At 42.7% G+C, this 72,089-nt stretch overlaps 1 protein-coding gene and 2 pseudogenes across 2 annotated transcripts; all 3 read right to left on the bottom strand.

Annotated features, from left to right (window-relative positions):
- Window positions 1–4,214: 4,214 nt before the first annotated feature.
- On the bottom strand, window positions 4,215–16,668 carry LOC110300451 (CD209 antigen-like protein C; annotated as a pseudogene).
- Window positions 16,669–44,734: 28,066 nt separating this feature from the next.
- On the bottom strand, window positions 44,735–45,657 carry LOC147002551 (VIP36-like protein). Of its 2 annotated transcripts, XM_085844375.1 has the most exons (2): window positions 45,403–45,639; window positions 44,735–45,352 (listed from the first exon to the last, which is right to left on the bottom strand). In XM_085844375.1, the coding sequence occupies exons 1-2, from the start codon at window positions 45,473–45,475 to the stop codon at window positions 44,781–44,783; spliced, it is 645 nt and encodes a 214-aa protein (XP_085700501.1). In that variant the 5' UTR covers window positions 45,476–45,639; the 3' UTR covers window positions 44,735–44,780. The 2 variants fall into 2 exon arrangements, with proteins under 2 accessions (XP_085700501.1, XP_085700500.1); XM_085844374.1 differs by having other exon boundaries at window positions 44,735–45,657.
- A 14,531-nt stretch (window positions 45,658–60,188) lies between these two features.
- Window positions 60,189–60,827, bottom strand: LOC110300464 (cell division control protein 42 homolog pseudogene; annotated as a pseudogene).
- Window positions 60,828–72,089: the final 11,262 nt, after the last annotated feature.

Genomic DNA, 72,089 nt, shown 5'->3' with positions numbered 1-72,089 from the left:
ACTCAACTAGTATGGGACCTCTATACTAGTTCCATCAGCTATATCCTTTCTTCTGGCTTTCCATTCTCCTCTTAACAAAGCCAGTCCCAGCCTGAGTATGATACCCGATTCTGCAGGGAGTCCTCAGGAGAGCTTTAGGTAATGTAAATCAGAGCTTCTGTCCTCAGGGCCAGTCAGCACAGCAGAATGAACTATGGGCCCTCATTTAAACACTAAGTTGCAGTGACCAACCTGTGGACCCACCATATCTGGGTAAAGAAAATTATGCTGCCTGAGCAGGAGATCTGGACAGTGATCAGTTCTTTCAGAGACAGGAAGACTGGTTCTTCATCCCTGATCAAGTTGTAACTCTGGATGCCAGCAGGTCTATGTACTGCAGAGAGTTGAGGAATTCAGCAGGGGTCATCTGGAGACCACCATTTGGATAATGGTGGCCCTTCTTTCTTTTGGAGTCATGATAATATTCTCCATTATGCTTTTATAGGGCTTTTATGGGAGCTATGATGGCTCCTCAGGACTGAACTCTGACAAAGAATTTTGCTAGTTCTGATATATCTGGAAATATATAGGTTTACAAAAAAATACTATCTGATTTCTTTAACAAGCTATACCTGCCTATGAATACAAATAACAAGTGGTCCTCGTAGATGGTATATATTTCTTGAAATTGAATAGAGCCTTCCAATCCTGTAAAAGGACCAACTCTACCAATTGACAAGAAAGGGGATTATGTGCCTACTCGAAAGAAGGGTGCTGTTACTGTGCTAATAAGTCAGGAATGGTTCCAAACATGGTGGCAATGCTAAGGGAAAGTGTAGACAACAGAAGAGAAGCCCTAGAGCTCCGGGTATTTTGGAATGGCTGATGGATTTTAAAACTTGTCTAATGTCTATAACAGAGCCCTTCTTTCTGGTTGTACTAGGATTGTGACTCGGGCCATGCCTTCTGAGCTGTTTACCGATGTATCAGCTCCTGAATAGAAGCTGAGAAGCTACAAATGGTTTTGGCCTCAGAGCCTGTTCAGTGATAAATCAGGAGGGCACTTGGTGTTCAGTTCCCTACCGCACATGACTTTAAATTGAGCTTTATAAAAGATGTTTAATGCCTTTAACAGGCAGGAATGGTGTAGAAGAAACTCTAAGTGATTGGTGCATTTACAAATAATGAATTTACCAATAGATTTGCATAGGAGACATTAAATCACACAATGGAGAATTTAACTAAGGGAGAGCTGCCTGGTGCTCAGGGAGGTCAGAAGAGGGAGTCGGCTCCCCTGAAAGGAAAATCTAATAGAACCACGTTAGAAAATTCCATTGTGATATCTAATATCTAGTATGTTAATTTAAATGAAAAATGTCAAGGTACTTTGCGTCACTTATTTCTATAAGTAACTCCAACAAAGTCACAGGTCCACTGAGCTAGACTTGAGTGGAATTGTTTATTGATCCGTCACTGTTGCCCTACATGGGGTGAATAAAAGTCACACAAGTCTCCCAAGCCTACTGCCATTCTCTATTATCACTATTACTACAACTACTACTACTACTCTACTACTACATTATTGCTGTGTTGGGGATGCTATGCCATGCACCCTTCTTGTTGCTCTCCCTACCCCAGACTGCCATTTTTATTCTGTCCTTATTCAGAGTCCAGGCACTTGAGTGACAGAGGAAGCAAAGCTTGATGCACTGACTGAGGTAAGAGGTTGTTTCTCCACACACATACACCCCGAACAAACAACCAGTCTTTAACTTGTTTTTTGGTAATTTCTTATACATATACATTGTATTTAGATCATACTCATACTTATATCCCTCCTGCCAACCCTTCCCGAACTCTCAGTTTCCTCTCAATTTTATCTCCTCCTGTCCTTTTTATAACCCACTGACAGTTGAAGTTGACTAGATGACTGGGCATGGCCCTGTAATATCAGTGCTGGGGTGGGACTGAAGACAGGAGGATAGTTAGGCATCCCTGCATGCCAGCCTAGCTGAGAAAGAGCTGTTCTACATTCAGCCAGAGGAGTCTTTGGTTCAAAGTTTCAAACTGGTAGAGGAGGACACGTGACTTCTCCTGGTCTCACATAGATGTTCATGGGCGTGTGCACCTCCACACATGCAGGTACACATGCATCACCCTTCACATGCACAAACAGAAAACATAGTGCGTCTCATTCACATTAAAAAACATTATCAGCATTCTCCTTGAAATCAGGAAGAAGAATAAAGAGAAACTCACAGATGGGAGAAAATGCTTACACATCATGAGTTCTGTAAAGACCCATATACTCAGGCTAGGACATTGCTTAGCTGGTAAAGTATTTGCCATGTGAGCATAAGGGAGCCAAGTCCAGTCCTTAGCACTCATGAGAAAAGCGAGGCATGCTAGTGCATGCTTATAATCCAAGACCTGGAAAGGCAGAGACAGGAGGAATCCTGGGGCAGTCTGACTATCCAGCATAGTGTATGTAACAAGCTCCAGGTTCATACAAGATGCTGGGTCTTCATTAAGTTTCCTCTTGCTGTGATAAACTACTCAAACAAAAACATTTTAGGGAGACAGCGTCTATTTAGCTTACAATTTCATGTTGCAGTCCATTATTGTAGGAACTTGAAACAATTGGGTCATAGGCATATCTGTACTTCTGTGCTCACATACAGATCAGAATCTTCTTACTTCAAAAAACATACCCTCATGGGCATGCCCCCCATAGAACTGCCTCTTTATTGACTGAAGATCCTGTTAGCTGACAACCAAACATAACCATCACATATACAATGGAATATTATCCCTATTAATTAATTTATTGACTCATTTTACATCCTGATGGCAGCCCCTTCCTCCCAACATCCCCTTCACACATTCCCTCCCCCTATACTCCCTCTCCTTCTCTGAGAAGGGAGAGACCCTCCTGGATACCAACCTCTCTGGCATATCACGTCACCATGGGACTGGGCTTATCCTCTCCCTTTGTGGCCAGGTATGGTAGCCCAGTTAGGAGAACAGGATCCACAAGCAGGAGACAGTCAGGGACCCCCAACCACCCCCACTGCCATGTCCTACTTGTTAGAGGATCTGCATGGAGACCAAACTGCATATCTGCTACGTATTTGTGCGTGCGTGCGTGCGTGCGTGCGTGTGTGTGTGTGTGTGTGTGTGTGTGTGTGTGTGTGTGTGTGATGGACTAGATCCAGTCCAGAATGGAATATTATTTAGGGGTGAATAAGAAAAAAAATGTATGATAGACTCCTCACTGTGGGCCTTAGGGATATTATGCCAAGAAAAACAAGCTAGCTGTGGAAAGAAATGTGTTGCAGAATTTTGTTTGCAGGAAGACCCTGAAGTGGGCACTTTAACAGAGACATGAAAGGGAATAGAGATTTTCAGGGGGCTGTATGATATCTTGCTTAATGGGTACAGGCTTAATTTTGTTCTGATGAGGCTATAGAAACAGATAAGGCAGGGACCCCCATGGAACAGTTCCCAAAATGTCCTTGCTGGGGACCAGAAATCACAGAAGGGAATTCTGTGTCCTGGTTCCTTCCTGTCATTCATCCTTGTCTGGAGGCTGTGAGGACACAACTGAGACTCAGAAGTGCCTAACACCTCACGGCTGGGCCACCTGGACTGACCAGCTCACCCTCTCCTTAGGCCTGGCTCCAGCTTCTGTCATATGTCCTTTAAAATGCCCCTTACCTAGCAGTTCAACAGTACCCTATTTCTGGAGATCCCCTCCTATTACACAGTAGCCCCATCCACACTCTGTTAAGTTCCAATTTGTGACTCAAATCCACATTTTAAAAGGCCTTAAATGGTGGCACTCCAAGAGACAGAGACAGGAGGATTACTGGGATGTGCTGGCTAGTCATTCCTAGCAAAATTGGCCAGTATCAACAAGGTAAAAATGAAAAATACAAGATAGATAGACAGACAGACAGGCAGACACACACACACAGACACACACACACAGACACACACACACACAGAGTGAGGGCAGAGAGGGAGGGAGGGAGGGAGGGAGAGAGAGAGAGAGAGAGAGAGAGAGAGAGAGAGAGAGAGAGAGAGAGAGAGAGAGAGAGAGAACAAATCAGGAAACAGCTACAGTTAAGATCTTTCTGTTCACAGAGGAAGGAACTGACACACATAAACTGTAGGTTAAGTTCAGTCACCCTGCAGGGTCATTTTGCCAACAGGTGTTACAGATAGATGACATATCATTTTTCAGTACAGGACATAGCAGACTTCTTGCAGATCCAGTATTTCTTAATTGTACATGGGGCATCATTCCAGCCATCGCCTCTGAATTCAGCACAGTCTTCTTCCCATTCATTGTTGGGCTCTCCTTTGTTCCAATATTTCATGAAACTGCAAAACACATTGTGGTGGTTTGAATTATAATGGCTCACATAGGTTTATATATTTGAATGCTTGGTCTCAGTAGGTGTAACTGTTTGGGAAGGATTAGGAGGTGTGGAATTATTGGAGGAGGTGTATTATGTGGCATGGGCTTTGCAGTTTTAAAAGGTCACACCATTCCTAGCTAGCTCTCTGTCTTGTGCTTGTGGATTAAGATGTGAACTCTTAGCTACTTCTCCAGCACTATGCCTGCTTTCCTGCTGCCACGTTTCCTGCCATGGTGGTCATGAACTCTAACTCTCTGGAACCATAAGCGCCAGTTAAATGCAATTTGCTACACTGACTGTCTAGTGAGCATCAGATCCGCTGTTTCTGCCTTCCCAGTGCTGAGAATACAAGCACATGCCAAAACACTTGGCTTTCTTATGTGGGTTCAGGGGATGGAATCAGGTCTTCATGCTTGCACCATATGAGGGTTAGTTTTCACTGTCAACACAACTTGGGTCACCTGGAAAAACAGTCTCAGGGATTGTCTACATTGGGTTGGCCTGTGGGTGTGTCTGTGGAGGATGTTCTTCGTTATGGTAAGAGATGTGGGAAAACCCACAGTAAGCATCATCACTGCCTAGGCAAGGGTCCCTGAGTTGTGTAAGAGTGGAGAAATCTAGCATTCGAGTGAGCACAGAGGCACCCATTTCTCTCTGCTCTGTTGACTGTGGATGTGATGTCACTACCTCAAGTTCCTGGTGCCTCAACTTTCCCAAGATCCCAGTTTGTAACCTGGATTTATGAAAAGTGAACTAAACCCTTTTCTCCCATAAATTGCTTTCAACCAGGGTATTTTATGATAGCAACAGAAATGAAACTAGAACACAATCACAACAAGCTATTTACCAACTCAGCCATTACCCACCCCCTCAGCCATGTGTCTATCATTGAAATGGCATGCTTTCACATCTGCCCTGCATGTATGACAGTGGACGTGATCTGTTCTGGGGTCGATGATGTACCCAAGTCCTTTGACCTTGACCCATGATCCTTGTGGTCTTCCATGACTGAGGGAGGTCATCTTACTGAGAGTATCTTCTTCAAATATAACCAACCAAAACAGATTCCACAGACTTAACCACCTTCATTCCCAAGATTTTGTACTTTTAGCCACTGTATACTTACCCAGTGCCAAAAACCACAGTGTCAGGAATAGCATCCACACCCCAGAACCCCAAGGATATGCCATAATGGCTATTCCTAAGCCTGGAATACAGCTATAGTCTAAGAGTTCAACTCCTACCCCACCCCCACCCTAACCCCACAGCTTTTGACAAGGCCAGGTGCTTCCTTCTGTGATGTCTATGACATGACGTCTGTTCCTGCATTTGGGACATTTCCCATGGCAACAAGAAATTTTATTAACAGGGATGGTTTATAGCAATTGTCAACTTGATAGAATCTAGAATCATCTAGGAGATATGTCTATACTTCTGTAAGAGAGTTTCTAGATTGGGTTATAGAGGTAGGAAGATCCAGCCTTCCTTAATGTTGACAACACTTTTCCATGGACTGGGGTCTAAGTTTATAAAAAGGATAAAGTAGTGATCTGGAAAGATTGCTTAATAGATAAAGTGCTTGCTACACAGGCATGAGGATCTGTGTTTGGATTCCCACACCCATCTAGCAGCTGTGTGCTTATAACCCCAGCATTATAGGGTGGGGTACAGAGATAAAAGGGCCCTTGAGCTTGTGGGTCAGTCAAGATAGCTTGCCTATCTCAGTAGCAAACTCCAGGTTCCATGAGAAACTCTGTCTCAAACTGTAAGGTAGTATATGTGTTGCAAAAATAATAGAGGTTGGCTTCTACACCTATTCTCACACATGTGCACATATACCAACTCCATACATGTACACATGCACTCACCCACATACATGTGCACATGTGCCCACCCCATACATGTACACATGAACTCACCCCCACACATATTCACATGCACCCACCCTCACACATGTACACATGCACCTACCCCATACATGTACACATGCACTCACTCACATACATGTACACATGCACTCACCCCCACACATGTACACATGCATACACCCCATACATGTACATATGCACTCATCCCCACACATGTACACATGCCTTCATCCTCACACATGCACCCACTCTCACACATGTACACATGCACTCACCCCATACATGTATACATGCACTCACCCACATACATGTTCACATGTACTCACCCACATACATGTTCACATGTGACCGCCTCATACATGTACACATGCACTCACCCCATATACATGCACCCACCTGCACACATGTACACATGCACTCACCCCCACACATGTACACATGCACCCACCACATACATGTACACATGCACTCACCCCCACACATGTACACATGCACCCACCCCATACATGTGCAATGTACTCACCCCATACTTATGCAATGCACTCATCTCACATATGTGCGCATGTACCCACCCTTACATATGCATACACCCCACATGTATACACACACAATAGATAAAGTAGGTTGGGTCTGTTTTATTCTGTTTGTTTTTAAAGCATTCATTTCTCTTCCTCTGCTTCCTGAGTATGGATGCAGTATAACTAGTTTCCTCAAGCTCTTGCCAGCATGCCTTTGTCATCATGGATTGTGCCCTCAAACTGTAAGCCAAATTAATCATTCTTTACATCGATTTTATCAGCGATTTAGTTACAGCAATAAGAATATACTATCACATAGATTTTCTGTTAATATACTACATTTATATGACTCCTGTAGGCTGCAAGTCCCTCCTCCATCTCTGACTGTGGATTTCTATGCACTTGGCATCTATCTTATCAGCATATGGTTATGAAGAGCTCCTTCCTCCATGAGTAAATGCCTTTTATGCCTAGAGGGCTAGGGTACAGAGACACATCTAAAGAACTCTGGCCAGCATTTGCTAATGCCACCTATTGCAGTTTGAGTGTGATATGTCTTCCATAGGCTCAGTGTTTGAACATCGGGTTCCTAGCTGGTACTATTTGAGAAGGCTGTGGAACCTATGGGCACTGGAGGAAGCTGACCATTGGGGTGGGCCTTAAGCTTTATAGCCTGGCCTACTTGTTTACTCTCTGCTTCCTGACTGCTCTTGCCATGTGACCCACTACCTCAGCTCCTGCTGCTGTGCCATTCCCACCATGAAGAATTATGTCCCCTGGATCTGTGAACCAGGTAAATAATTTCTTCCTTAAGTTATCTTTATCACAGTCACAGAAGTAAGTAACACACCATCCAGTGCCATAGGCTGCTCCCCTTCCCCTGGATCTACCTGAACAGCAGATGTGAGCCATCTACCCAGTGCCATGTGCCTTCATGCTTCAGGTCTGACAGGCCCATCCAGGCATAGCCTTTCTCTTTAGAAGTCTGCTGCAGGAAGCTCTGGAGGGGCAGAGAAGCAGTCAGGTGAAGGCTACATACCTTGTATTCTATCCTGCTCTAACTCTTAGCAGGAAGTTCTGCTTGCAGTCTGATATTCAGCTTTGCAGGGTACCATGAAGTCTCATGGCTTCCACATCTGTATCCTGTTTACTCTGAACCTCCTCTCATGACACATGGTAATATTGCCTATCTGTCTGCCTTTTGAGGAAGGCTGAGCATGGCCAGATGGATTAATTCACCACTGGGTACAAATGCTGAAGCCACATTGTACCAGTTCTTCATTTTTGAACACACACTGGACCTCCTTTGAGCTCTGCATTGAGGGATGTCCCATTGGATGGCAACATTTACATGAGGGGAATTGGCAAATTCTAGATATTGGACTTTTTAAAAAGCCCAATGAAGAAAGTCATTCAGTGCTTTCCAGTGTGCCAACAGAAGCCATTTACATTTTGTATGTTATCTAATGTACCAACTCATGTTCAGATGCTGTATAACGGTGGTGGCAGCGGCGGTGCTGCTGCTGGTAGTGGTGGTAATAAAACACTGTGCTTGGGATCTTTTTATTTCTACTCTTCTTTTCTCCCCTTTTCATGTGGAGTACTCATCCACAACCCAACTAGCAAACTGTGTCTCCTCAGATGCCTGTGGCCAGGTACATGTACCAGAACAGTTTGGATCCCTCCACGTATACCTGTTCATCATCACTTTTGATAACCACTAGTTGGGCATCCAGTCTTCTGCAGGCATTCACAGAGTCATTCCAGTTCTGTTGGAACTTGGAGAAGAAGTAACAGTTTCCTTGGAAGACTGTTCAGTCCCAGGGGCAGGGGCAGCACAGGCGGTCTGTTGGGGGAGGTGGGTCAGGATGGCCATGTACTTTAGATGCTCATATTTCTGTGCCTGCCCAGCCCTCAAACCTAGCAGTAGTTCCTGAGACATAGCATCCCAGGAAGTCATTCCTTTCTCTCCTCCCTGAGAGGGTACCTCATACCATGAGAACCCAGAAGTCTTGGCCCACCTCCTCAAGACTGGAAGAAGTATGAACTTAGAATTCAAAACAGATCTTTGCAGTTTGGCTAACTGAATGTCAATCATGTGCACAGTTCTCTATGTATACCAACTTCTGGTGGCCCTAATTTCAACCAACCAGTCAATTAATTAATTAATTAATTGATTAGTGTGTGTGTGTGTGTGTGTGTGTGTGCGCGTGTGTGTGTGGCGCGTGTGTGTGTGTGTGTAGTTATGCCCATGCCATAGCATATATATGGAGGTCAAATAATAACTTGAGAGAGTGGGTTCTCTCCTTCATAAGAAGCTAACTTAGATCTTAAGGCTTGATGGCAAGTGGTTGTAACTGCTGAGCCATCCAGCCACCCCCACATTGTTACCTTTTGTTGAGAGCTATTAAGACAACTCTTGATCTCTGAATTGGGCCTCTCCCCCCGAAAAGAAAAGGGGGTCAAAAGATTCCGAGAATGTTCCAGCCATAAGCCATCACTGATGTCCTGACCACACCCTGATACCACCAAGTTCCTGCTTCCCCGTGTAGCTGCCAAAAGAAAGAATTTCTATTGCCCCCCCTCCTGTAAGTACTTCTCCTTTTGCTTGTATTGCCCTACCCCTCCCACTGATAAGTATCTGTACTTCCCCTTTTGCTTGTGCATTTAAGCCATGGGCCTTTCTCAAAATATTGGGGCTTTGATGCATTCCAGAACGTTTCCGTGTCGTTATTCGCACAAGGCCCTCGTCTCCTCTACCCCCCATTTGGTTCTTAGGAGGAGGTCCCCTCGTGACCCTCGAATAACTGGACCTGCTGGACGGGTCAAGTGGCGCCCGACGTGGGACACAAGGTACGACCGCCCTTTGGACAACGGATTAAAGAGGTACCGCACAGAGAGTGAGACAGTGGGACAGTCCCCCGCCACTTTGCTGGAGCGTCACAGACGGACGTCGGGAGGTAAGCCTAGGCATTCAGTTGTTGTCCCATTAACCATGGGGAATTTAGGTCAAGAGATGAAGGGTTCTCTTAAGGAGAGAGGGGTAAGAGTTTAAAAAAAGAATTTAATAAAATATTTTTGTTTTGTGGACGAGAGATGTCCATGGCTGGTATTAAATGGTTCTTAGAATAAAGTAGGCAAAGATATTAATGCTTTGATAAAACAAGGAGAAGATGTCCCTGAGGCCTTTTTAGCAATTGGAGAATCATCAGAGATCTCCTTAAACAGGTAGAAGAGGGCGGAGAAGGTGTTCGCTTCCTAGCTCTTACTGAAGATTTTTTAGAAAACTCCCGATCGCCATCTCGCAAAAGCGAAACTAAGCCACTAGTGCACAGTATCTATATTAGGTTTAGCAAGAGAAGGCTACTTGATACCCAATGAATGGAATAAAGTTGTTCAGTCTGTCCTCACTAGAGGCCAATATTTAACTTGAAAGTCAGAGTTTGTGAAAGACAGCCTCCTAGACTGCTGATAAAATCTGTGATAAAGGCAATTTCGCTGCAGACATAAAACAATTAGGGCTCTCCCCTAGTGTCCTTGCCCAGGCGGTACAAGCGGCCCTAAGAGCTTGGCACGCTGTCCCTGCAGCAGGGGCGCTAACTATGCCACTAACCAAGATTATACAAGGGCCCCAAGAGTCCTATGCGCAGTTCGTTGCCAGATTACAGGAAGCAGCTGAGAGAATTTTGGGACCTGAGAAAAGTGAGGGTGTGTTAGTCCGACAACTTCCTCTTAAAAACGCCAATTCGGCATGTAGGGCTGCCCTGAGAGGTAAAACCAAGAGTTTAGATATAAATGGTATGATTAAGCTTTGTAATGAGGTAGATGTGTTTTCTCAACAAGTTTCTAAGCCTATTAACCTGGCTATTGGGGCTGCTCTAACTCCAGCTCCAAGATTGGTGCCGAGCACCATTGGCCTGAGTTAGAAGTAGACATCTGTGTCCTCACATTGGGTGCAGATGCCGCCTGGGGCACCCCTGATCATTATATGCCTCAATTAACAACAGTTAACACAGGTAAATTTGGGCCCCCTCCCCAAAAGACTTTTTTCTCATCATAGGCCGAGTGTCCAGACTTTTACAAGGCCTAACGGTGATTCCTACAGTGGTTGACACGGACTACCATGGGGAGATAAAAATCTTAGTCACTGCCACACAGGGACCACTTACTCTTAGGGCTGGAGAGCGCATAGCCCAAGCCCTACCACTCCCACTATTCGGCCATTTCCTTTATATGAAAGAGGAGCGAAGACCATCCTCCCCGGGATCCTCAGAAGTCTACTGGGCACATAAAATAACCAATTCACCGCCCATGCTGACTTTGTTTCTAGAGGGCAAACAGTTTCAAGGGCTCCTGAATACCGGCGCAGATGCGACAGTAATTTCCTCAACACATTGGCCTGCAGCCTGGCCCTTACAGCCCACTAAGAGATGGTGTAATCCACTGATCATAAAATTTACTGTTAAAGGGAGGAATTTAGAGGCTTAGGAAAGTTCTAGCCCTCTCATCTGGGGCCTAAGATTGTATCAAGATAACTATGACAATGGCCTGACCTTTAAGGTCCAGCTTCTTAAAACCACCCCTAACAATCATAAAGCATCCATACGACTTCCAGGTACCCGCCACCCTAGGGCGTGCTATGACCCTGTTTCAGCCCACTCTCCCTGTGGGGAGGCCCCCCTCTTCCACTGATTTACTGTGGTCTACATTGAATGCTTCTGCTTTAGCCTTGTTGGATAAGACACAAAGAGATAATGTGTCAGAATTTGAAGATTGTTGGATGTGCTTTTCTGCTTCCCCGCCCTTTTATGAGGGCATAGCCTTATTTGAAAATTTTACCCCACTTTCAGATACTAGGCAGCTTCCCTTCACGTCAGTTCAGCTTACCTTGACAGAACTCTGGGGTAAGAAGTTGTGTGTTGGGCCCAGACATGCTTCCGTCAAGGCCCTTACTAGAGATTTGCAATAACACGTTTAGAGTAAATAAAAATGGGTTTTAAAGAGACTTCATAAAGGTCAAAATATAGCTCAATTCTTACTGTTATCTTATTTACAACTCCCCAATCCTACATTGTGTCAAAAAATTCATAGATTAGGGTTTTTTTTTGTTGTTTTGTTTTTTTTTGTTTTTTTTTGTTTTTTTTTTTTGGTTTTTCGAGACAGGGTTTCTCTGTATAGATAGCCCTGGCTGTCCTGGAACTCACTTTGTAGACCAGGCTGGCCTCGAACTCAGAAATCCGCCTGCCTCTGCCTCCCGAGTGCTGGGATTAAAGGCATGTGCCACCACGCCCGGCTTAGATTAGGTTTTATTAAGAGATAAAAAAATCATTTCCTAAAACATATATAATTCATTTTGTCAATGGTGTTTTTGTTGGTTACAAAAAATAGCGTTTTTACAAATGGCTATAAAATATTTGACTAAGGGTAGACTGATAATGGCTTCAAAAAAGATTTAGCATGGTAAACTTTTAGGCTATTTGAGACATTTAGTGTATAGAAATTGTGTGTTTTCTCAAAAATTTGCCCTCAGATTAAATAAATTAAAAGTTTTAGATACTTGCCAGAAGCTGTTAAAAAATTTTTGGATTTTAATCTTGGTTTGACAAGCTGCCTCTTACAAACAAAAAAGGAAAGGAAGGAATAAAGAAAAATAGATTTTAGAACTCTCCCAGGGACAGAGAGAAATCGGGGGACGCCCTGTTTTATTCTCTCTGGCCCCTACAGGAAAAGTTCTACCCTCTTTCTATTGTCTATGGTTGGTGCACCAATCACGTGTCAATTCATGTATGTTTTCTGTTTCGTTGTCTGAATGACTGACTGTTTTATGTTTCATGTTAGAGAAAAAAAAATGGTTAAAACATTACCTGCTGAATCACTCTCAGTTTGCACAACCGAGGCTGAGAGGCCCCTCCCTTTAGCCAAAAATCAAGCACAGCAGGAGAGGTCCTGCTGAAAAATTTGTTTTTAAAGAAAAGGAATCTGCAACCTCTTAGTTCTAAGGCAAATAAGCTGATAGTTGTTTTTTCCTAAAAAATTCTCTACAATTTTGTGATTATTGTGTTTAGAAATGTCAAAGTGTGTTTTTATCTTATAAGTATAACTATAAAAGTAAAATTCTTTAATTAATCTAAATTTATAAGATTCGTGTAGCCACTTCATTTGGTTCTTGACTGATCTTAAAGGTATAAATATGATCTACATATCTTGGTCATAGAGAATTGGCTTATAAGTTATTTGGGTATGATTAAAAAGGTATAACACTGGTTACAAAGTTAGCTTAAGGGATAGAGTCATTTTCAAACAAAAGCACCTGGCATAAACCAGCCCAGAAAACTAGTCCTCTAAAGATACTCCTAAATTGAGATAAAATTTTATGTAATCCTTATCCTAGAAAGTAGACTTAGAGATAAGATTTTAAAACAATGTCTCTTTAATAGAACATTAAAATTTGCACTCATGAACTGACAGCCAAACTTCGTAACGCGATAGTGATGTTTCTAGTATTGATTTTAAGGAGAATAAATTGTTTAAAATTGGGTCTTGCTTTCCAAAAGTTATAGATATATTCTAATATTGCAACGGAAACTTAAAAATTATAGTTAAAATTGCCAGTGTTCCATTGACTGCAGCTTGCAGTTTGATTTCAAATTTAAGATCTTTAACTCACCCATATATTGTAATTAAGATAATTATAAGAGTAATCATCTTTAAGAAAGAGTATCAAAAATTAGAGGCATAGACAGTTAAATTGTTCCTCTAAATTCCTTATTACAGAAAGGCCAAAATGCTCAGATTAAAAAATATTTTATGTTTGAGTTAATGCAGGGCTCAAGGCAGCCCCAGAAAAGCTTGTAACCTTCTTTTATCTTGCAAACAGTGCCTGAGAAAGTTTCCCCTGTGTTCAAAAGAATTTCTTTTTAGCTTTGTTACAGATCTATTCAGATGTTTAAAATAATGCTTAAATTCGAAGAGTTTTGTTTTAATGAACTGGTGATCACTAGATAATTTTGCCTGTAGGTATGGCTAACATAGCTTTACAATATGTAAAAAATTTTTATTGTCTGCTTCAATACAAAAAACAAAGTTTAAATCTTTCAGTATATATTGTTTCCTAAGTAAAAAGTATTCTATTAGCCAATGCCTCTAAAGGAAAGTTTAAAGTTCTGGGGAATAATTGTTGCTCCATAAGATTCAGAGACAATATTTTTAATATTTAGAGTTTTAGTTATACTGGAAAATTGTGGTACAAATTTGCTTCAAAATTTTTATTTTCAAAACCTCCAAGAAATGTTTTGTCAACAATTTAATGTTACACATGTTACTGAGATATATTTTATAATTCTCAAAGACAAGATATTGTAAAACTTTAAAAACTATACCTTCTTTAAAAACAAAGAAGGGGGGAATTATATCCCCATGCACATTATTTGGATCACATTTTGTTTTTGGAAAAACTGGATATAATAGTGTCTAGGGCAGATAAAAAGGATCCACTTATTGGCACATGCCATGATCCTGTTCAGATACTTAATATGGGGGGAAGAGGGAATGTTTCTGTTTCTTCCACAGAATGCTACAAGAGCATGCTAGCTTCCAATGTGACAGGCTGACCTGTGACCTGTGACCTGTGAGTGCCCTGACAGTGGTGACCAGAAAGCTGTGTTGAATGCACAAAAGAGGAGAAATCGGGAGAGCAGCCACTTACAAACAGATGAAGAAACTTCGTATCTCCACCATGGGCTGCAGCAAGGAGTACTGACCTGGTGCCAACTTAAAATAAAAACAACTAAAAAAGCTGACTCGTGAGGCAAAAAGACTGGTACAGAGAATGTACAAGATGCTTTCGTCAGAGACACTGTTTTTTTGCCATTCAGGCCAGCCCCTTATAGCTATGAAAGTTTGTGTACCTTACCTATATGCTTATTGTTAGATAATTTTAAGAGTTAAGATGGCCAATCTTGGCAAGTCTTTTATATTCATTGTAATTCTTGTCAATTAACTAATTGTGTAGATCCTAATTTAGATAAGGAATCTACTGTTATGTTTTTGTAAGAGACCTGCTTATGTTTTGCTGCCTGTATAGTTAGGAAATGTGCCTTGGTTCGAGAATTCGAGATTGCAAACTTTAAAACAATGGCCTAGGGGAAAGGTGGACTAAAACTGGTTTTCAACCTCCCCCTGGCTTTCGACCTTGTTGCCCTCCCTTTTAGGGACCTTATTGGGACTTCTATTGTTGATTTCCTTCGGTCCTTGGGCATTTCAGAAATTGACCCGATTTGTTAAATCTCAAATTGATTCATCTCTTTCAAGCGCATTTGTTTCAGTTCATTACCATCGGCTGGACATTGGCGATAACAAGCAGATTACTGAAGAGGCAGACGTGGATACCGCTTCATCACCCTCTTCTCAGGGAGAGAGACTCAATTTCCATAAAATGCTTAAGTAAGATCATTCCGCTCCCCCTATCAGTCTCATGCCACAAATCATTTATAGATTGCCGTAGTCTGTGCTTCCGACATGGTAATATACATTCTCGCCACGTTGGAAACTAAACAGTCATCCCAGGCTAGACACATCGAAAAATTGGAACTTGAAGCCGTCACCCGTGAGAGTTGTGAGACTAAGTACTGCACAGAGATTAGTCTGGAAGCTGTTAGACAGTCTCTGAGAGGCATGTCTGATTGCATGAAGGTTGAGTGCCCTAGGATCCTTCCCCCAGAAAAAACGGCACGGGAACAGGTCAGGGTTACTCTGGGTAGAAGTATGTGGGCCTAAGAGTCAATCCTGTACATGGCCCCTAACATTGCACACTGGGGATCAGACCTCTACTGGGGATCAGACCTCTACCTCTACCCACAGAGCTTGCTTCGTTCCCTTGGCTGGCCCAGGTTATACCCAACAGACTGGGACCATTAATTCAAGCCTCATAGATGACTTGTCCTTGTGTCCTTCGTGGTCTTAGAGAATCACCCAGTGAGCAAACAGATGTTTAGGTGATCGTTAAAAACGTGGCTACAAATTTATTATACAATATGCCTTTATAAAAATATTAAAACGGGGGAGATGTTGGGAGCTTTTAAGACAACTCTTGATCTCTGAATTGGGCCTCTCCCCCCGAAAAGAAAAGGGGGTCAAAAGCGGGCCACCGACACACTGATTCCGAGAATGTTCCAGCCCTAAGCCATCACCGATGTCCTGACCACACCCTGATACCACCAAGTTCCTGCTTCCCCGTGTAGCTGCCAAAAGAAAGAATTTCTATTGCCCCCCTCCCATAAGTACTTCTCCTTTTGCTTGTATTGCCCTACCCCTCCCACTGATAAGTATCTGTACTTCCCCTTTTGCTTGTGCATTTAAGCCATGGGCCTTTCTCAAAATATTGGGGCTTTGATGCATTCCAGAACGTTTCCGTGTCGTTATTCGCACAAGGCCCTCGTCTCTCTCTACCCCCCCATTTGGTTCTTAGGAGAAGGTCCCCTCGTGACCCTCGAATAACTGGACCTGCTGGATGGGTCAACCTTTACATAAAATTATCAAATCAAATGAGGAAAAAGTGGAGGCTCAGAGCTGGGTAGCAGCTGAAGCCAACCCATGTAACATGGAGATGCTCTGCTGAGTCCCTGGGGGCTCTTGCCATGAGTCACTCACTTATTTGAGGCTTCAGCTGGGTCATCTCCTTGTATACTTTCTCCTTCTTTGCCTGTTCTTGTCCAAGGGAGTAGGCAACATTAGAGACTGTAACAAGAAAAGCAATCTGTAATTATTAAGCATTTTTTCTATTCCATGGCCTGAACTTGTCCACTAGGGGCATTAAAGAACAAAACAAGTATCATGTTTAATACCTCTTTTTAAAAACTGTAGGTGGGTGTGCATGCGCATGTTTGTTTGTGGCTGTGGACAAGATGTCACATACTGGAGGAGTCAGGGGATTGACAGCTTTGGGTGTCAGTCCTCACCTTTCACTTTGCTTGATATAGGGTTTCTTGTCCACCATTGTATATGCCAGATTAGCTGGCCTGCAAGCTTCCAGGATTCTATTGTCTCTGCTTTCTATCTCATCATAGCTAGGGTTACAGAAACATGCCTTCCATTTCCTGCTTCACATATGTTCTGGGATCCAAACTCAGTTCTTCATGTTTCTTTGAGAAATGATTATCCAGTGAGCCATCTATCTAGATGCTGGTTCAACCTCTTGAGGATGAATAAATCTGATATTCAGAGAAGACTGAATGGCCAAGGTAAGAAGAACTAGGACCCTCCTCTACACCAGACATGGGAAGGGCCCTCTGAATTTTCTAAAAGTTCCTAACCTTTAGCCTTCCTCTCTCATGGGCCTTGGTACCTAGCTGAAGGGTCTTACCAGGGAACCCCCAACCCTCAGACTTGCCTGACCTTTGACAAGGATAGCCAGCAGGAGAATAGTAGAGAGTGTGAGGCAGAACAGCTGCAGCACAAAGGGGCCGAGACCATGGCACAGATACCCTGAAGAAGAGAAGGTGGAAGTTTATCACAGCACTGTCCCTGACCAGCTATGATCCACAGACAGCAGCATTAGCTCCCACCTCCTTGGCATCCGTTTTTGCCTGTATTCCAACCTTCATTCCTCTAGGACTCAAGATTCTTTTCTGACTTAACAATCTCATAGTTTTATAGTCCAGTCTTTATTATTATTATTATTATTATTATTATTATTATTATTATTAGGACCCAAGATTCCAAAACCTCAGTGGCTATGTCTCTCAAACCCTATTACTTATGTTCTTAGTACTTACTAACTCTGAGGAACAACTCAGCATGTCCTCCTTCAGGACCCAGGACCTGACCACTCTAGGTTTTTAGCCTTAATCACCCCAGGACCCAGGAGTCTAGAGCCTCATACCTTTCCAGGATCCAGGACGATGAACGTCTCCAGAACATAGTTCAGTCTTTCCAGACTCAACCACCCTAGGACTTAAGAGCCAAGCTTTTCATCCTTGAACATTTCAGGTCCATTTTTAACTTCTGTCTCCCTATGACCCAGGAGTTCAATCTCCTAGATGTGGCCATCCAAGGAACCAGGAATCTAAACACTCGGTTCCTACTTTCAGAATATCAAGAATATAAACACATAGTCTCTGCTTAGTAGAGACAAGTAGTCTAAAACTTTAGCATCTACTTCTATGGGACCCAGGAGTCTAGCTCTCAGGCTACATAGCCTCAAGATCCAAGATCCAAGATCCTGTTGTCAGTTTCCACCTCCATTGGACTGTGAAGTAGTTTTCAGTCTCCAACTCCACAGCACCCCTAGTGTTCTCTTCCCTAAGACTTTAGTTCAGTCCTCAGCCTCCATCCTCCACAGGAACCTCTTCCCTCACTCTTCTAGATCCAGACTTTTATCCCCCCCTTCCCCAGGACAGAGACAACTGAGGAAACCAGTCCCCTCCCACTCCTTTTACCTGCAGTTTTCTTAAGGACATAGGGTGATTGAAATCTGAAGCCTTTGAGGGAGTATCTGGTGCCACTGGGTATCAGGTGTTCCTCATCTGAATGGACAGAATGTCAACCAGATCTTTGGCAAACTGAGACACAAGCTGGCCCCGGTGAAACTTCTCTCCACATCCCTAGAATCCAAGCCCAGCCTTACCCAGGGAGCCCAGTTGGTGTACTCTGCCTTCTGCAGAGTCATTTATCTTTCACGGCTGTCCCACTGTGTCAGAGACTGCTGGGGACAATGGCATCTATTTACCATCCACTATTGCTTACTCCTTGAATCTATTCTGAGTCAGGAAGCAAAACAAGGAACTGTAAGATTTCAAAGGAAGATGATAGAAGGAAGTGGTAGAGCTCCTGTCACACCATTTCACACAACCAGCATTCCTGGAATGGATGATCATGTAATGGCTCTACTGTTCCCAGAAACATGGTCCTCTCTGACCTGGTAATTTTGCTGTCTTGATCCAAAGGTGTCATCACTTTTTGTCTATTTCTGCTGACTTGGGAGAGGCTGTTTGTGATCATTAGTTTCAACTAAGAACTTAACACAACTTAGAACTTTCCCCTGGAAAGAGTCTCAGGGAAGGATTGTCTACACTGGGTTTTCCTGTGGGCATGTCCATCGGGGACTGTCTTAAGTTAACTGATGTGGGAAGACCCAGCTCATTATGAGACACACCATTCCCTAGATTGGTGGTTCTGCACTATGTAAGTATGGAAAATAGAGCTGAGTTCAAGCAAGCATGAATTCATTCCTTTCTGATCTTGACTGTGGATGTGACTGGCTGTCTCATGTTGCCATGACTCCCCACAGTGATGAACCTGGAACTGTGAGTGATGACGTTTTTAAGAGTGCCAGGACAAAGAAAGCCATTAGTCACACTTGCTGAGGGTTACGGAAAGCTCAGAGGCTAGCTGATGATATTCTTAGCCTTTGGGTTGACAGAAGCTCAGGTCTTTTATGTACATCCCCAAAGGATTTATGTACAGCCATGAAGACATTAGGTTACACGCATACATAAGCTATACATGGAAAGTTAGCAGGCTAAAACTCCAGATAATTGACTCCTCACCTGTAACATTCCAACTCTCCACAAATCATTCAAATTCTAAGCAGTCAATCAGATTTATAAAATATTTAACTTAGTGTGGCTTTCTTTTTCTTCTCCTTTTCTGGGAACTTGGGTTCACACCAGTTGTGATGGTTTGTATATCCTTGGACCAGGGAGTGGCACCATCTGAAGGTGTGGCCTTGTTGAAATAGGTGTGACCTGGTTGGAATGGGTGTGTCACTGTGGGTGTGGGTATAAGATCCTCACCCTAGTTGCCTGGAAGTCAGTCTTCCACTAGCAGCCTTTGGATGAACATAGAACTCTCAGCTCCTCCTGCACCATGCCTGTCTGGATACTGCCATGCTCCCACCTTGATGATAATGGACTGAACCTCTGAACCTGTAAGCCAGCCCCAATTAAACGTTGGTTTTTTATAAGACTTGCCTTGGTCATAGTGTCTGTTCACAGCAGTAAAACCCTAACTAATACAGAAGTTGGTACCAGGAGTGGGGTATTGCTGTGATAGGCCTGACCATGCTTTTATTTGAAAGAATGTGGATTTTGGGACTTTGGATTTGGAAAGCAGTGGAATGCTTTAAATGGGGCTTAATGGGTCATTCTAGTAGGAATATGGAAGACTTTGTTGCTGGGAGTAATTTGAACTGTGTTGACCTGGCCCAAGAGATTTCAAAGGAGAAGAATTTCAGAATGTGGCATAAAGACTGGTTTTGTGGTATTTTGGTGAAGAATGTGGCTACTTTTTGCCCTTGTCTGAAAAGTTTGCCTGAGGCTAAGGTGAAGAGACTTGGATTAATTGCATTGACAAAAGAAGTTTCAAAAAAGCCCAGCAGAGACTTTGTTCTCTGGTTAAGTCTTATGAAGAAAAGTTTGAACAAGCATAGCAAGCTTAGAAAGGAAAAATATAAAATATATGGTTTGAGTATTAAAGGAGTACCAGGAAGTGAAATGGAGCAAAATCTTGTGTTCTAGGAGATAAAGATTAAGGGAGTGGGACCTTGGGGCAAGATCCTACCCAGCTAAATTAGATCCAGGCATGGTGGTACACACCTTTAATCCCATGAGACAAGCATGCTGATCTCTACATTCAAGGTCAATCTACAGAGCAAGAACCAGGATAGCCAAGCTTAGGCAGTGAAGGATTAAGAAAACATAAAGCTAGTGATAATGTAATAATACAAGGGGATCATGTTTTAGTTCCTGTAAGCAGCAGAACTCGGCAGCTTCAGCCATGTGGCTCTGGCTCTAGAGTTAAGAATGGAAGGAACTACTGGGAAAATTGATGCTGGTTAGCTGGAGCTAAGGAATTAGCGGTGATTAAGAAGAGACCAGCATCGTTGAGGTGAAATCTTCTGGAAATTGTTTTCTGGGATCACAAAGAAGCTGTGTTCCAGAGATACCCAAGGTTGTACCTCATGCTGCGGCTGGACTTGGTAATGTGTAAGAGTCACTCAGGTGGTACTGCTTGTGAAGGAATGAAGGGATCATGGAGAGAAGCTGAGGCTTAGCACTGTGAGAGGCCAGGGAAGCCCATTGGAGAAGGTGAAGCCTCAGCTGTAGTTGATGGCCCAGGATTGAAGGGGTCATGCAAAGGATTTGAGGCTTGGCACCCTGAAGAGAGCCTATGAGAGGCTATTGGTGAAGCCTAGTTGGAGTGGAACACCCCAGTGTATTGAAGATGTCAGTACCATGGGATGATCACCAAGAACAGCAGCCGTAATGGAGTGGATCAACCTGAGCATAGAGTGCTACAGAGGACAGAGATGGAGAAGTGATGCCAGCCCTTAGGAGGAGTCCAAAAGATCAAGTGGAATCCCAGACACTGAAAGAAGCTGTAACATTGAAATTGCCTTGGAGACTTAAAGATGTTAAAGATGCCAGAGCCATGGGATACATGCTGAGGAAAGCTGCTAACAGGGAGTGGAACCAGCCCAGGAGGAAGCAGTTTGTTACAGTCAAAAAAGATGAAAAAGGAGTGGAGATCTGAAGACCACTTTGACATCAGCCATGGAGATGCAGAGTTTGGAGTTTGCCCAGTTGGTTTCCTGCCTTGCTTTGGGGATTACAGTTAATTAAGTTGAATGAATCTCAGAAGAGACCTTGAACTTTGGACTTTTAACATTGTTACAACTGCTATAGACTATGAGGACTTTGAAAGTTGCACTAAATGCATTTTGCATCATGCTATGTTTAAGTATGGCCCCCATAGACTCATGTTTTTGAACAAGTCTATGGGGACCAGGGAGTGGAATGTGATGGTTTGTATATCCTTGGACCAGGGAGTGGCACCATCTGAAGGTGTGGCCTTGTTGAAATAGGTGTGACCTGGTTGGAATGGGTGTGTCACTGTGGGTGTGGGTATAAGATCCTCACCCTAGTTGCCTGGAAGTCAGTCTTCCACTAGCAGCCTTTGGATGAACATAGAACTCTCAGCTCCTCCTGCACCATGCCTGCCTGGATACTGTCATGCTCCCACCTTGATGATAATGGACTGAACCTCTGAACCTGTAAGCCAGCCCCAATTAAATGTTGTTTTTTTATAAGACTTGCCTTGGTCATAGTGTCTGTTCACAGCAGTAAAACCCTAACTAATACACCAGTATTAGGGGGCACTCTGAATTACAAGACCCCCTACCTCAAGGGGCTGGAGAAATGGCTCAGTGGTTAAGAGCACTGACTGCTCTTCCAGAGGACCTGAGTTCAATTCCCAGCTACCATATGGTGGCCCACAACCACCTGTAATGGGATCTGATGCCCTCTTCTGGTGTGTCTGAAGACAGTGACAGTATACTCACATACAATAAATAAATAAATAAATAAATAAATAAATAAATAAATAAATAAATAAATCTTAAAGACCCCACCCCAAGTTGCAATGCCTGTTACTTGCTGTGCATTCTTAGTGCCCCAGAGACACTTGGTGGAACCAGTTGCCTACTTGGCAATTTCCTGTACCTAGGCTGTAGTGTCTGAGCATCTCTGGTATGAGGAGACTTCAAACAGGCAGTCCCTGAGCCAATAAGAGCAGCTGAAGTGTTCCTGTCCCTTCTGTCAGAATGGTCAGACAGGAGGTATCAGGGCCAGTCTGGGAAAGCTGATGGCCCAGCTGGCCTTCACAGGATCCCCTCTTCAAGCTTTCAGAGTCACACACTCTCCAGGCTTGGTCTGCCACTAGTCTAGTGGCAGGAATTCAACACAAAGGTGGCCACAGGAGCAAGTGAGCCCCAACCTCCAAACAACCATTTGGTCACTGCCCCCTCTGCTGTCCATTTAGGAAAGCTGCAACATGATAAGCCTAGGGAAAACCCAGCTCCATCTGGGTGGTCGCTGAGTTATTGATCTCCCCCTCTCCCGCTCTGTCTACCCTATCTTCCCCTCCCTTTCCCCCCGTCTCTCCTTTTCTTCTCCACTCCCGATCTCTCTCCTCTTCCCTCCCTGTTCCCTCTCTCCTTCCTACTTTCTTTCCTCCCTTTACATTCTCTCTCTCCCACTCCCCCCCCCCCTCTCTCATACTGGTGATGGAACCCAAGGCCAGACAAGCATTCAATCACTGACTTCCACCTTTTCTCAATCTTTTTACTTCTTATTTTCAGACAGTTTCACCAAGCTCCCCAGGCTGGCTTTGAACTTGCCATCCTCTGGTCTCGGAAATCCATGTAGCTGAGATTATAGGTTTGTGCCTCCAGGCCTGGCTTCAGCAATTTGCCTTTTGTCCTTAGAGTGGCAGTGGTGATTGAGCCCTCAGGATAAAATTATTCACTAAATACAGTCCTAAATGGGACTCTATCACTTCTCCTTCCTTCAAGGAGAAGAAGGAAACAGCCTGAAATTCAAGTCAAAGTCTAGGGTGTTGGGGGCTGGGGGTGGGGGCAATAACAAGGCAAGATTCTACAATTAAGCCAACCAGTGCTTGGCAGGCAGCCTTGCTGTGCTGTCAGAGCCTGCAAAGAACCAGGCAAGAGACAGAGCCCAACACTGCCACCTGCAGGAATTCTGAGGAATTCTCAAAGACCTGCATTCAGGGGAACCTGGAGTTCTTGACTTGGTTGCAGATAAAGCAGTATGAAGCAGAGTAGAGGTAATTAGGAAGAGGTGTGTATGTGTGCATCTCTCTCTCTCTCTCTCTCTCTCTCTCTCTCTCTCTCTCTCTCTCTCTCTCTCTCTCTCTCTGTTTGCATGCATGTCTCGTGTGTGTGTGTGTGTGTGTGTGCATGCATAATGCTTACCTTTAATCATCAACTTGACACAACCTAGAATCACCTAGAGAATTTTAGTGAAGAATTGTTCACATTGAGTTGACACTGGGCATGTTTGGGGGGGGGGTTGTTTTAATTAAGTCCCTTGCTCTGAGAAGACCCAGTGGGTTGTGGGCAGCAGTATTCTCTAGGCAGGTAATCCAGGCTGCAGAGACTGTTTAGTAGTTAGGAACATTTGCTGCCTTTGCATAGGACCCAGATTTGGTTCCCAGCATCTACATGGTGGCTAACATCCTAAATCCAGTTACAGGGGTTGTGGTGCCTTTTTCTGGCCTCAGAGGGTACCAGACACTCACATGTAAGCCAAATGCTCACACATAAAATACAAAGGGTTTTTTTTTTTTTTTGGAAATGCTTTTTGTTTGTTCTTATTTACTTTTTATTTATTCACTTTATAATCTGTTCACTACCCCCCTCCTGTTCATCCTCTCCCACCATCCTTCCCTGAACCCCCCTCCCCTCCTCCTCTGAGCTGGTAGGGCCCCTCCTGCGTATCCCCTCACCCTGGTTTTTCAAGTGTCTTTGAAGCTAGTGCATCCTCTTACTCTGAGGCCAGACAAGGTGGCTCAGCTTGACAGGGAGCCTCCTTCAGGCTCCATATCCCCAGTGCTATGAGTCACAACTAAGGACAATCCCTTTGTTTCTTGGGCACCTCTCTTATCCCAGATCTCTGTCTCTTCTTGGAGATACCCCTTACCTCCCTCCATCAGTTGCAGATTTCCATTCATTCTCATGGCTGTACCACCATCCTCCCTTCCCCTTCCCCTCCCCACACTCAACCCCAAACACCCCCACTCCCCTCCCAATCCCTCCTCCCACCTTCTGGGTGTTATGTATGTCAGCCATGTAAGTGGAACTTTGTGAGCCCCTCCCTGTTCCATGGTGAGATTTTATCTGCCTTGATTTTGTGTAAGCAGTTGCTGCCATTGCAACTTCTTATGTACAAACAGCCCTATAATGTTCAGAAAACCCTCTAGCTATTACAATATTGCTGCCCCTTCTTTCATGATAATCCCTGAGTCTTAGGGGGAGGGGTGTGATATAGATGTCCCATTTTAAACTGATCAGCCTGCAGTCTCTAATTCGGAGCACATTAACCAAGTGTGTAAATTCTTCATATATATTATATTTGTCATATACTAATACATACACACATATATTAATTAAAATAAAATTACATTCCTTCCCTCACTTTCCTCCATATAGTCCTGTAGCTGTTCAGCAGCCATGGATGAACTGGGTTACCTGAAATGGGGGCTGGAAATGAAAAAGACAGGGTGTGAGGGAAGGATGAAGCCAAGACAAAAGTTTCTGATCAAGGCTCAAAAGTAAATAGTCAGCACTGAGTTTATATAGGGAGAGTCCACAGACCCAATTCTTTCAGCTGGATTGAGTTGCAAAATAAGCTCAGTGGGCAGTCTGCTCCTGTAGGAAATTGACTCCACCTGGTCATTAAGGTCCAACCATGGCAAACACTTAAGGTCTATTTAGCCTGCTCAAAGCTACGGGAAGGGCACACAAGTACCCTTCCTCCAACCCCTCCATTTCTCCTCTACTGTCAATTCAATGTCCCCTTTTAACTATTATTGTTACATATAAACATATATGCACAAATACATAAGTACATTTTGTTGTGTGTATGTGATATCATGGCTGACCACACTGCATTGGACAATAAATAAAGGGGGATCATGCTGGGTGAGGTCTTCCTCTCCCAGCAGTCAACATTTGCCTGTAGGTCTTTTTCTAGACATGGGACCTGGTGAAATTTTATCCCCTCCCATGTCAACATGTGTATGATATTGCCATTGTTCCAGTCTTGTGTATGCAGCCTTTCTAGAAGAGATGGTTTCACAGTAGAGCTCCTGGTATTCTGGCTTTTACAATCTTTTTTTCTCTCTCTCATGAGATGTTCCCTGAGCCGTAAGTACAGGAACTGTAATATAATGTATCTGTTGGCTGGGTTCCCTGTGATCCATTGGTCTCTGCATTGTGTCTAGATGTGGTTTTCTGTGATGGTCTCCATTTGCTATAAATAGAGGATCCTCTGATGAGGAGTGACAGCTACACTTGTCTGTGAATATAACAATATGATTTAGAATGTAGCTAAGTAGTGCAGTAGCAGATTATTTTCTAAAGTAGATGTGGGACTGTGATAGGCAGCATATTTTGGTTGAATGAGACTTGCTCCTATGACCCAGTAGAGAACTCTACAAGGGACAGAAAAGTGAGCCATGTTCCCAGAGTCAGTTGCCTGATATCACAGAGCCCCCAACTCCATAATTGTGTGACTATCAGTCACACAGACAATACCTCAAGCTTCTGGCATTCTGGCTAGACTCCACCCACACAGCTATCTGACTATAGCCAGATATGCTCCTCCCCACAGTTATCTGGCAACAGCAAGATGGCCCAGCCCAGTATAAAGGGGACTGCTTGGCCTCTCCTCACTCTCTTTAAGCTCCCACCTTTCTTACTCTCCTCTCTAGCTCTCCTTCTCTCTCTCCCTTCCCCCTTCTCTCCACGTGGCCATGGCTAGCCTCTCCCTCTTTCTACTTTCTCTCCTTTTCCCTGCCTTTCTACAATAAAGTTCTAAAAGCATAGACCGTCTCTGCTCATCAAGGCTCGCCATGCTTGAACAATGAGATAGGCTTCCCCCTGATGAGCCTCGTCTAACCTCCCGCCAGAAGGTCTTCCTGCGCTCCAGCCACTGACTGGACCAAGGACTCTCACCCACTTTGGAAACATCCATTCTCTCCTACCCCCTGCCCTCTCCTCCCTTTGGCCCCAGGGCTGATGAGCTGCTCTCCCTCCCCAGGGCCCTCATACTGTTCTCAACTCTTCCATGATATCCATCAGTGTATGGGATGCCCGAAGCTGGGAACCTGGTGCCTAGGACTGCCCCTTGTCCACCACCTGCCAAGCTGGGGTCCGTGGCTTCACACAGCCAGACACCCACCCAGGGTCGCATGGAAAGCTTTCAGCAATCTTCCTTGTCCACCCATCCAGAGCACCGTAACTATGGTGGGATGCGGGTCTCTCCCCCCCTTCCACTTTATTCCCCCGGCACCCACTACCCCGCAAGTAGATTCTTAAATCTTTCCACATTAGTGGTTGACAGGTAAAGGAGGGCTGGCCATGGTCACATTTAACTCCATTAGATTTTTTTCCAAGCTGGTGATGGAACTCATATGTGGTGATTAATCTTGATTGTGACCTTGATTGCTTCTGGGTGTATCTGTAAGGGTATTCCTTAAAAGGCTTACTTGAGGGGGAACACTTTGCCTCAGAGTGAGTAGCAGCCCAGATATAAGGAGGTATGAGGGTGTAAGCTGTGGCTTTTGCTTGCTTGCTTGCTTGCTTGCTTGCTTGCTTGCTTGCTTGCTTGCTTGTTGTGTTGCCTGTTTTATTTGCCAATATGACACAACCTGGAATCACCTGGGAAGAGAGTCTCGGTGAGGAAATGCCTAGATCAGGTTGGCCTGTGGGTATTCTGTGAAGGGTTGTTTTGGGTACAAACTAATGTGAGAGAACCCAGCCACTATGGGTGACACCATTTCCTTGCAGGATAAAAGTGAAGGGGGCTGACTGAGAGCAACTGAGCAAGTAGGCAGAATATAGGCATTTGCTTACTTACTCTCAATCAACCCCCTTCACTTTTATCCTGCCTAGGGAATGTTACGAATATGATGTGGCCAGCTGTCTTAAGCACCTGCCAGGATGATGTTTCTGGGTATTTTATCACAGTAACATAAATGTAACTAGGCACTGCCTATGTTTTTTTGCTGCCACCGCTACTGGTATCCTTCACTGACAGTAGAACTCATTTCTTTAGCTTTACCACATAAACCAAAGACCAGCAGCCCTTCAGAAATCCACCAGATTGGAACATCTGAGGCATCCCATCTCACGGACTAGATTCTCTGCCTCCCTGGGGTAATGGACTGCAATTATTGCATTTCCCAGCTCATATGTCAACCAATAAATAAATCTCCTTTGTAATATCAGATCATCCTATCAATTCAACTAAAGATGATGGCATGACTATGTGTTGAGTTGTTTTGCTTTTGTTGCTTTTCACTGATCAGGTGAGGAATGGTTGGAGACAGGCAGCCTAGTGACACATCAGGCACTAATTCCTCTCATCACAGGACACAGGACAATGTGATGGGTGCCATGATACAGGTGTCAAAGACACAAGAAACAATTAGAGCATTTTCCTCATAATGCTCCCCTTCTATTGCTGTCTGGATGGAAATTGAATGTGAATAAGAATTTCAGAGGTCCTCTATTGGGGGCCCTGTGCTCCATTCAATAGCTGACTGTGAGCATCCACTTCTGTGTTTGCTAGGCCCTGGCATAGTCTCACAAGAGACAGCTATATATGGGTCCTTTCAGCAAAACCTTGCTAGTGTATGCAATGGTGTCAGCGTTTGGAAGCTGATCATGGGATGGATCTCTGGATATGGCAATCACTAGATGGTCCATCCTTTCTTCCAAATTTTATCTCTGTAACTCCTTCCATGGGTGTTTTGTTCCCTATTCTAAGAAGGGGCAAAGTGTCCACACTTTGGTCTTTGTTCTCTTGAGTTTAATGCGTTTAGCAAATTGTATCTTATATCTTGGGTATCCTAAGTTTCTGGGCTAATATCCACTTATCAGTGAGTACATATTGTGAGAGTTCCTTTGTGATAGGGCCAAAAAGGGGGAGTGTGTGGGTAGGGGAGTGGGGGGGTGGGTATGGGGGACTTTTGGTATAGCATTGGAAATGTAGATGAGCTAAATACCTAATAAAAAAATGAAAAAAAAAAAGAATTTCAGAGGTGACAAACCTTATCTAAACCATAGAATTTCCTCCTCTCCATGCCCTATTGTCAAAATCTCATGACTTTTCCATAATTCAAATGTTCAATTATTTAATCCCAAGGAACCTTAAAATATTAAGTTGTTAGTGCCCAATTCAAAGCCCAAAGTCTAATGCTAATCATGTGAGATTAAAAATTCCTTCTGGCTCTTCCGGTCAGAAAAGCACCAGGGCAGCTGGGGCGCAGGGTCGGCTGACACTCGCCAGCTACCCACAACACCCACCACAAGATCTTAAGACTTCTGGTGAGTGGAGCACAGCTTCTGCTCCAATCCAATTGCACGCAGGACCAGAGACTGCATTAGTTAGGGAAGCAGAAACCGGCCTGAGTAGGCCCACAGGCCTCATCCGGCCGGATCAGCGCCGGGGTAGCTGGAGCGCAGGGTTGCCTGACACCCGCCAGCTACCCACGACCCCGCCGCAGGATTTTGGGACTGCTGGTGAGTGGAACACAGCTTCTGCTCCAGTCCAATCACGCGGGACCTGAGACTGCTCTGGTTGGGGAGAGAGAAATCCGGCCTACATAGGGCCACAAGCCTCTTCCAGTCAGAAAAGCACCTGGGCAGCTGGGGCGCAGGGTCGGCTGACACTCGCCAGCTACCCACAACACCCGCCACAGGATCTTAAGACTTCTGGTGAGTGGAGCACAGCTTCTGCTCCAATCCAATTGCGCGGGACCTGAGACTGCATTAGTTAGGGAAGCAGAAACCGGCCTGAGTAGGGCCACAGGCCTCATCCGGCCGGATCAGCACCGGGGTAGCTGGAGCGCAGGGTTGCCTGACACCCGCCAGCTACCCACGACCCCCGCTGCAGGATTTTGGGACTGCTGGTGAGTGGAACACAGCTTCTGCTCCAGTCCAATCACGCGGGACCTGAGACTGCTCTGGTTGGGGAGAGAGAAATGCGGCCTACATAGGGCCACAAGCCTCTTCCGGTCAGAAAAGCACCTGGGCAGCTGGGGCGCAGGGTCGGCTCACACTCGCCAGCTACCCACAACACCCACCACAAGATCTTAAGACTTCTGGTGAGTAGAACACAGCTTCTGCTCCAATCCAATTGCACGCGGGACCAGATACTGCATTAGTTAGGGAAGCAGAAAACCGGCCTGAGTAGGACCAAAGGCCTCTTCCGGCTGGACCAGCACCGGGGTACCGTCAGCTACCCACGACCCCCGCCGCAGGATTTTGAGACTGCTGGTGAGTGGAACACAGCTTCTGCTCCAATCTTTAAACAGTGACAACGATAACAACTAACCCCAGAGATTACAAGATGGCGAAAGGTAAACGTAAGAATCTTACTAACAGAAACCAAGACCACTCACCATCATCAGAACCCAGCACCCCCACTTCGCCCAGTCCAGGGCACCCCAACACACCGGAAAAGCTAGACACGGATCTAAAAGCATATCTCCTGATGATGGTAGAGGACTTCAAGAAGGACTTTAATAACACACTTAAAGAAATACAGGAGAACACTGCTAAACAGGTAGAAGACATTAAAGAGGAAGCACAAAAATCCCTTAAAGAATTGCAGGAGAACACTGCTAAAGACTTACAAATCCTTAAAGAAAAACAGGATAACATAATCAAACAGGTAGAAGTCCTTACAGAAAAACAGGAAAACACATCCAAACAGATGATGGAAATGAACAAAACCATACTAGACCTAAAAAGGGAAGTAGACACAATAAAGAAAACCCAAAATGAGGCAACACTGGAGATAGAAACCCTAGGAAAGAAATCTGGAACCATAGATACGAGCATCAGCAACAGAATACAAGAGATGGAAGAGAGAATCTCAGGTGCAGAAGATTCCATAGAGAACATAGGCACAACAATCAAGGAAAATGTAAAATGCAAAAAGATCCTAACTCAAAACATCCAAGAAATACAGGACACAATGAGAAGACCAAACCTACGGATAATAGGAGTGGATGAGAATGAAGATTTTCAACTCAAAGGACCAGCAAACATCTTCAACAAAATTATAGAAGAAAACTTCCCAAATCTAAAGAAAGAGATGCCCATGAACATACAAGAAGCCTACAGAACTCCAAATAGACTGGACCAGAAAAGAAATACCTCCCGACACATAATAATCAGAACAACAAATGCTCTAAATAAAGATAGAATACTAAAAGCAGTAAGAGAAAAAGGCCAAGTAACATATAAAGGCAAGCCTATCAGAATTACACCAGATTTTTCACCAGAGACTATGAAAGCCAGAAGATCCTGGACGGATGTTATACAGACACTAAAAGAACACAAATTCCAGCCCAGGCTACTATACCCAGCCAAACTCTCAATTAACATAGATGGAGAAACCAAAGTATTCCACGACAAAACCAAATTCACACATTATCTCTCCACGAATCCAGCCCTTCAAAGGATAATAACAGAAAAAAACCAATACAAGGACAGGAACCACGCCCTAGAAACAACAAGAAGGTAATCCCTCAACAAACCTAAAAGAAGACAGCCACAAGAACAAAATGCCAACTTTAACAACAAAAATAACAGGAAACAACAATTACTTTTCCTTAATATCTCTTAATATCAATGGACTCAACTCCCCGATAAAAAGACATAGACTAACAAACTGGCTACACAAACAAGACCCAACATTTTGCTGCTTACAGGAAACTCATCTCAGAGAAAAGGATAGACACTACCTCAGAATGAAAGGCTGGAAAACAATTTTCCAAGCAAATGGCATGAAGAAACAAGCTGGAGTAGCCATTCTAATATCTGATAAGATTGACTTCCAACCCAAAGTCATTAAAAAAAGACAGGGAGGGACACTTCATACTCATCAAAGGTAAAATCCTCCAAGAGGAACTATCAATCCTGAATATCTATGCTCCAAATACAAAGGCAGCCACATTCATTAAAGAAACTTTAGTAAATCTCAAAGCACACATTGCACCTCATACAATAATAGTGGGAGACTTCAACACACCACTTTCACCAATGGACAGATCGTGGAAACAGAAACTAAACAGGGACACAGTGAAACTAACAGAAGTTATGAATCAAATGGATCTGGCAAATATCTACAGAACATTCTATCCTAAAACAAAAGGATATACCTTCTTCTCAGCACCTCATGGTACTTTCTCCAAAATTGACCACATAATTGGTCACAAAACAGGCCTCAACAGATACAAAAATATTGAAATTGTCCCATGCATCCTATCAGATCACCATGGACTAAGGCTGATCTTCAATAACAAAATAAATAATAGAAAGCCAACGTTCACATGGAAACTGAACAACACTCTTCTCAATGATACCTTGGTCAAGGAAGGAATAAAGAAAGAAATTAAGGACTTTTTAGAGTTCAATGAAAATGAAGCCACAACATACCCAAACTTATGGGACGCAATGAAAGCATTTCTAAGAAGAAAACTCATAGCTCTGAGTGCCTCCAAAAGGAAACTAGAGAGAGCACACATTAGCAGCTTGACAACACACCTAAAAGCACTAGAACAAAAGGAAGCAAATTCACCCAAGAGGAGTAGACGGCAGGAAATAATCAAACTCAGGGGCGAAATCAACCAAGTGGAAACAAGAAGAACTATTCAAAGAATCAACCAATCAAGGAGCTGGTTCTTTGAGAAAATCAACAAGATAGATAAACCCTTAGCCAGACTCACTAGAGGGCACAGGGAAAGCATCCTAATTAACAAAATCAGAAATGAAAAAGGAGACATAACAACAGATCCTGAAGACATCCAAAACACCATCAGATCCTTCTACCAAAGGCTATACTCAACAAAACTGGAGAACCTGGATGAAATGGAGAAGTTCCTAGACAGATACCAGGTACCAAAGTTGAATCAAGATCAGGTTAATGATCTAAACAGCCCTATATCCCCCAAAGAAATAGAAGCAGTCATTAATAGTCTCCCAACTAAAAAAAGCCCAGGACCAGATGGGTTTAGTGCAGAGTTCTATCAGACCTTCAAAGAAGATCTAATCCCAGTTCTTCACAAACTATTCCACAAAATAGAAACAGAAGGTACTCTACCCAACTCATTCTATGAAGCCACAATTACTCTGATACCTAAACCACAAAAACACCCAACAAAGATAGAAAACTTCAGACCAATATCCCTTATGAATATTGATGCAAAAATCCTCAATAAAGTTCTTGCTAACCGAATCCAAGAACACATCAAAACAATCATCCATCCTGACCAAGTAGGTTTCATCCCAGGGATGCAGGGATGGTTCAATATACGGAAATCCATCAACGTAATCCAGTATATAAACAAACTCAAAGACAAAAACCACATGGTCATCTCGTTAGATGCGGAAAAAGCATTTGACAAGATCCAACACCCATTCATGATAAAAGTCTTGGAAAGATCAGGAATTCAAGGCCCATATCTAAACATGATAAAAGCAATCTACAGCAAACCAGTAGCCAACATCAAAGTAAATGGTGAGAAGCTTGAAGCAATCCCTCTAAAATCAGGGACTAGACAAGGCTGTCCACTTTCTCCATACCTATTCAACATTGTACTTGAAGTCCTAGCCAGAGCAATTCGACAACAAAAGGAGATCAAAGGGATACAAATTGGAAAAGATGAAGTCAAAATATCACTTTTTGCAGATGATATGATAGTATATATAAGTGACCCTAAAAATTCCACCAGAGAACTCCTAAGCCTGATAAACAGCTTCGGTGAAGTAGCTGGATATAAAATTAACTCAAACAAATCAATGGCCTTTCTCTACACAAAGAATAAACAGGCTGAGAAAGAAATTAGGGAAACAACACCCTTCTCAATAGTCACAAATAATATAAAATATCTTGGCATGACTCTAACATAGGAAGTGAAAGATCTGTATAATAAAAACTTCAAGTCTCTGAAGAAAGAAATTCTAGAAGATCTCAGAAGATGGAAAGATCTCCCATGCTCATGTATTGGCAGGATCAACATTGTAAAAATGGCTATCTTGCCAAAAGCAATCTACAGATTCAATGCAATCCCCATCAAAATTCCAACTCAATTCTTCAACGAATTAGAAAGTGCAATCTGCAAATTCATCTGGAATAACAAAAAACCTAGGATAGCAAAAACTCTTCTCAAGGATAAAAGAACCTCTGGTGGAATCACCATACCGGACCTAAAGCTTTACTACAGAGCAATTGTGATAAAAACTGCATGGTACTGGTATAGTGACAGACAAATAGACCAATGGAATAGAATTGAAGACCCAGAAATGAACCCACACACCTATGGTCACTTGATCTTCGACAAGGGAGCTAAAAACATCCAGTGGAAGAAAGACAGCATTGGTGCTGGCACAACTGGTTGTTAACATGTAGAAGAATGCGAATCGATCCATTCCTATCTCCTTGTACTAAGGTCAAGTCTAAGTGGATCAAGGAACTTCACATAAAACCAGAGACACTGAAACTTATAGAGGAGAAAGTGGGGAAAAGCCTTGAAGATATGGGCACAGGGGAAAAATTCTTGAATAGAACAGCAATGGCTTGTGCTATAAGATCGAGAATTGACAAGTGGGACCTCATGAAACTGCAAAGCTTCTGCAAGGCAAAAGACACCATCAATAAGACAAAAAAAACACCAACAGATTGGGAAAGGATCTTTACCTATCCTAAATCAGATAAGGGACTAATATCCAATATATATAAAGAACTCAAGAAGGTGGACTCCAGAAAGTCAAATAACCCCATTAAAAAATGGGGCTCAGAACTGAACAAAGAATTCTCACCTGAGGAATACCGAATGGCAGAGAAGCACCTGAAAAAATGTTCAACATCCTTAATCATCAGGGAAATGCAAATCAAAACAACCCTGAGATTCCACCTCACACCAGTCAGAATGGCTAAGATCAAAAATTCAGGTGACAGCAGATGCTGGCGAGGATGTGGAGAAAGAGGAACACTCCTCCATTGTTGGTGGGATTGCAAGCTTGTAACAACCACTCTGGAAATCAGTTTGGCGGTTCCTCAGAAAACTGGACATAGTACTACCAGAGGATCCCGCAATACCTCTCCTGGGCATATATCCAGAAGATGTCCCAACCAGTAAGAAGGACACATGCTCCACTATGTTCATAGCAGCCCTATTTATAATAGCCAGAAGCTGGAAAGAACCCAGATGCCCCTCAACAGAGGAATGGATACAGAAATTATGGTACATTTACACAATGGAGTACTACTCAGCTATTAAAAAGAATGAATTTATGAAATTCCTAGCCAAATGGATGGACCTGGAGGGCATCATCTTGAGTGAAATAACACAATCACAAAAGAACTCACACAATATGTATTCACTGATAAGTGGATATTAGCCCAAAACTTAGGATACCCAAGATATAAGATACAATTTGCTATACGCATGAAACTCAAGAAGAATGAAGACCAACGTGTGGACAATATGCCCCTTCTTAGAATTGGGAACAAAACACCCATGGAAGGAGTTACATAGACAAAGTTTGGAGCTGTTATGAAAGGATGGACCATCTAGAGACTGCCATATCCAGGGATCCATCCCATAATCAGCTTCTAAACGCTGACACCATTGCATACACTAGCAAGATTTTGCTGAAAGGACCCAAATACAGCTGTCTCTTGTGAGACTATGCCGGGGCCTAGCAAACACAGGAGTGGGTGCTCACAGTCAGCTATTGGATGTATCACAGGGCTCCCAATGGAGAAGCTAGAGAAAGTACCCAAGGAGCTAAAGGGATCTGCAACCCTATAGTTGGAACAACATGATGAACTAACCAGTACCCCGGAACTCTTGTCTCTAGCTGCATATGTATCGAAAGATGGCCTAGTCGGCCATCACTGGAAAGAGAGGCCCCATTGGACTTGCAAACTTTATATGCCCCAATATAGAGGAATGCCAGGGCCAAAAGAATGGGAATGGGTGGGTAGCGAAGTGGGGGGCGGTATGGGGGACTTTTGGGATAGCATTGGAAATGTAATTGAGGAAAATATGTAATAAAAAATATTAAGAAAAATATTTGATCCAGAATTTTTCCTGTCTAAAAGAAATGCAGGAACAAAAATGGAGCAGAGACTAAAGAAAAGACCATCCATTGACCTGCCCAACTTAGGATCCATCTCTCGCACAGGCACCAAATCCTGATACTATTACTGATGCCATGTTGTGCTTGCAGACAGGAGCCTAGCAAGGCTATCCTCTAAGAGGCTCTACCAGCAGATTACTAAGACAGATAACCATTAGACTGAGGTTGCGGACCCCTATGGAAGTGTTAGGGGAAGGATTGAAGGTGTTGATGGGGATGGCAGTCCTATAGGAAGAACAACAACATCAACTAACCTGGACCCCCTAAGAGTTCCCAGAGACTGAATCACCAACCAAAGAGCATACATGGATTGGTCTGTGGCTCCCTGCACATATGTAGCAGAGGACTGCATTGTCTGGCCTCAGTGGGAGAGGATGTGCCTAATCCTAAGTAGAGACTTAGTACCCCAGGGAAGGAAAAAGCTGGTGAGGGAGGTTGAGGTGGAAGTGAGTAGGTGAGTAGGGATCAGCCTTCAGAGGCAAAGTGGAGGGGAATGGGGGACCAGGAAAGGGGTAACATTTAGAATGTAAATAAATAAACCAATTTAATAAAACATAAATAAAAAATAACTCCTACTAAAAAGAACCCAAATAATGAGGCCTAAGAGAGTATGCTTGAATATTTTTCAGAAGAGGTAATAAAATTGATATCAGATATGGATGGGGAAATGAAACTGTGTAGGAGAGGAACTGTGTAGGGGCAAAAGGTCAGATGATTAGGTAGGTGTAAGGAGAGCAGCAGAGAGAGAACAGAAATTGACACCGGGTAGAAAGGGCATCCCTAGGATGTGCCAGAGACCTGGGGTAGGGGGCAGGCGGCAGAGAGTCTATAGGGATGATTTTTGTGAGACTCCTAGCAGTAGGAGATATGGTACCTGAAGTGACCACTGTCTATAGCCAGGACAGATTCACAGTGGAGGGATGAGGACCACAAAATCTTTGACCCAAAATGTGTCCTGCCTACAAGATGTGCAGGGATAGAGATGTAGCAGAGACAGAGTAAATGGCCAACCAATAACTGGCACAAATTAAGACCCATGGCATGGGTAAGAATAATACCTGAAATTATTAATGGTACTTTGATATGCTTGCAGACAGGATCCCACATAATTGTCCTCTGAGAGGTTCCACCAATGAAAACAGATGCAGAGATCCACAGCTGAACTTTAGTTGAAGCTTGGAGAGTCTTGTGGAAGAGTTGGAGGAAGGATTGAGTGAGGAACCTGAAGAGGATAGGGACTCCAGAGAAAAAACAACAGATTTAACTAACCTGGACCCTTGGGGGCTCCCAGAGTATTAATCACCAGCCAAAGAGTGAGCATGGGCTAGACCTAGGCCACCCAAACATATGCAGCAGATGTGCAGCTTAGTCTTCATGCAGGTCTCCCAAAAACAAACAGGGACTGTCCCTCAACCTGTTGCCCACCTGTGAATCCAGCTCATCTATCTTTCAGATGATTTTCCTTCTGCAGCTCTAAATCTGATGTCTTCCTCTAAATTATGGTGGTTCTTTTTCTAGTTCCTAGCCTGCCCAAATCCAAAGGTCCTGCTTCAGTCTATCTGCCAAGCTATTGGAAAATGGCTCTTCATTGATTGATCAAAACCCAATTGGGGACAAGGACCTTCAGTGTTTGAACATACAGATTCCAAATTTGGGGGGACAGATTAATTCAAAGCATTAGAACCAATCCCCAACATTAATCATAATTCACCACAAAGGTATACTCAAGGGAAGAAACCACATAATCACCTCATTAGATACAGAAAAAACCTTCGAAACAATTCAACATCCTTCCATTATTTAAAAAAAAAAAAAAAAGGAGAGTTTAGGGATGGAAGCAACACACCATACCATAATAAAAGCAATATACAGCAAACCCACAGTAAACCTAATCCTAAATGGATTAAAAACTTGAAGCAATTTGACTAAAATCAGAATCAAGACAACGATGTCATTCTCCCTATTCCAGTTCAAGATGGCATGGTATAGAAACAGAGAGGTTGATCAATGGAATCAAACAAAGACCCAGAAAAACTCCACATACCTATGGACACTTGATTTTGTTAAAGAAGACAAAACCATACAATGGAAAATAGAAAGCATCTTCAAGAAATGGTGCTAGTCTAACTAGATATCTTCATGTAGAAGAATGAAAATAGATCCATATTTATCGTCCTGCACAAAACTGAAGTCCAAGTGGATCAAGGACCTCAACATAAAACCAGATACACTAAATCTCATAGAAGAGAAAATGGGAAACATCCTTGAACACATTCATACAAGACACAATTTTCTGAGCAGAACATTAATGTCTCAGGCTTTAAGGCCAACAATTAGTAAATGGGACCTCATGAAACTGAAAAGCTTCTATAAGGCAAAGAATTCTGTCAATAGGACAGAGTTTAGCAGCCTACATATCAGGAAAAGATCTTCACTAACCCTACATCCAACAGAGGATTAATATTCAAAATATATAAAGAGCTCAAGAAGCTAGGCCCCAACAAACCAAATAACCAAATTAAACATAGGTACAGAGATAAACAGAGAATTTTCAACAGAGGAATCTCAAATTGTCGGGAAGCACTTAAATGTTCAATATCCTTAGTCATCAGGGAAATGCAAATCAAAAGGACCCTGAGATTCCACCTCATACCAACCAGAATGCCTAAGATAAATAACTAAAGCAACAGTACATGCTGGCAAGGATGTGGAGAAAGGGGAACACTCCTCCATTGCTGGTGGGAGTGCAAACTGGTATAGTTACTCTGGAAATCAATCTGGCAGTTTCTCAGAAAATTGAAAATAGTTCCACCTGAAAACCCAGCTTTACCACTCCTGGGCATATACTCCTGGATTTGTAGGATTATTATTTTGAGAATGGCCATCTCATTAAAAGAAACCTATAATTTTAATATAATTCCCATCAACAATCTGATGCAATTCTTCTTAGAATGGAAATATACTACTATAAAAACTTTCTAAAATATATACATACACACATACAAGAAGAGTTTAGAGTTACTCTATGATGGGATAACAAAGGACTATCACACACCAAATGCTAACAACTACAAAGCCAAGTGCCAGGAATATGTAACCTTTCTTAAGATGTTATCCAGTGAAATTGAATAGAGCCCCAAAATAATGCAGGCTATCACTTGTTCTTGATTACCTCCAAAACTTGATGCTATGACCCTATTATTTAAGACACCTATATTAGTCAGAGTCACAGAACTTACAGAGTACTCTATATATTAGGAGGATTTATTGTTATGACTTACAGTCTGCAGTCCAACTAACCCAACAATTGGCAGCTGTGAATGAGGAGTCAAAAATACAGTATTTTCTCAGTCCCATGAGACTAGTTGTTTTAGCTGGTCTTCTGTATAATCTGGAATCCTGAGGAAGTAGATACCAATACATGTTCTGGCAAGTAAGTGCAATCAGGCAAAGAAGAGTGAGCCTCTTTCTTCCAATGTCCTATGTGGCCCTCCAGCCAAAGGTATGGTCTAGATTAAAGGTGTGTACTATCTTTCCTGGTCCTAAGATTTTCATGGCCACTATGCCTCAAGATCAAAAGCATGTGTCATCCGTGTCAAGACCCAGGTCAGAGGCCTGTGTCTTCCAACATCAAGATCTTGATCACAAGTGTGCCCTCCATCTCTGGATTGTAGTTCATTCCAGGTGTAGTCAAGTTGACAACTAGGAATGGCCATCACAACACCATCTACTTGAGGCATAGTATTTGGAGAAATTATGATGATACTCACCTGAAAGCTTGCCCCTATGGACTAGCAATCACAGTATTGGAAGAGCCTATGAGTGCTCCTAGGGGTGAAAAGTATTCATCCATCTGACTCAGCTGTGAATTTTGAGAGCTTCAGTTTAGGCTGGCTGGGAAAGATATGTGCCCTGCTATAATACTGGCATGAATGTCAAAGGAGTAATCAACAACTTTCTGATTGAATTTCTGGTCCACTTCACAAGGACCAAACCTGGTGCCATTATTAAGGCCAATAATCTGTGGCTATATAAGCCTACAAGAGAATCTAGTATTATTATTCTGCTAAATGGATATAGTATTAATCTGTCAGTCAAATTCTTACCTTCATATTTATAGTTTAGTGTATCTCTCAACACTCATCAAGGAAGCTTCTTTCATGGGTAGATGGTGGTCAAAATGAGACATGCAATTATAGGTAAACATGCAGAGAATAACAATCTGGTGCTCTTAGCTCTAAATGGAACATGTGTATTACCCCCCACCCAAGGCTCAGGGATCACCATCTAGGAAAGGCTAGAAAGATTGTAATAGTCACAGGTACTGAATGTCTGCAACAAAACATCATTTTCTCAACATGAGAGAGCTGTTGTACACATGAATGTAAACAAGTGTGACTGCATGCACACGATCAGGTCAGACTAAATCCCATCTTGGACAAGAATGGGTATCATGAAGTCCCACTACTAGCTGAGAATCTATGGGCAATCAATGGTCCCCAGAGAAGGGAGAATCTGTTTTCTTCAGGGATTTGGCCCCTAAACACCAACCAATGCTATGTTCAGTGGTCTTTAACCCATGCACATAGACTCAAGCACTAAGTGGTGTCAGTGTTTTGTGTTGTGTGTAGCTTTTCGCTGTCCCATCTTAGTTCCAGGAATAGGTTGCACTACTGGCCTCCTCCCAGCTTCCCTTGAATCTATGGATAAAGGACACACACACATAGTTGTTCATGTTCAACTTGCCTTTTGACACAATTGCTTGGTGCTACTATTTCCTACCTGAAAAAGCATGCCCTTATCCATTTCTTATCTCTGCACCTCCCACCTGCCCTAAACTTTAGTTGCTAAGATATATCTAGTCCCTCCTAAACATCTATCACCACCCACTTGTAAAAGCTGCTATAGGTCCCAGATCCTCCAGAGACCTCACATGGCTGCTGGGTTCCTCTCTCTCTAAAGCATGGTGAATCTTTCCTACCTTGCATCTCTTCTATTCTCCAGGGACCCAAAAGTCCCACCTATTCCTTTCACCCAGCAACTGTTCCATGGCTTTTTTTTTTTTAACTGACAGATCAAGAACCAATTGAGGAACAGGACCTTAGCATCAGAACCCTCACACACACACACAGTTTTTTTTCCCTCCCACATGAATCTGGAAGGAAAAAGTGATGGGAGGCATAGAGGGGTATTGGAGGGGAAGAAATGGGGTGGACTTGATATAAAAACAGTATATGCAGGTGTGAAACCCTGGAATAATAAAACATTTAATTAAAAGATGAAGAAAATAAAGAAGATGAAATAAGGAAGATGAAAAGAAGAAAGGAGACAAATTAAAAGAAAAGGGAGCTGTATATGTCTCCATTGACCTAATTCCTCCATCTATATGCCACCTCAAAACAGCTCATTCAGCATTAAATTTAAAATGCATTAATAGATTTAAAGTCCTTATAATTTAATCACCTCTTTAAAAAGGACCTCTGATAACTGCTGCTGCATTAAGTACCAGCCTTTAATAAATACTGATTTGGAGAATACTTTGTATCTGAAAGAAAGAGCCCAAACAATGGCTGTCTAAGGTAGACAGATAAGTCTTTTAGGAAGAAATGGAGCTTCAAGAGACAGAGGTCAGGCCACATTCAGCTCAATGTCTTTATCATCATTTTCCTACAATACTTTTCCCTTCTACTTGAATATTCTTAGGACAACTTAGCCTAGTTTGGCTTCCTGTTGCTATGACAAAATATCCTGAAAAGCAACTTCATGGAGAAAAGGGATTCTTTGGATCAAAGTTCCATGTTACATTCCATCAAAGCAGAGATGTTACAGTGTCATGAGCTTTCAGAGACTGGCCATCACATCCATAACCAGGAACAGAATAGTTAATGTGGGGTGGTAGGGGCATAGGGGAAGAGGGGGAAGGGGAAGAGCCCACATCTGGCCAGAGTTCTTGTGCTCTGGGCTGGCAGATGGGGGAGGACTGCCGGACACTTTCTACTTGACCCTGGGTGGGCGTCTAAGCCACTGACCCCACTCCGCAGGGGGTAGACAAGGGGCAGCCTCCTATGCCAGGGGCCCCTCTTATAGTGGGCTGTTATCTTGTTGTTGCTAGGCAACTGGGAGGAGTCTAGCCTGAAGGTCAGAAGCTTGGAACATTGTGTACGTGTGGTAACTTTGAGAGGAGCCAGGAGTCCAGGAGACATGAGGGAACAGCTACTGTCCCATGTAGATGAATTATCACTACTGAGTTTCTCTGGGGTTCAGACCTCAGCTGGATTAGAGACCATGCTGTCTGTTTACAGCCCATTGCCCCACAAGTTAACATATGAATGGTAGTACTGAGCTTTGGTTTCTACTCTTACACAGTTCAGAGTCCTCCACTTTCTGGACAGTGTCACTCACAGTGGGTGTGTCTTACCACATCAATTAAGGCAATCAAGACAAGCACAGACATAGAGAGAGGCGTGCATGCAGTATAGTGCCATATATGCACACAGGTATCAGTGCATGGTCAGGGTGACAAGAGAGAGGATGTCAGGTATCCTGTTCTGTCACTCTGTCACATTCCATATTACTGCCTTGAGAATGGGTCTCTAACTGAACCTTAAGCTGTGTTGGAAACAAACAAGCTATTAATCATGCCAACACACACACACACACACACACACACACACACACACACACACACACACATTCTTACTGGATTATAAGCGTGGCCCCAGCCTGCCTTCTTTATGGAAACTTAGACACTCATGCTTATATAACAAGCACATTTAGTGCTGATCCATCTCCTCTACTCTTAATACACTGCTCTAAAAGAACAAGATTAAAAGGACCCTGAACTGTTCTCTGATTAGATATGAAGACCATTACAGGTTCTGAGCTCTGAAATTCTACTGACCAAGCAATCTCGTGACCAGGGCTTATCTATTTCCTTTTCCTGTAATACTCCACAGCAGTAGTTAGAATGCACATCACTTCGAAGGAAAACTTCAAAATTTATAATCTTGGTGAAAGGGAGAGACAAAAAATTATTTACAAAGTTCAGTTTGCCAAGAGAAAGGGTCTAAAGTCGGGAAGTAATACTTGATGGCACTGCTGTTGAACAGATGACAGACATAGATTAGTTGTCTAACTAATTTATTAATTAGTTAGCTTTTCTTTTCTTGTTATACTTTATCTATTTTGTTTTATTAATATAAATTAGAACCCTGTTTGTTTTCTTTTTCTTTCTGAATGGGTAGGTTTTGTTTTTAATTGGTTTGGTTTTTTGTTTTCAATTTTTCAAGACAAGGTTTCTCTGTATAGTTCTGTCTGTCCTGGAACTTGCTCCAAAGACCAGGCTGGCCTTGAACTCAGAGACCCACTGGCCTTTGCTTCTGAGTGCTGGGATTAAAGGTGTGTGCATAGGTGGCTTTCTTATACACATTTTTCAAAATGGAAAAGACTAGTTCCCAGGCTACAAGAGGACTGCAGAGCCTCTCTTCTGGTCTCTTTCAAAGCACCAAGGTATTCATGAGCAGGAGTTAGGCTAACCTGACTCACTCTCTTTACTCTTCCTGTGGGCAAATCCTATCAGTCCAGTGGCAGTGAGAGTCATCTCAACAGGCCACTTAGATCCTCTACCACAGGACCCACCCATTCTCCCTTTGAGATAAATTCAAAGCAGACAAAACTATGATTACTTTTCAGCACTCCTAGTACTAGGGCCAACCTATATCCCAGCTTGTTCCCTGGTTCCCCTTAAGCTGGTATGCTACTGAGGGAAGGTGTAAGACTTTCTGCACCCCATCTTCTTTTCTCTTGCATAAGGGCAACACAGACTATCATGTTTTAATGTCTACATGGAAAAGACAGGGGGCTGAGATGAACTCTCAATTGCAGCCAGCGTGACCATCTTCCTAGTCTACGGACGGATAAGGTAAGGGATGGGGTGAGGGTTTTCCCAACTATCCAGGAAGGGCAGGATGAGAGCAGACACACCTGAGGCTCAGGAAAAAGGCTGGAGCTCCCAACCAAGCCCACACTACAAGAAGGCCACTGAGCCAGAACTCATGAGCGGTTCCATCAGCTACTTTATGAAGCCTTTTCCTCGGGCTACAGAGAACTATGCCAGGTCCTCCAGGGAGACTAGCCTGTAACCAATTTAACCACAGGGCAGATAGGTGAGCAGCATGTGGCCCTTGTGGAATAAGGCAGTGTAACAGGTGACACACAAGGGCACTCAAGCTGTGCTGCTGCTCCAGGACCACAACTTTTCCAGGCACAGAGGATGAAGGGCTTTCACTCTCAGAGATGTGTAACAGGAGATCACCAACTGTTTCTTCTCAGTAAGAGGCCAAGCATCTTGGGGGCATGGCCAAGTCCAGGGAGTAAGAAGAAAGCTGCTTATCACTTCCAACACTCAGAGCAGAATCCCAAGAATCAGGACAAACACAACACATGCGACTAAGCAGGCTCCAACAGGTCCAGACGACTCCACATGGTCAGACGCAGCCAACACTGCTCTCTGAGGCACACCTGGACCTGGATGATTCCAGAGTTAACCTCACAGCATCTGTCAACTCCTCCTAGCTTCTCTTGAGTTGTAACAACGTTTAGCCAAACCATCCAAAGGCCTGAAGGGCTTTGATGAGGAAATCAGAAGACACAGCCACAGTCAAAAACAGGATCCACCCAGCAGAGAAGAGGTTGAAGAAATGAGTGGCTGCAGGAAGCCCCAGGTCCACCTAATGAGAGTGGCAAACTTCTTTCCTAGCTAAGGATGTATATAAAGAGGACGGTGAGTGGAGGGAGACAGGTGGGTGAGGGAGAAGTCTCCATCCAGATTGCCAAGGATCTCCTGAAGTAGAAAGAGGCATGGGCAAAGCAAAGACTAGTAAGTGGGTCTCCAGATTGTACCGGTTCTGGTTTTCTATTTGGGAATTTTAAAATGCAATGGAAGGCCTACTGTGTCCAGTCCACGCTTGGGCTATCTGCCCAATTGTGTAATTTAGGCATCACAGCAGGTATTTCTCCATGTCTCTGCACTCCAAAATGGAAGGACTCCAAGGAAAGGCATACCACAGCTGCTCGGCCCTGTGGTGGTATCCTGGGCCAGTGAGATGTTCCCGTGGATGACCATGAGGGTGCAGGCTCCTAGCATTCAAATCTCCAGAGACAGAACACAGTCCCTGAACAACGGGCCGACATGCCAGGCTGTATCTCAGACCCACACCTTATGGTAAACACCGTAGAGGGACTGATGGCAGCAGGCTCAGTAGAAGCGTTTCCGGCTCTGGTCTTGCCATTTGTTGTAGAGTATGATCCCGATGACAATGGCAAATACGGAAAACACCAAGGAGAAGAAGACAATAAGGAAGAGAGCCAGGCCACTGAGGGGCGTTGGTGTTACTGTCATCTCTGGCAGCTTCAAATTATCCACCGAGGGCAGGAATACATCTCGATGTAGCTTTTCTCCTTCTGGGGTCCTCACTCCAGTCAGCTCAAACAACTTGAGGGAAATGACATCATGGTTATCAGAGAGATCCCCAGTGATGGAGGAAGTGCGGAAGTAATAGCCCCAGGGGAGCTGGATCCCGGGCATCTCAATGCAGTCCCTCCACTCATGTTTGCCATCAATATCCATCATTATCGTCAGATGCCTCTTGACATAGCGAATCATGAGGAAGGTGCCATAACTGATATTTCGGACAATGGCTGTGCAGCCACCCAGCTCTGTAGGCTGCCCATCCCGCTCATGATCATAGCTGAGGGAACCGTTGTTCGCCATGGCTGAGATGTAGGGGAATACCTGCTTGTGCTGTTTCTCCTCATTGGGATAGGTATCTACAGACACTCCCAACCCCACAAATTTGTCCATGTTTCCAAACACAGGCCCTGGCTGCATTCGGTCCTTTGTGTACCAGATTGCCAAGCCGTCTCCGTGCAGGGTCTTCTTCCCTTGGCCATGAATCTTGAAGTGCACCTGCAGTTCCCAGTCTTTCAGGAAACATGGCACCCGGTTCCACAAGGCACCCTGTTTACTTTGCATATCTGAAGTGAGGCGGATATACTGAGTCATCACCATGGCATTGCCCATCAGGTTCCATAGCGAAGAACTGCTTGTTCCCACAGCCTGGTAGGGCTTCGCTAGCGAGTACTCCCGTTTCAAGTACTCCACCGCTTGACCCACCCTGACATGCTGCGGGCCCCGGCCATGACCTCAACTGAAGGAGAAAGAGCTCTGTCCCGAGCCCACGCGCGCCTCCACCACCATTGCTACCAGGAGGGTCTCTAAGCCGCCACCATCTTTCCCACAGACAGCCCTTCATTCGCCTGTTTGTTTTCTTAAGAGACATATGGGAGGGGATATAGGGAGAAACTTGAAAGAGTAGAGGAAGGGAAAACCTGTATCAGGATATATTGTATGAATAAGATCCATTTTCAATAAACAAACAAACAAAAAATGTTGGTGTACCATGGGATACAACTTTAATCCTAGCACTGAGAAGTGAAGGGCAGGCCAACCTGTCACTTAGAGGTCAGCTTGGACTACATAGAAAGTTCCAGTATATCCAGGATTACATAGTGAGACCGTGTCTCAAAAACAATAAAGAGAACAGAATTGTAAGGCAATGAGGTGGAAGAGAGAACAGGGAAGAATTAGAAGGAAAGTGGCAGGTGGATAGTATCAAAATATATTATATGAAAATCTCAAAGAATTAATTAAGGTATTTTTATTTGTCTCTGTGTTCCATACACATGAATATGTAGGTGTATACACTACATGCACACATGTAGAGTTCAGAGAAAGACCTCATGTCTCTTCTGTTATTGCTTTCTGCCTTATTACCTTGACATATGGTCTCTCACTAAACTGGAAGCTCACCTTTTGAGCTAGGTTGTATGGCCAACAAGCTTTCAGGATTTACCTATGTCTACTTTACACCACGTTGTTGTGGTTACAATACATACAAGATGTGTATAGTCACATCTGGCTTTATAAGAAGGGTGCTGAGATTCTAACTCAGGTCCCCATTCTTGGCCACCAAACACTCATACATATTGAGTCATCTTCCCAACTCAAATAAAATTTCTATATTGGATATGTAAAGTATTTTGTTTCCAACAAGAAGAGCCAAATGTAGTGGGCCTATACGTAGCCATCCAAAAAATAGTAAACATCTTTCTTTATATCGTTAATTATCTAGTAAAATTCCAAATGACAGTGAAATGGCTACTTTTGTCAACTTGACACATTCTAGAATCATCTGAGAAGAGATATTAAGGATGACCATTGGGGATTGTCTTGATTACAAGCATTAACCAATGAGGAAAGTGAGAGTTCACAATTTCCTATGTATCTGAGTAATGCACATGTCCATTCACTTTTTGTTCTTGACTATGGACTTAACAAGCTACTTCAATTTTCTGTTTCTTTGTCTTCCCCACAATGATAGACGGTAATTTGGAATTGTAACATAAATAATACTTCTTTTCTGTGAACTTGCTTTTCTTTGGGTATTGCGTCACAACAGCAGAAATAAAACTAGGGCAGATTTCCCACAGAGACATAATTGTTGATTAACCACTGAGAAAGCTTGGGAGTTAGACTCTGCCAAAAAAAAAAAATTTTTCATGCAGCTAAGCTGGTAAACAGTAACATTTATTAGCCATGGTGAAACTGCTCTTGGGATTCTTTTCCTCCCGTTGGTTGACTTGTCCAGCCTCAATATGAAGGCTTTTACCTCAACTTATTGTATCTTCTTTTGTCCTGTTTGGCTATTGTCTCTTTCAGGTCTGCTCTGTTTTAAAGAAAAAATGGAAGCAGAGTTAATCTGGGGGAGAGGGGAAGGAGAGTTGATTCTGTTGCAATGTTGGGGGAGTAAGAAAGGATAAACTATTGTTAGGATGTGCTGTATGAAAGGATAATCTATTTTCAATAAAAGTAAAAAAAGAAATATTTAGTATTTGACTAAGAACCACAACAATGAGCATCATGACATAATAACACTAAGAAAGCAGCATGGTGCAAATACCTTGGCAACAACCAACAGTTCTCTAAGTGACTTGAAAACCCCTGAACAAGAGAGAAATTATGGATGGCATTGGAAACCCATCTAATTACCTGGGGATAGAGAATTTATGGCTCTTGAAGGGAAGACTAGACTCAAAGCTTCAGTAAATCATCATAATCCCTAACTACACTCTAAATATTTGCTCTTATATTCACAGATAATTGTATTTCTCACTCCATATCAAGAACACTTTTCAGTGCAATAGACAGAGACCATTATTGAAAACAAGCCACTCAAAATGCAGAGTTATGGAGCCCAGGCTAAGATACATTTACAACACAACTCCTTCACCTAATGTTCAAGGAACATTATGGAAGTGAAGTGGAAATTGAAGGGTTCTTTGGAAAGTCAGTTGTGTTGGAAGCTGTTTTGCCAGGACGAACGCATGAAGGAGTGTTTTCTTGAAGTGTACATAGGTGAAAGACTAAGGCAGACTTGTGAAGGAACGTTTAGCTGAAGCAGACACAGGAGAGAGGGTGTTCTGCTAAAGCAAGAACATGAAAGGAAAGCATTGGGCTGCTATGGATGACAACTTGGGGCTATGCCAGTTGTCTTAGTCAGGGTTTCTATTCCTGAACAAACATCATGACCAAGAAGTAAGTTGGGGAGGAAAGGGTTTATTCAGCTTACACTTCCATACTGCTGTTCATCACCAAGGAAGTCAGGACAGGAACTCAAGCAGGTCAGGAAGCAGGAGCTGATGCAGAGGCCATGGAGGGATGTTACTGGCTTGCTTCCCGTGGCTTGCTCAGCCTGCTCTCTTATAGAACCAAGACTACCAGCCCAGAGATAGTCCCACCCACAAGGGGCCTTTCCCCCTTGATCACTAATTGAGAAAATGCCTTATAGCTGGATCTCGTGGAGGCATTTCCCCAACCGAAGCTCCTTTCTCTGTGATAACTCCAGGCTGTGTCAAGTTGACACAAAACTAGCCAGTACACCAGTCTCTAAACTTTAGGTTATTTTCATCACAAATATTAAACAAATGTAAATGTTGATGATTCAGCCCCAAGAGTCAAACACTAGACATTACCATGAATAAGAAGATCAGGCACAAGGCAGGGAATCCTAGATTGGGTTTCCAGGGAAGGTACTTGATGATCTTCACTATAGGTCCAGGAGATACAACAAAAGTGTCTTACTTCACAAGTTGACTTTTTTCTGTTTTAATTTTCCTATGTTTTGGCAAGAAGGGTATGGGTATATATGCACATGGAGGCCTGAGATTGATATTGGGTATCATACTTGACTGTTATTCCACTTATTCCTTGAGGCAGGGTCACTCAATCAAACCTAGCACTCAGCAAGATGGCTAATCTTTCTAGCCAGTGTACTCTAAGAATTCACTGCCTCAAATATCCAAGGCTATTACACACAGGCTTCCTTTAAAATAAATTAAAATAAATATGAAATTCAATGGAAATAGTTACATTTATAGGAATGTACAAAAACATTACCATTATCCATTCATTAGTCAATAGGCACTTCAGTAACTTCCATTTCTGAGTTATTGTAAGTGCTGCAGCAATGAACATGGATGAATACATACCTCTGTAGTAGGATACAGAGATTTTGATATAACTCCCAAGAATACTATAGCTGAATTGGGATATTTTCTGTTAAAAGCGTCAAAGAGAATGATTACACTAACAATGGTCTGATACTCTGTACTCTGGGCTTCTAAACTTCCCCATCTCTCCCTGAAAACCCAGGAACTGGTCCATTTCATCTATGTTTAATCTTCAGACTCCTTCCTGTAGCTCATGTAGTGACAGCCACCACTTCTCTTTATCTCTACCTGATTGAGTGTAGATTTGAGGAGTGAGAAAAGGTTGTGGCAAAGAAAAACTGTGCTCCCCAAAATTCTACACATTGGTGGACAGCAGTGAAGATGAGCATTTGCAACAGAAAGAGGGAAAAACATCTGTGTTCTTTGGGTGAGGCTAAGCTAAGACCCAGGAAGCTTAGGGTTGAGGGAGAAAGGCAGCTCAGGACTCGCTATTCTCAGGCTCTAACCGATGCTAACTGAAGGAGCTTGTAAACAGAAGCAGTAGCCTTTCTAAGAAGCTTTGGACCAGCTTTTTATTAGTTATATAAGGATTAAGAAGGTACTGAGGAGGGAACAGAAGAGGTAGTCCTGGAGGCAGGGAGACTGGAATAGTAAATACTTGGTTTCTAGGAATATTGGGGCTGTGAGTCTATTTTTAATGTCTGGGGAATGGAGGATATGAAGTTGGAGACTGGGTCATGAGGAGATGACTCCTGAACACTGGAAAGGTGAAGCCTGGGGACTAAAGTCCTGAGTCTTAAGAACATTGATTCTGAAAATCTGGAATTCTAGAACCAGAACAGGGCGAGTTGATGGTCTCTAGATTCTTGCTTTTCAAAAGGGTCAGGATTCCTTGATTCTAATGAGAAGGAAGTTGAATAATTGATTTCTGGGTTCAGGGAGGTGAAAAGTGAGTCTGTCCTCCTGTTCTTGGGTAGTGAGGCATGTGTTAAGTGAGGTGAATACTGGGAAACAGGAATACTCAATCTTGTAGGGCAAGGGTGATACAGAATGCCTGAGAGTTGAAGTAGAGCTGGGGTCTGAAGTCTTGATTCTGTGAATGTGGTATCTGGAAACTGAACTCCTGGTTCTTGATGTAGTAGGTACTGAACATCTTTCCTAGTAGGTGACAGTTGAAAACTGGAGGACTGAAATGCAGGATCCTGAGATAGTTGAGTCTGGAATCAGACTTATGATGCTCATCTAGTAGATAATGGACAGGACAACTGAAGCAATGGTAGAATGGCAACTATCTGTAATCCTGTATTGAGAAAAGGAAAGAAGATACTAGACTATCCTTGTTTTAGAGTGTGGTAGGAACCTTTGCCTGATAGATTTCTCAACTTTCTTTCCTCAGGGTGTCAGGACTGTGAGCGGTTCATCACTATGCTGCAGCTCATCTCCATTGTGCTCTTGGTTGCTCTCCTCATGGCTATCCTTGTCAAAGGTCAGGAAACTTTAATGCTAGAGCTTCCTACTCTAGCCTCCCAGCATGCAGGTAGAGGTGATACTGAAGCTGGGACTGTGGTCTTATATGTCTTCTAGGATTTTCTCAAGACTTGTGTGTAGCAAGAAGTAGTTTTAGAGGCATGGTCTGATTCCATTGACCCTTTTGGTCATACTTCCCTGGGCATCAGGATTCCACATCTTCAAATGAGATAGATTCAAGTAAGATTTTTGGACTTGGACATGTTCCTGGGAATACAGCACATATTAGTTAAATTCTGGTCTGCCCTGCCTTTATGATTTATCTGTGGATCCCACACATTAATAAAATGTTTTGATCAATTCCATTACCTAGCCTCTGTCTTCGAGTTCTTACCTTCTTCTTCATCACCACTTTTCTCTCCCAGCTTCATGTTCTCCTTCATTTTTATATTCTACTAAATATACTTAGTGTTCTCTATGTACATGAGTTTAAGACCATTTACTGGCACATGGGTAGTGTCCTGGGGCAAAAGAACACTGATCCTCTGTGCTTCCCTACATCCCTCCTTCTCTCCCTCTCCCTTCCCCAGCAGCTTTCAGTTGCCAACTGTTATTCAGCTAGAGTTGAGGCTTCCTGTGCCCATTCTCCATTTCTGTTGGGATTTTGTCTAGCGTGAGCTTCTGCAGATTTGAGCTACAGTCACAACACTGTGAGTCTACATGAACAGCAGGACTGTGGGGTCCAGAAAATACTGTTTTTCAGCAGTCCTCCACTGCCTATGGCTCTTTCCATCTTTCTACCCCAATGTCCATCATGATCCCTGGAGTTCAGGAGGAGGACTTGTGTTAGAGATGTCTCATCTTTGTCTGAGCTCTCCACAGGAGTTTATTCTATGTACATTGGATATTTCTGAGTCTCTATGTCAATCACAACTTACTACAAAAGCTTCCATAATAAAGATTGAGAACTTCTGGTCACCTAAAGGTTGAATCTCACAGCCTGAATGAATTAGACCTAATATCTAGTCTGTGTCTCTGTCTCCCTTTCTCTCTTGGTAAGAGAGTTAAGCATCTGTATGTGGCTTACCAGCCTCCTGTGCTATGATGCTCAGCTTCTATATGGTCTTTGTCAATCATGCTATGCTGAACAAATTATGTGGCATGAAGTTTCAGGGAGGCACATGCCTCCCTGAAAGTATAAGAAATTCAGATATTTCCATTGTTAGGAGAAGCATCTCTGGAGGCTCATGTGGCCTAGCCCCACAATCCTGTCATGACCACTAGCTCTCTGACTTTTACATGAAGCTCTTCTCAGGTGTTAAGGGGACTCTCTCTCTCTCTCTCTCTCTCTCTCTCTCTCTCTCTCTCTCTCTCTCTCTCTCTCTCTCTTGCTGTAATGTCCCATCTTATTGTTTTTATTATAACTGTATTTCCTTTTAAAAGGCTTTCCAAACTAGAGGGCTGGTCATAGTCTTGAAGCCATTTAAATAAAGCTAACCCCTGAAGGATGAGTATGTGTCAGCTCCTTTCCTGAACCAATGCTTCCTCTCTTCATAGATTTACCAACATTTAATGTTTTCATTGTCTTTTCTTGTCATAGGCTCTGGGGTTCCTAGGTCCCAAGAGCATGATCAGGAAAAGCTACACATCCAACAGAAACTGGACCAGCTGAAGGCTGGACTAGGTAAGTGACCAGAAACTGGATCTCTCTAAGAGCATGGGAGGTTTTCCACATTGGATGAGTTGACTGAAGAGACTGGGCCTCTCAGAGAACACAGATTAGCATTTAAAATGGCACTTACTAGACCCGCTGGGACATGCAGATTCCTAACATCTGCTCTGACATATAAAGTCCCTGCTATCCTCTTTATCTAGGAGTTGTGACCAAGGAGCCCTGGATTATCTTGGAGGAAACAGAGTTAGGAAGTTAAGAGGGAAATGACTGCCCCTGGGGAGATAGTGCAGTGAATAACGTACTTACTGCACAAGCATGGGGACCTGAGTTTGGATCTATCCCACCACAGAGAACCTGAGCATAGGCACACATGCCTAAACACAACACTAGTGAGGTACAGGCGGCCCCTGGGGCTCACTTGCTAGTCTAGACAAACAGGGAGTTCTTGGTTCTGTAAAAGAACCAGTCTCAAAGGTAAGGAAACACACACACACACACACACACACACAAACAGAGGGAGGGGAGAAACCAAGCATGGCCACACTAACTGGCAGTAACTAACTGGGCTCAGTACCCTAAAACAGCAGTGCAGAAAGTTGTCAAGAATGTGTGATAGGATGGCTCTGATAGGAATCTGAAAATAGAGAGTGTGTTGTATTTGCTCCAAAGATATTAACTGATTACAGATATGCAGACAGTAACAATCAGTTTAAAACTTTTGTGAATTTGAAGGAGAGTGGAGAGGAGTATAAGCAAGGGTTTGAAAGGAGATAAAAGAGGGAAGAAATGTGAATATTAAAGTATAAACGTGAACATAAACAAGTGAAGAATGATACTGTTTATATGGTTTAAATGCTCAAATATAAATTAAGAATATATATTTATAATTAAAAATGTCCTGCCCTCCTTGTCACCGCTCCCATGACATCCCTCAGCTCCTTCGTATTGATGGCCTTTTGTCTTTCTCATATATATATATATATATATATATATATATATATATATATATATCACCATTTTAACCAAAAAAGACTGATCAATAACATTCACTTCTGTCCTCTACTTGCACACACAGAGCAGTGTACACAGTCATGCACACACATGAATACAATGCATACAAACACATGAAACTCAAGAAGAATGAAGACCAAAGTGTGGACACTATGCCCCTTCTTAGAATTGGGAACAAAACACCCATGGAAGGAGTTACAGAGACAAAGTTTGGAGTTGAGATGAAAGGATGGACCATCCAGAGACTGCCCCACCCATAGATCCATCTCATAATCAGCCTCCAAACGCAGCAGCCTTATTTATAATAGCCAGAAGCTGGAAAGAACCCAGATGCCCCTCAACAGAGGAATGGATACAAAAAATGTGGTACATATACACAATGGAGTACTACTCAGTTATTAAAAAGAATGAATTTATGAAATTCCTAGGCAAATGGATGGACCTGGAGGGCATCATCCTGAGTGAGGCAACCCAATCACAAAAGAACTCTAATGATATGTACTCACTGATAAGTGGATATTAGCCCAGAAACCTAGAATACCCAAGATATAAGACACAATTTGTGAAACACATGAAACTCAAGAAGAATGAAGACCAAAGTGTGGACACTTTGCTCCTTCTTAGAATTGGGAACAAAACACCCATGGAAGGAGTTACAGAGACAACGTTTGGAGTTGAGTCGAAAGGATGTACCATCTAGAGACTGCCATATCCAGGGATCCATCCCATAATCAGCTTCCAAACGCTGACACCATTGCATACACTAGCAAGATTTTGCTGAAAGGACCCAGATATAGCTGTCTCTTGTGAGACTATGCCGGGGCCTAGCAAACACAGAAGTGGATGCTCACAGTCAGCTATTGGATGGATCACAGGGCCCCCAATGGAAGAGCTAGAGAAAGTACCCAAGGAGCTAAAGTGGTGTGCAACCCTATAGGTGGAACAACATTATGAACTAACCAGTACCCCCCGGAGCTTGTGTCTCTAGCTGCATATGAATCAGAAGATGGCCTAGTCGGCCATCAGTGGAAGGAGAGGCCCATTGGTCGTGCAAACTTTATATGCCTCAGTACAGGGGAATGCCAGGGCCAAGAAGTTGGAGTGGGTGGGTGGGTGAGTGGGTGGGGGAGCATTGGGGGACTTTTGGGATAGCACTGGAAATGTAAATGAAATAAATACCTAATTAAAAAAAAGAAAAAATAAACTGCACTAGAACCAACTGATTCATCATCATCATCTTCTTCATCTTCATCTTTCTATTCTTTCTCCTCTTCCTCATCCTCTTCATCCTCCTCATCTCCTCTTCCTTCTTTTTCTTGCCCTTTTTCACTGCATCAGCTTTTCCTTTAGCTCTGTAGGCAGCAATATCCTTCTCATACGTCTCCTTGAAGAAGCAGCCTTCTTTTCATAGGGCTGCTTGTCATCCACTGCAGTGTTCCACATCTCTCCTAGTTTCTTTGCAACATCACCAATGGATAAGCCAGGATGCTTGCCTTTGATTTTGGGGAAGAACTCAGAACAGAACAAGAAGGCTGAAGGAGGCCTCTTGGGTGCATTGGAGTCCTTGAAGTTCCTTTTTGGTCTCCCCTTTTTTGGGGGGGCGGGGGGTGGGATGTAGGTTTTCATTTCTCTTTCATAATGAGCCTAGTCAGCCTTTGCCATATCTTCAAATTTCCCCCCCCCCTTTTTTTAGCAGACATGGTCTTCCACCTCTCTGAGCACTTCGTGGAGAACTCTGAAAAGTTGACAGAAGCATCCGGGTGCTTCTTCTTGTGTTCCTCCTGGCAGATTTGTGCAAAAAATGCATATGAGGACATTTTGCCTCTCGGCTTCTCAGGACCTCCTTTACCCATGTTTAGTTGATTTTCCTCCACAAGGCACAGAGTCACCAGTGCCTGTCTGGCTCTTACTTGCCCTGGTGCTGTCTCTATGGAGCTCAATGTCCTGCAATGGCTGTGAGAGCAGAGCCGGCAGAATATTGTTTAAAGAAGAAACAAACGAAAAAACAAAACCAAAAATATTCTACCTGCTTTATTTGGGGTAATATTTGGGGATAAAAAGCCACCAGCAGTTGAGTGAGAAGAGAGTATTATATTAAATTCACAGAATGGAAAAGAAATATACTTACCCATGCAGCATATGTAAACCTCAAACACAAAGCCGGTATGTGGAATAACCTCAACATATGTAAATTGAAAATGTAAAGACTGTGTGTGGAATAATCTCAGCTAAATGAATTTCAAGAACAGATGGAACAAATACCTGGTGAGAAGTTGAAATTTTTGGTAAGAACTTATTTCAGAGAGATAAGCAAGGATTGGTTAAAAAAAAAAAAAAGGACCTTTAGAAGTCTCTGTGAGGGGCTGATGAGAGAGGTCAGTCAATAAAGTGCATATGTGCTGTCTTAAGTTAGGGTTTATTACTATAAAGAGACACCAGGATCAAGGAAACTCTTTTAAAGGAAAACAATTAATTAATTGGGCTGGATTACAGTTTCAAAGGTTTAGTCCATCACTAACATGGCAGCATGCAGGCAGACATGGAGGAGGAGCTAAGAATTCTACATCTTGATCTGATGGCAACAGAATAACAATGTGTCCCACCCTGGGAAGAGCTTAAACATATGTATGACCTCCGAGCCCAACTCCACAGTGATACACTTCCGCTAACAGGGCCACACCTGTTCCTACAAGGCCAAAACTCCTAAAAGTGCCACTGTATGGCCATGTATTCAAAAACATGAGTCTATGGGAGCCATAACTATTCCAGCCACCACATTCCACTCCCTAGCCCTATAGGCTTGTAGCCATAATATAATGCAAAACACATTTATTACAATTTCAAAAATCCCCATAGTCTTTCACAGTCTCAAAAGTATGTAAAAATACAGTCTTTTCTGAAATTCATACAATCTCTTAACTGTAATCCCCTATATCACACTCAAAAACAGATTACATACAATGGCACAGGGTATACCTTACCACTCCAAAATGTAGGAAAGAGACCATAGTGAGAAAATACTGGACCAAAAACCAACTGGTCAAACTCCAAACTCTGCATCTCTGTGTCTGATGTTAAGGTCCTCTCCAGATCTCCAACCCATTTCTGCTTTGTTGACTGCAACACACTTCTCTCTCTTGTTCTGGTTCCACTCCCTGTTATCAAGAATCCTTGACAGATTTCTCATGTCTCTGGCATCTCCATCATCAAGGCAATCTAGGCTTCACTTTTACAGCTTCATGAAATAGCTTTTCTAGGCCTCCATGCAGGGACAGCCCTTACACTTTCTGGCCTCAACAGTTTTCCTTAGTCACAGAGTCTATACTACCTTTCACACAATAGCCTCTCTGGGCCTCCATATAGAGACACCCCTACCATGCACCTGGCCTCGGTGGCTTTCCTTAGTCACAAAAGGAGATTCTATATCCTGTATCTTCTGTCCTTGACTGTAAAGCAAGAACCATGTGGCTAAAACTGCCAAGTTCTGTTGCTTGCTGTGGCTAGAACATGGCTCCCTTGTTCAATTACATATTCACCAGCTTTCTGTTTTCAATGATTTCCTTCAATCCCTAAGTTTGGCTGTTCTGGAACTTGCTCTGTAGATAAGGCTGGCCTAGAACTCAGATATCTGCTTGCCTCTGTCTCTTGAGTGCTGGTATTAAAGGTATATACTACCATGCCTGAACCTAAGCTTTTCTTGAATTACATTTCACACATTGCAAGCTTAGCTGACGGGGTTCTTGTCCTGAGGTCACTACTCCCATAATTCTGTTTAATATCTTGAATCAGTTTATCTCCTTGAACACAGAATTTATCTCTATTCCACTTCCTGGTGCCTGTTTAATCCTTGAAGCATATGCTTTATATTTTTCCCTTGCTCCATTTCATCAAAATGTTCTTCATAAGCATTAACCTTAGTTGACACAGGACAAAGTCTATACTAGGTTATTTTGAGATTTTTGCTAATGCATTAACCCAAAATTCTTCACTTTAGCCTCAGGCAGACTTTTGGACAAGGACAAAAAGCAGTCAAAATATCACAACAGTCTCTAGGTCATATACTAAAATTTTTTTCCTCTGAAATCACTTGATCCAGGGCCCCACAGTTTAACTCTCTCTCAGTCTGACTGTCTTACATGTTCCTATTAGAATAACCCATTAAGAAATGCTTGAATTATTTCATTGCCTTCCTAATCCAAAGTCCCCAAATCCACATTCTTTCCAAACAAAAGCATGGTCAAGTCCATCAGAGACATACCCCATAACAGGTATCAACTTCTATCTTAGGGTCTTATTGCTATGAAGAGACACCATGACCAAGGCAACTCTTATAAAGGAAAACAATTGGAACTGGCTTACAGTTTCAGAGTATTAGTCCATTATTGTCTGTTGGGCTGATTGTTGTTGCTGAGCGTGTTACAACTGCTCAGGAGGGGCAGAACACAATCTGTGATAGGGGTCTCCTGGTGTTGTTCTTCACAGAATGAGAGGGATAAATTCCAAGAATCTCTGGTCTGGCCAGAAGGAAAGGTTCTAAAGAGCTCTGATCTGGCCAGAATGACCAAAGTGTTAGAGGTCTCTGAAGAGAAGCCCATGCAAGGCAGGGAGTCAGGGTCTCTCCCACTACCATATCAGCACCAATGTCACCAGGAGCAGTGGTTGCAGCCTACAAGCAGCAGAGACCCACAGCTGGAGCTACTAAGCAAACAGGCAGCTAGAAGTAGCTAAGATCAACAGTGAAAGGCAAGTAGCTGCAGATAGCCAGGAGCTGCAGCAGCAAATGGTAGTAATGGGGGCGTGAGCCCAGCCTGCCAAGGTGCAGTGATGTATGCTTTGGGAAAGAAAGCCCTTCCCCAGAGCGTTACTGCTCAATAAAACAGCTACTCATGTACTTTATTCGATGTGGATAGAGATCTTATAAACATTTTGGGAGTAGGGTGGGATCAGTCTGACATGTTAAAGATACTATATTTGAGTGGAGAAGGACTCCAGGTATTTTCCCTATGTGACTGATTATCATGGCCCTCTCGATGGGGTGTCATGGTTACATCTTCCAGAACAAGCAAAGCTTGGCAGAGAGCTGGCCCCATACCTACTCTTCTCAATTCTGACATTTCCCAGGGTTTGGGCTGGCTCAACCTTTCCAGTTCTTCTCTCTGGTGGCATGGTCCACTTTCCCCACAAGTGTCATGGCAGGAAGCATGACAGCATGCAGGCAGACATGGTGCTGGAGGAGGAGCAAAGAGTTCTACCTCTTGATCCAAAGGCTGCAGAATAAGATGTGTCCTTCTGTAGAAGTGCCAATATTACAGAAATATACCACTGTATCCAGCTTTGTATGGACTCTGGAGAAATGAACTCAAGTCCTTGTGTTTGCATGAGAAGTGCCTCATCTACTAAGGCAGCTCCATAGTACCACATTTAATGTTTGTTTCAAATATTTCTCTCATCTGGTACCTTGGCACTATCTTTCTTCATTAGTCATTATAGCCATGGGACTGTGGCCCTGAGGCTGACTGTCAAGATGATACTGTAAAGGGGGAACACCCACACTGACATCTTCTATATAATGCTATTTGAGAAGGAATGTACATACACTGACTTCCTCACTATGAGCAAGGCACACAATGAATACCAGTGTTACCTAATATTGTAGTCTGGGTTTCTATTGCTGTGAAGAGACACCATTACATTATCAAGGCAATTCTTATAACATTTAATTGAGATTTGTGTACAGGTTCAGAGTCCATTATCAACAAGGCAGTAGCATGGCAGCATCCAAGCAAGCATGGCTCAGGAGATACTGAAAGGTCTATGTATTCATCTGAAGGCCTCTAGAAGACTGGCTCCACATGGTTAGGAGGAGGGTCTCAAAGTTCACCCCAACAAGGCCACAACTATTCAAATAAGGCCACACCTCCTAATAATGCTACTGCCTGGGCCAAGTATATTCAAACCACCACACCTGAATTTCAATATTATTTTGATGTTCCATTTCTGAGTGCAACAAGGGACACCACAATAACACAACTCTTAGCTTCCCTTATGTTTTCTGACCTTGAGCATTTTAAGAAGTGTATATTTTTAACATTTTTTTTGAGATAAAGATATAATTATATCATTCTCTCTTTCCTTTCTTTACTCCATCAAACCCTCCCAAATACTCTTCAAATTCATGGCCTCTTTTTTCATTATTCTTATATATACATTATGTATATAAACTTCTCAGTCTGTATAATGTCACTCATATGTGTGTTTCCAGGAATGGCCAATTGGGATTAGATAAACAAATGGTATGCGTCTCCCTGGAGAAGACAATTTTTTCTGCTCTTAGCATTCCTCAGTTGCCTGTAGTTCTTTGTGTAAGTTTGAGGTCTGGTAGGCTTTCTGTCTTTTTTGACAAGTCTTGTTGCCTTTGTTCAACTCATGTTTAGACAGTCATGTTGATGAGTCTTCTATGGGTGAATTTTCTGAGATTACGAGGAGATACAATCTCTCAGTAAAGTTCATGATTATCTAGCTTTTGCACTTTCTGCCACCTCTTCCACAATGTTCCCTGAGTCTTAGGTACACAGGTTGTTTTATAGTTGTGTTTTTTGGGACTGGCATCACAGCTTTACATGTTGAATGGTTGTCATTTTCTGTAATGGTCTCTATCTGTTGCAAAGAGATGTTCCCTTGATAAGGGGTGAGGACTACACTTATCTGTTGGTCTGAGAACAAATATTTAGAAAGTAGTAGGGACTATGTTAGTAGTAGTTAGTAGAGTGGTGGTTGTGGATTCTCCAAGATCCATGACTTCACTAGCACTGGACAATTAACAAAGATTTCCATACAAGACCTAATTTCTTTTTTTTTAATTTTTAATCTTTAGTTTGATTTAAACATTGCTTTTAGTATGATGACAACACCAGCTGTGCAGAAAGGGCTCTGGAGATGCATTCATAGCAGCACACACCTGCAGTTCTTCTACGGTTCTGGAAGCTCCAGAGCAGCCAATATTGCTTCATCAAATACATTCTTTAGGCCTTTCTGTGTGAGGGCAGAGCACTCCACATACTTGACAGCCTTCAGATCCCGCACCAGCTTTTCAGCAGCCTCTGGAGTAATAGGCTTCTGTTTGTTCTTAACAAGTTTCTCAATAGTAGAGGGGTCATCTCTGAGATCAATTTGGGTCTCAACAAGCAAGAAAGGAGTCTTTGGACAGTGGTGAGTTATCTCAGGCACCCACTTTTCTTTCACATTTTCAAATAAGGAGGGAGAGACCACTGAGAAACATACTAGAAAAACATCGGTCTGTGGATAACTTATCGGTCATAGTCTGTCATAATCCTCTTGCCCTGCAGTATCAAAAAGTCCAAGAGTGTATGGCTCTCCACCAATCATAACTGTGACTGCATAGTTGTCAAAAAAGGTTGGTACATATTCCAATGGGAATTTGTTTATCGTGTAGGATATCAGGAGACATGTTTTACCAACAGCACCATCAGCAACAATAACACACTTAATTGTTTGCATTTCAGAAATAGTTTTGTATCCACTTTTAATATTTCAAATTGGATGTTGACCTCAGCTTCTCCGCCGGGGTATTGGCAGCACTGCCAAGACATAATTTCTTTATTGTTCAGCTTGTCCTTTAAGTCCAATTAAAGAGCTGATTACTTAAAGGTGTATCTGGTTGGATATTTTTATTTGGTTCCAGGAAAATGGTTCCTTTCTTGATTTCCTCTTTGATCCATTAGTAATTCATTCAGTAGTAAGTTGTTAAATCCCCATTAGTTTGAACATTACTAGAGATTTGTTTGCTGTCAATTTCAAGTTTTGCTGCACTGTAATCACAATAAGTGATTTCAATACTTTTGAATTTGTAAACATTTGTTTTATGTCCCAGGATGTGGTCTACTTTACAAAAGCTTCCATGCACTGCTGAGTATAATACTGCTGAGTATTCTTTGATAGTCGGGTGAAATATTCTGTAGATGTCCGTTAAGTACATTTGATGTATGATTTATATTAATTATGATGTTCCTCTGTTTAGTTTTTTTCCAGGTGACCTGTCTACTGGAAGACTTGGAGTATAAAAATCACCTACTATTAATGGATTGATGTTAATTGACCATCTTTAAATCTAAGAGTGTTCATCTAATGAAATTGATCACGTCATAGTTTGATGCATAAATATTTAGGATAGTAACATCTTCTTGGTTAACTGTTCCTTTGATTAAAGTGTCCCTCTCTAACACTTCTGATTAGATTCATTTTGAAGTCTGTTTTGTCAGATATTAGGATAGCAACTCCTGCGTGCTTGCTGGTTTCATTTGATTAGATTACTTTTATCCATGAGTTTACTCTCAGATGCTGCCTATCATTAAAGCAAAGATGTGTTACTTCTAGACAATAGATAGATGGGTCTTGTTTATTCACCTGTTCAGTCAGCCTGTGTCTTTTGAGTGAAAAACTGAGACCAACAATATAAATTATTGATGAAATGAGTGTGTTAGTTGTGGTCATCGTGTTGTTGATTTTTGGTGCTGTTATGTTCTCAATGATACTTGATGTTTTAACAATTAAAGGCTATGGCTATCGGTCATGGCTATAATCCTATAGGCTATAAGATTAAAATCCAGAAAGCAGTAATCAAGCAATAGCAAAAGCAGCAAATGCAACAGTAAGAACCAGCAGCAGCAGGGGCAGCAGGAGCAGCAGCCACCTCTCAAGGCTCTGGCATTTATACCCTCTCAAGACTCCCCAGAAATCCAACATAAACTATCTACAACTGACAAAAATCACACACACACACAACCCTGGAGCATGAGACAAATCATAGTGGCTGTGGACAATCTAAAGCAGCCTAAATCCCACACTTGGGATTAAAACAAAAACACAATAATATAACTGGGTTTTTTTTTTTTAAGAAAGCAAAATTCTCACTACAATAGGTCCTGTGTATGGGACCAGGGCTAGATCTTGTTGATTTAGGCATAGGCATGGACGGAGAGATGAGGGAGCTTCACCTGGCTGGAACTTAACAAAGAATGTTGGAGATCTGGTTGGGTGGAGAGGTTGGATGTAGAGCACCCTTCCTTAAGTTGTTTTTTGGTATAGAAATTAAAAAGGTAACCTATTAACCTTGGTTAATTCAATATCTTCTGAAGCAAAAGCTGTGTGTGTATGTGTGTGTGTGTGTGTGTGAGAGAGAGAGAGAGAGAGAGAGAGAGAGAGAGAGAGAGAGAGAGACTAAATGTCAATGTCAGATGTTTTTCTTAATTACTTTTTTTTTTTTTTACTTTGAGACAAGGCCTCTCATTCAACCTGGATCTCCATGATTCAGTAGGCCAGCTAGTCAATGATCTCCAAGAATCCACCTGCCTCTGTCCATCTCCAGCCCCAAGGTTTTAGATGTGCACCCTTGCACCCAGATTTTGTGGGTGATAGGGACCTGAACTCAAGTCCTTATACAGCAGGCACTTTACCAAATAAACTATCACCCAGCACTGACAAAAATGGCGTTCATGCCACATTCCCTGATTCAGGGTAAATAAACGTGAACCCAGGGATGTGACCGAGGTAGAGTTCTCCATGTTTCCCCAAGTGCATATTACCATCAAATCAACTTTCAACAAGTGATTGAACAGCATCAGAAAATCCACTTTGTTCCCACATAAATAACCTGTAGTAACACTACCATCGAAATCATGTATTCTTCTATCCCTTTCCCAACATGAAACTATAAACTAAAATAAATACTTCTGCCCCTAAGTCTTCTCATATTTGTCCACAGTGATGAGAAAAGTAAATAATACAATAATAACATGATAGAAAGCAAAAAATGATGGCCCAGATGCAGTTGATTGATCTGGGTTTCTGACCTCCAGAACAGTAAACTAATTGAAATTCTTTCCTTTATAAAGTACACAGTATTAATTATTCTCTTATAGCAGTTGAAAGGAAACTAAGATAGAAAATTGTTCATGGTGCCAGGTAAGGTACCTTATATCTTTAAGTCTGAAAATATTCAGAAGGCAGAAATAGGCAGATCTATGTAAGTTTAAGGCTAACCTATATAATGAGTTCCATGCCATTGAGGACTATATGATGGGAGGAGAGGTTTAATGCATGATGTAGATAGAATATTGCTATGTATACCTGACACTATGAAAGCCACTTTGTAGCTGGTTTGTGGGTATAACTACAAATGGTTCTGAAAGGTATACAGGAGAAAAAGCCTAGAATATTATAAATTAAGGGTGTTAGTTACCTTTCTGGTGGTTGCAACAAAATATTTAACAAAAGCAATTTAAGGAACAAGGAGATTATTTGGGTTCACAGTTATAGATACAGTCCATCCAGGCAGAAAAGCCTTAGCAGCAAGAGCTTGACGTAGCTCTTCACACTATATCTGCAGTCAGGAAGCAGAGAGCGATGGATGCTGGGGTTTAAACCACTCCCTCAGTTTCATTCAATCAAGGGTCTACCTTGATAGAATGTTGCCACCCACATTCAGAATGGATCTTCTCATTTCAATTAACTCAGTCTAGAAACTGGATCACAGGCAAGCCCAGATCTTTGTCTCCTAGGTTATTCTAGGCCCTGTGAAGCTGACCATCAGTGTTAACCATCAAAATTAGAATCAATGATTCTGATTAAAACTCAACGAAGACAAAATGACCAGAAACACCTGGACATAACAATAGTGTATAAACATGGCTCAGTGGTCGAGTGTTGCTGTGCGTATGACCCCTAAACACTCTGAGCGTGGGCTCTAAGACCATTGTCCTAGATGCCTGAAAGTCAGTCTCCTGTTTGCCTTTGGATGAAGATGTAGAACTCTTAGCTCCTCTAGCACCAGGCCTCCCTGGAAGCTGCCTTGATGATAATGGACTGAACCTCTGAACCTGTAAGCCAGCCTCAATTAAATGTTGTCCTTTATGAAAGTTTCCTTGGTCATGGTGTCTCTTCACAGTAATGGAAATCCTAACTAAGACAACATGCCAACACGGATGAAACTCCACTCCTAGGAGGCATTGGTAATTAATGGCTGCTGGTGAGGAGGTAGCATTTTACTGGCACAGCCACTAATAAGAAACCAGCTCTGGGGCTGGTGAGATAGTTCAGCGGTTAAGAGCACCGACTGCTCTTCCAAAGGTCCTGAATTCAAATCCCAGCAACCACAAGGTGCCTCATAACCATCTGTTACAAGAATCTGATGCCCTCTTCTGGTGTGTATGAAGACAGCTACAGTGTACACACATATAATAAATAAATTAAAAAAAAAAAAAAGAAAGAAAGAAACCAGCTCTTCTAAATAACCCTATACATATATCTATGCATCAACCCTAATTAAAATCACCAATTTGTCTACTTTTAAAGACATAAGAGTAGAAAGAAGAGATTCAGGAGTGAGAAGAAGATAAGAGAGGGGAATGGAGAGTTAATTTGGTCAAAATATGTTATATATGTGTATGAAATTGTCAAGGAATAAATATATAAGATCTGCAAAGATTAGACCCACAACACCCATATCTGAAAGGGGCAAGGAATCACTAGGCCCTTACCCATTCCTGAGAATATATAGGAAATTAACAGTTATTAAGGAGGGAGAGGCATTTTCTTCAGTGGTGTAGCCACTGGTAAGGTGCCTATGCTCCTGTAAACAGTCCCTCACCCACACTCCTATAGATAACCTAATGGAAACTAACTGAGGCTCCAAAAAAAGACATGAAGTTAAAAGGTGGGCAAGAAGGAGATCAATAGGAGTGGATGGGAGACAATAGCTAGTAATAATCAGTGAATATGATCAGAATATAACATGTACATGAATGAAAATATGACAACCACTATCATGTAGTTAGTATATATGCTAATGAAAACAAATTTAGAAGCAGAAAACCAGCCTGAGAGGGCCACAAGCCTCTTCAGGTCTGACCAGCACCTGAGTAGCTAGAGTGCAGGGTCGGCTGACACCCGCCAGCTACCCACGACACCCACCACAGGATTTTGAGACTTCTGGTGAGTGGAACACAGCTTCTGCTCCAGTCCAATCACGTGGGACCTGAGACTGCTTTGATTGGGGAGGCAGAAATCCGGCCTGAGTAGGGCCACAAGCCTCTTCCGGTCTGAACAGCACGGGGGTAGCTAGAGCGCAGAGTCTGCTGACACCCACCAGCTACCCACGACACCCGCCACAGGATTTTGAGACTTCTGGTGAGTGGAACACAGAGTCTGCTCCAATCTTTAAACAGTGACAACAATAACAACTAATCCCAGAGATTACCAGATGGCGAAAGGTAAACGTAAGAATCTTACTAACAGAAACCAAGACCACTCACCATCATCAGAACCCAGCACTCCAACTTCGCCCAGTCCAGGGCACCCCAGCACACTGGAAAAGCTAGACCCAGTTCTAAAAGCATATCTCACGATGATGGTAGAGGACATCAAGAAGGACTTTAATAACACACTTAAAGAAATACAAAAGAACACTGGTAAACAGGTAGAAGACATTAAAGAGGAAGCACAAAAATCCCTTAAAGAATTGGAGGAGAACACTGCTAAACAGGTAGAAGACATTAAAGAGGAAGTACAAAAATCCCTTAAAGAATTGCAGGAGAACACTGCTAAACAGGTAGAAGACATTAAAGAGGAAGCACAAAAATCCCTTAAAGAATTGCAGGAGAACACTGCTAAACAGGTAGAAGACATTAAAGAGGAAGCACAAAAATCCATTAAAGAATTGCAGGAAAACCAGACCAAACAGGTGATGGAATTGAATAAAACCATCCAAGACCTAAAAAGGGAAGTAGAAACAATGAAGAAAACCCAAATTGAGGCAACACTGGAGATGGAAACACTAGGAAAGAAATCTGGAAGCATAGATACGAGCATCAGCAACAGAATACAAGAGATGGAAGAGAGAATCTCAGGTGCAGAAGACTCCATAGAGAACATCAGCATGATAATCAAAGAAAATACAAAATCCAAAAAGATCCTAACTCAAAATATCCAGGAAATCCAGGACAAAATGAGAAGACCAAACCTACGGATAATAGGAGTAGATGAGAATGAAGATTTTCAACTCAAAGGACCAGCAAATATATTCAACAAAATTATAGAAGAAAACTTCCCAAACCTAAAGAAAGAGATGCCCATGAACATACAAGAAGCTTACAGAACTCCAAATAGACTGGACCAGAAAAGAAATTCCTTCCGACACATAATAATCAGAACAACAAATGTACTAAATAAAGATAGAATACTAAAAGCAGTAAGGGAAAAAGGTCAAGTAACATATAAAGGCAAGCCTATCAGAATTACACCGGATTTTTCACCAGAGACTATGAAAGCCAGAAGGGCCTGGACAGATGTTATACAGACACTAAGAGAACACAATTTCCAACCCAGGCTACTATACCCAGCCAAACTCTCAATTACCATAGATGGAGAAACCAAAGTATTCCACGATAAAACCAAATTCACACATTATCTTTCCACGAATCCAGCACTTCAAAGGATAATAACAGAAAAAAACCAATACAAGGATGGAAACCACGTCATAGAAAAAGCAAGAAGGTAATCCCTCAACAAACGTAAAAGAAGACAGCCACAAAAACAGAACACCAACTCTAACAACAAAAATAAAAGGAAGCAACAATTACTTCTCCCTAATATCTCTTAATATCAATGGACTCAACTCCCCAATAAAAAGACATAGAATAACAGGCTGGCTACAGAAACAGGACCCAACATTTTGCTGCTTACAGGAAACACATCTCAGAGAAAAAGATAGACACTACCTCAGAATGAAAGACTGGAAAACAATTTTCCAAGCAAATGGTAGGAAGAAACAAGCTGGAGTAGCCATTATAATATCTGATAAGATTGACTTCCAACCCAAAGTCATCAAAAAAGACAAGGAAGGGCACTTCATTCTCATCAAAGGTAAAATCCTCCAAGAGGAACTATCAATTCTGAATATCTATGCGCCAAATACAAGGGCAGCCTCATTCATTAAAGATACTTTAGTAAAGCTCAAAGCACATATTGCACCTCACACAATAATAGTGGGAGACTTCAACACACCACTTTCACCAATTGACAGATCATGGAAACAGAAACTAAACAGGGACACAGTGAAACTAACAGAGGTTATGAAACAAATGGATCTGACAGATATCTACAGAACATTTTATCCTAAAACGAAAGGATATACCTTCTTCTCAACACCTCATGGTACCTTCTCCAAAATTGACCACATAATTGGTCACAAAACAAGCCTCAATATATACAAAAATATTGACATTGTCCCATGCACCCTATCAGATCACCATGGACTAAGACTGATCTTCAATAACAAAATAAATAATAGAAAGCCAACACACACGTGGAAACTAAACAACACTCTTCTCAATGATACCTTGGTCAAGAAAGGAATAAAGAAAGAAATTAAGGACTTTCTGGAGTATAATGAAAATGAAGCCACCACATACCCAAACTTATGGGACACACTGAAAGCATTTCTAAGAGGAAAACTCATAGCTCTGAGTGCCTCCAAAAAGAAACTAGACAGAGCACACATTAGCAGCTTGACAACACACCTAAAAGCTCTAGAACGAAAGGAAGCAAATTCACTCAAGAGGAGTAGACGGCAGGAAATAATCAAACTCAGGGGCAAAATCAACCAAGTGGAAACAAGAAGAACAATTCAAAGAATCAACCAATGGAGGAGCGGGTTCTTTGAGAAAATCAACAAGATAGATAAACCCTTAGCCAGACTCACTAGAGGGCATAGGGAAAGTACTCTAATTAACAAAATCAGAAATGAAAAGGGAGACATAACAACAGACCCTGAAGAAATCCAAAACACCATCAGATCATTCTACAAAAGGCTATACTCAACAAAACTGGAGATCCTGGATGAAATGGACAAGTTTCTAGACAGATACCAGGTACCAAAGTTAAATCAAGATCAGGTTAATGACCTAAACAGTCCCATATCCCCTAAAGAAATAGAAGCAGTCATTAATAGTCTCCCAACCAAGAAAAGCCCAGGGCCAGATGGGTTAAGTGCAGAGTTCTATCAAACCTTCAAAGAAGAACTAATCCCAGTTCTTCACAAACTATTCCACAAAATAGAATCAGAAGGTACTCTACCCAACTCATTCTATGAAGTCACAATTACTCTGATACCTAAACCACATAAAGACCCAACAAAAATAGAGAACTTCAGACCAATTTCCCTTATGAATATCGATGCAAAAATCCTCAATAAAGTTCTGGCTAACAGAATCCAAGAACACATGAAAACAATCATCCATCCTGACCAAGTAGGTTTCATTCCAGGGATGCAAGGATGGTTCAATATACAGAAATCCATCAACGTAATCCAGTATATAAACAAACTCAAAGACAAAAACCACATGATCATCTCATTAGATGCTGAGAAAGCATTTGACAAAATCCAACACCCATTCATGATAAAAGTCTTGGAAAGATCAGGAATTCAAGGCCCATACCTAAACTTGATAAAAGCAATCTACAGCAAACTAGTAGCCAACATCAAAGTAGATGGTGAGAAGCTGGAAGCAATCCCACTAAAATCAGGGACTAGACAAGGCTGCCCACTCTCTCCCTACCTATTCAACATTGTACTTGAAGTCCTAGCCAGAGCAATTAGACAACAAAAGGAGATCAAGGGGATACAAATCGGAAAAGAAGAAGTCAAAATATCGCTTTTTGCAGAAGATATGATAGTATACATAAGTGACCCTAAAAATTCCACCAGAGAACTCCTAAGCCTGATAAACAACTTCAATGAAGTAGCTGGATATAAAATTAACTCAAGCAAGTCAATGGCCTTTCTGTACACAAAGGATAAACAAGCAGAGAAGGAAATTAGGGAAACAACACCCTTCTCAATAGTCACAAACAATATAAAATACCTTGGTGTGACTCTAACTAAGGAAGTGAAAGATCTGTATGACAAGAACTTCAAGTCCCTGAAGAAAGAAATTAAAGAAGATCTCAGAAGATGGAAAAACCTCCCATGCTCATGGATTGGCAGGATCAACATTGTAAAAATGGCTATCTTGCCAAAAGCAATCTACGGATTCAATGCAATCCCCACCAAAATTCCAACTCAATTCTTCAACAAATTGGAAAGGGCAATCTGCAAATTCATCTGGAACAACAAAAAACCTAGGATAGCAAAAACTCTTCTCAAGGATAAAAGAACCTCTGGAGGAATCACATTGCCTGACCTAAAGCTGTACTACAGAGCAATTGTGATAAAAACTGCATGGTACTGGTATAACAACAGACAAGTAGACCAATGGAACAGAATTGAAGACCCTGAGATCAACCCACATACCTATGGTCACTTTATCTTTGACAAGGGAGCAAAAACCATCCAGTGGAAAAAAGACAGCATTTTCAACAAATGGTGCTGGCACAACTGGCGGTTATCATGTAGAAGAATGCGAATTGATCCATTCCTATCTCCTTGTACCAAGGTCAAATCTAAGTGGATTAAGGAACTCCACATAAAACCAGAGACACTGAAACTTATAGAGGAGAAAGTAGGGAAAAGCCTCGAATATATGGGTACAGGGGAAAAATTCCTGAATAGAACAGCAAAGGCTTGCGCTGTAAGATCGATAAATGGGACCTCATAAAGTTGCAAAGCTTCTGCAAGGCAAAAGACACCGTCAATAAGACAAAAAGACCACCAACAGATTGGGAAAGGATCTTTACCTATCCTAAATCAGATAGGGGACTAATATCCAATATATATAAGGAACTCAAGAAGGTGGACTCCAGAAAATCAAATAACCCCATTAAAAAATGGGGCTCAGAACTGAACAAAGAATTCTCATCTGAGGAATACCGAATGGCTGAGAAGCACCTGAAAAAATGTTCAACATCCTTAATCATCAGGGAAATGCAAATCAAAACAACCCTGAGATTCCACCTCACACCAGTCAGAATGGCTAAGATCAAAAATTCAGGTGACAGCAGATGCTGGCGAGGATGTGGAGAAAGAGGAACACTCCTCCATTGTTGGTGGGATTGCAAGCTGGTACAACCACTCTGGAAATCAGTTTGGCGTTTCCTCAGAAAATTGGACATAGTACTACCGGAGGATCCAGCAATACCTCACCTGGGCATATATCCAGAAGATGTCCCAACCGGTAAAAAGGACACATGCTCCACTATGTTCATAGCAGCCCTATTTATAATAGCCAGAAGCTGGAAAGAACCCAGATGCCCCTCAACAGAGGAATGGATACAGAAAATGTGGTACATTTACACAATGGAGTACTACTCAGCTATTAAAAGGAATGAATTTATGAAATTCCTAGGCAAATGGATGGATCTGGAGGGCATCATTCTGAGTGAGGTAACATATTCACAAAGGAACTCACACACTATATACTCACTGATAAGTGGATATTAGCCCAAAACTTAGGATACCCAAGATATAAGATACAATTTGCTAAACGCATGAAACTCAAGAAGAACGAAGACCAAAGTGTGGACCCTGTACCCCTTCTTGGAATTGGGAACAAAACACCCATGGAAAGAGTTACAGAGATAAAGTTTGGAGCTGTGAAGAAAGGATGGACCATTTAGAGACTGCCGTATCCAGGGATCCATCCCATAATCAGCTTCCAAACGCTGACCCCATTGCATACACTAGCAAGATTTTGCTGAAAGGACCCAGATATAGCTGTCTCTTGTGAGACAATGCCGGGGCCTAGCAAACACAGAAGTGGATGCTCACAGTCAGCTATTGGATTGATCACAGGGCCCCCAATGGAGGAGCTAGAGAAAGTACCCAAGGAGCTAAAGGGAACTGCAACCCCATAGGTGGATCATTATTATGAACTAACCAGTTCCCCAGAGCTCTTGTCTCTAGCTGCATTTGTATCAAAAGATGGCCTAGTAGGCCATCACTGGAAAGAGAGGCCCATTGGACTTGCCAACTTTCTATGCCCCAATACAGGGGAATGCCAGGGCCAAGGGGTGGGGGGGGGTGGGTGGGGGACTGGGGGGGGAGTGTATTGGGGACTTTTTGGATAGCATTGGAAATGTAATTGAGGAAATTACCTAATTAAAAAAAAAGGCAGAAAAGCACCGGGGCAGCTGGGGCGCAGGGTCGGCTGACACTCGCCAGCTACCCACAACACCCGCCACAAGATCTTAAGACTTCTGGTGAGTGGAGCACAGCTTCTGCTCCAATCCAATTGCGCGTGGGACCTGAGACTGCATTAGTTAGGGAAGCAGAAACCGGCCTGAGTAGGGCCACAGGCCTCATCCGGCCGGATCAGCGCCGGGGTAGCTGGAGCACAGGGTTGCCTGACACCCGCCAGCTACCCACGACCCCCGCTGCAGGATTTTGGGACTGCTGGTGAGTGGAACACAGCTTCTGCTCCAGTCCAATCACGCGGGACCTGAGACTGCTCTGGTTGGGGAGAGAGAAATCCGGCCTACATAGGGCCACAAGCCTCTTCCGGTCAGAAAAGCACCGGGGCAGCTGGGGCGCAGGGTCGGCTGACACTCGCCAGCTACCCACAACACCCACCACAGGATCTTAAGACTTCTGGTGAGTGGAGCACAGCTTCTGCTCCAATCCAATTGCGCGTGGGACCTGAGACTGCATTAGTTAGGGAAGCAGAAACCGGCCTGAGTAGGGCCACAGGCCTCATCCGGCCTGATCAGCACCGGGGTAGCTGGAGCACAGGGTTGCCTGACACCCGCCAGCTACCCACGACCTCCGCCGCAGGATTTTGAGACTGCTGGTGAGTGGAACACAGCTTCTGCTCCAATCTTTAAACAGTGACAACA

The sequence above is a fragment of the Mus caroli genome, unplaced genomic scaffold (genome assembly GCF_978045245.1).
Source record: "Mus caroli unplaced genomic scaffold, Mus_caroli_1 scaffold_10, whole genome shotgun sequence".
Taxonomy (NCBI): Eukaryota; Metazoa; Chordata; class Mammalia; order Rodentia; family Muridae; genus Mus; species Mus caroli.
Note: the sequence above shows the minus strand (reverse complement) of the source record. Positions and strands in the feature narration are given on the sequence as shown.

What these genes read in the sequence shown, in the direction of transcription:
- LOC147002551 (XM_085844374.1), bottom strand. Translation starts at nt 45,605, where the DNA reads ATGGGCAATGCCATGGTGATGACTCAGTATATCCGCCTCACTTCAGAT.